The sequence below is a fragment of the Mirounga leonina genome, unplaced genomic scaffold, assembly GCF_011800145.1.
Source record: "Mirounga leonina isolate KUSES-001 unplaced genomic scaffold, KU_Mleo_1.0 Mir_173, whole genome shotgun sequence".
Classification (NCBI taxonomy): Eukaryota; Metazoa; Chordata; class Mammalia; order Carnivora; family Phocidae; genus Mirounga; species Mirounga leonina.
In genome coordinates, this window is record NW_023270447.1 from 76,653,130 (window position 1) to 76,720,366 (window position 67,237).

A 67,237-nucleotide genomic window follows, 5' to 3' on the forward strand; every position below is an offset into this window, starting at 1 on the left:
ACATAGCCCCATGCTTTTGAAGATTCCAGGACATCCATATTTTACTTATCAGGGAAGGTAGGTTCCTACCAAAGCAGCTTACTTAAAACAATAGACTAGAGAAATTGTTGGTGCAGAGGATAACAGGAATTCTAATGAAATTTGTGGGACCATAGACAGAATAAAAGGAAAGATATTGATTAAACAGGAATATTAAAAATATTCACTTACTATTTACAAGACAAGGTGTCCACTAATGCACCCTTCTCACAAATACGTGCCAGGCTTTGTGCTAGGTCCTGGTTGTGCAGCCATAAACAAGACTCTGCCCCTGTCTAATGGGGCTTACATTCTACATTCAGGTGGGAAGACAGCCACTAAAGAAGATAATTCCTGGTGGTACAATGAAGGAAATCATCAAAGTCATGTGATAGGGATTCACTGAGGCAACTTTAGGTAGGGTACCTACTATGTGCTCTGGTCGTAAATGCCACAGCTGGCTTTTATAGAATCTTTACTATGTGCCACACACTGGGATAAGTGCTTTCAAATGAAGTATTTTACTTAGTCTCCACAATAACCTGACCACAAGGGTCCTGGTACCCTCATTTTATGGATAAGGAAACATTTAAGAGGCAAAATCACTTGTCTGAGATCACACTGCCGATATGTATCCAAAGCTGGGGTTTCCACAGCCTGCCGCCTTTACCATTAACCTCCTGGCCTAGTTCAGCCAAATGCTGCTTGATTAGGAATAATACTTGATTTCTATAACATCAGATTGCTGCAATCTTAACTCACCATTATTTCTCAACCTACTTCATTTTATGTCCTGCTCAGTTGGTGGAACATGCCACTCTTGATCTCAGGGTTGTGAGTTCAAGCCCCACGTTGGGTGGAGAGATTACTTAAAAATAGAAACCTTTAAAAAAACATTTTTCCACCAAGTGGCCTAAAACGACAGAAACTTATTCTTTCATGGAAGCTTCTGGAAGCTAGAAGTCCAAAATCAAGGCATGACCAGGGGCATGCTCCCTGCAAAGGTTCAAGGAGAGTATCCTTCTTTGCTTCTTCCAACTTTTGGCAGCTCCTGAAGTTCTTTGGCTTGTGGCAAGATAACTCCAATCTCTACCTCCATCTTCATAGGACACTCCTCTCCCCACCTTATCTCTTGGTGTCCTTTTTTAAGGATGTCATTCATTGGATTAAGGCACATTCTAATCCAGTATGATCTCATCCTAATTTAACAAATTACATCTATAAAGACTATTTCCAAATAAGGAAACATTCACTGGTTCTGAGTGTACATGAAATTTGGGGGGGACATTATTCAACTCAGTACAGCCCCCAAGGACAAAGTCAACTACTCAATTACAGCCCATATCATGGACTGTGTTAAGTGGCAGTCACTTGCTAGTCTTTCCCCATGAGATGAGCTCCACGTTCATCTCTTGGTCCCCAGTGCTCCTTGACAATCCAGCATAGAGCCTTTTTTTTCTTCAAAATTTTTATTTAAATTCTAGTTAGTTAGCAGATAGTGTAATATTGTTTTCAGGAGTAGAATTTAGTGATTCATCACTTACATGTAACACCCAGTGTTCAACATGACAAGCGCCTTCCTTAATACCCACCACCCTTTTAGTCCATCCCCCACCCACATCCCTCCATCAGCCCTCAGTTTGTTTGCTTTTGTTAAGTCTATTATGGTTTGCTTCCCTCTCACTTTTTTTTCCCCTTCCCATATGTTCATCTGTTTTGTTTCCTAAATTCCACATATGAGTGAAATCATACCGTATTTGTCTTTCTCTGACTGAATTATTTTGCTTAGCATAATACACCCTAGCTCCATCCATGTCATTGCAAATGGCAAGATTTCATTCTTTTTGACGATTGAGTAATATTTCATTATATATATCCCACATCTTTATCCATTCATCAGTCGATGGACACTTGGGCTTTTTCCATAATTTGGCTATTGTTGATAATAGCATAGAGTCTTTTTTTAATATATTTTTTAAAGATTTTATTTATTTATTCATGAGAGACAGAGAGAGAGAGAGAGGCAGAGGGAGAAGCAGGCTCCCAAGGAGCAGGGAGCCTGATGTGGGACTTGATCCCAGGATCCTGGGATCATGACCTGAGCCGAAGGCAGACGCTTAACCATCTGAGCCACCCAGGCGCCCCTAATATTTTATTTATTTTTGCGAGAGAGAGAGAGAGAGAGAGCATGAGCAGGGGAGAGAGGGGTGGGGAGGGGCAAAGGGAGAGCAGACTCCCCACTGAGCAGGGAGCCCGATGCAGGACTCAATCCCAGGACTCTGGGATCATGACCTGAGCCCAAGGCAGACACTTAACTGACTGAGCCACCCAGGTGCCCAACAGCATAGAGTCTTAAGAGAACGGGTCAATATCTGTGGAATCAAACTGCTCCCGAAAAGCATTTTGGAATATCAAAATTTATTTTAATCCAGATACCTATATTTTTGTAAGGCAAAGACATGGCATGAGTTTTTAAGGTAAATTTGTGATTCCTTAAAGTTTGGGCATACCCTTCTTTATTCATTGGTGGGGTCTTTTTTTCCTTTTCTCAAAGAAAATGCCCAAGTGCCTGGCATATATCCATACTCAGTAAATATTTAATGTTTAATGAATAAAACTAGAGTTTAAAAATCATTGAATTAAATGCACTTCCACACTTCCTCTATTTCTCTTTTCACATTCACACTCCATTTCTGCTCTAAATAGAGAACTAGTTTATGGAGGAGAGCAAGCAGAGAAAGGGGACCCTGGATGTGACAGAGAGCTGCCCTCATTGTTCAGATGAGGGAACGGACCCAGACAGTGGACAAGACTTGCCCAAGAAGCCCCAACAAGGTGGTATCCAGTGCTAGACATGCGTGTTTCCCAATTTCCAGCTTTGTCCACTCTGTTGTCATGTCTCTCATCTGTCCCTGCAGATTTACATGTTGGTTATGAGGATAAGGAGAAGTGAAGGTCACAGTGTCCCATTTTATCTTCCCCATGATGAGTTCTCTAACATCAAAGACCATTAGTCAGTCTGATCGCTAGAAGGTGTGTGCAAACAAAATGGGTTTTGTTTTGTTTTGTTTTTTTGAGGTATCCCTGCTCACTGCTCTGGGCACTATTTCAACATAATCTTGGGGAGAAAGAAACACCGAAAATAAAATAGCTGTTCGACGAGCAACAGCTACTGTGTTTCCTTATCACTCCTAAAATGAGGAAGTGCTTGGTTCTGTCAACACAGGGCCCAACAACCTCCGAGGGTGCAAGAGGGAAGGGCTTTTTGAGAGGCACAGATTGCACACCAGGGTCCTTGGATTCTGGTCCCAACCCTGCTCAAACTAGCAGTGTGATCTTGGGCGCCTCCAATCCCCTCTGTGGGTCTCAGTTTCCTCCTCCGCAAAATGGGAAGAGTAGGGAAGGGGATAGTGTCGAGGATCGCCAAAGTCCCTTCAGAGACTCTGACATGCTGCAGTTCTCTCGCTGATAGGTGAGGACTGGCTGTGCCAGGTGGAGTCATTAGACCTTCCCCACCTGATGACCTCACTTCCTGTTTGAGCACAGAGCGTGTACAAATTGTAGAGGAACCGGTGACCTCCCTGGCAGAGAAGGTTGACACGGGCACTCCTTGGGCCTGGGGCTCTCGATTTTCTCACCCTGCTACTATAAATACGTTCTTTTGTGGCAGTCTGTGCATGGGTCTTATTTTCCCAATTAGACATTAAGCTCTTTGTATTGCCTCAGAATTCCCAAAGCAAGCTCAGTAAATATTAGACAGGCAAAATGATCACAGAGGCTCTTCCTCATTCAGTGCCCACCTTTCTCCCTCCGCTCCCTGGTAATACCTCCTTCCCCCATCCCTCCTCCCCGTTATTTCTGCCAGGACTGTCACAATGCCTTTCCATCTGGTATTCCTGCCTCCTTGCTCTTCTATACTACAGTTCAAGATGTCCCCTATGGCTCCCAATAGCAAAATGGACTACCCCCAGCTCTCGGCACGCACTGGGCCTTTCACACCCCCACGACTGAACCCCGCTGTGAGGTCTCTTCCCCAGTGTTCGTTCATCCCTCCGCGGAGCGCGGTCAACGACGCTTTGTGTTTTTCTCCCTTTGAGCGCCAGGGGGCGCTGCAGGAACGGCCGAGCCGGAGGGGAAGACCGTCGCCAAGCAGCCTGGGTTGACACGCCCCCTTTCCCTTCCGAGCCAATCATTAGTGAGAGTGGGCGGAACCGCGCGGCCTATACCTGCGCGTTAAGAGGCGGCGGTGGAGGCTCGGAGGCAGCGACGCGGACCTCCGACATGAAGTCGAGGGCGGTGGGCCCCGGGCGGCGGCTGCTGCTGCTGCTGCTGGTGCTCCGAGCGGCGTACGTGCGCGGGGCCCAGCGTCCGCGCCGCTACACCCCGGACTGGCGGAGTCTGGACGCCCGGCCGCTCCCGGACTGGTTCGACAAGGCCAAGTTCGGGGTGTTCGTTCACTGGGGCGTGTTCTCGGTGCCGGCCTGGGGCAGCGAGTGGTTCTGGTGGCACTGGAAGGGCGAGGGGCTGCCGCAGTACGAGCAGTTCATGAGCGACAACTACCCGCCCGGCTTCAGCTACGCCGACTTCGGGCCGCAGTTCACGGCGCGCTTCTTCCACCCGGAAGCCTGGACCGACCTTTTCCAGGCGGCCGGGGCCAAGTGAGTGTCGCCGCGGGGACCGGCGGAGCCCCCTTCCCGGCTCGGCCTGACGTTAGGCAGGTGGGGACCGAGTGGGGGCGGAGTGGGGGAGACGAGCCGGCTCGCCCGGGGTCGCTCAGCTGCCGGTCTGACTTCGGGTGCCCGCGGGTCCTGTGATTTGCCTCCCGAAGGATGCAGACCTGAATGTGGCACGACTGATCGATCACGCGAAGGAGGCGCGTCTGCTTGAGGGTTAGAAAACAGTAAAGGTTTTCGGGGAGGTGGTGGGCTGGAAAGCCCTCGGTGTCTACGCCTGTATATCGAGACGGTCGAGCTGTGTGATACCTAATGTCCCTTCCAGGTCATCAAGACAATCAGGATTCCAGAATTTTCATCCACTGGTCTGGCGTTTTGTCACCTCCCTGCAGCCTCCTTCCATGGTGATACAAAGGGGTTGTATTAGTTCCTTTCAGCTCTAACGTCTCCCAGAGGAAAAGGGAGGGAAAGAAAGTGCGCAGTATATTTGGACAACGGGACCGATTCTCACTCACCTGCTCTTCTCAATGCCTTGCACACAGAGAGTGCCCAAGAGCTGTTTGAACTATTTTGAGAGCTGTCTAAGCTTGCGTGCGGAGGATTCAGAGAAGAAAGTGTGGCGTGGCGTGCTGAAGTGGGGAAGGGAGAGGCTGTTGAAGGCTGGGGCCAATCCGGAAGGACTAATCCTCGAGGGCAGTATGTTGTCAGATGTGAAGTCGGAGAATGGTTGCCCCCAGCTTCTAGAAGAGTTAGCTTGGCGGCCAGGAGGGAAGCGGGTTGGAGGAGGGTAAGAACGGAGGCAGGGAGGTTTTCCAGCTCCTGGCTTAGAGCGGTCTTCCACCCTTACCTTATCTCCTCAGTCACCTCCCGGGTTTTAGTTTCCCTTGGACAAGTTTTCTTGTACTAAAGAAAATTTACAGCTGATGTTTGGTGTTTGCCGATAAATGAATGGGAATATAAGACTCAAATAAACACAGGTGGTGGTCACTGTCTAATAGGAGCCTTAGAGATCCCTAATTTACAAATTAAAAAAAAAATTGAAATCTGGGAGACCTTTGTCCAGGCCCCTTATTTTGTGGCCCAGGTGACAAGCCCAGATAGAGGAAGGGAACTAATGTCCTATGTCCAAATCTCGTGACTCCAAGGCAAAGGTTCCTTTCACCATACCAGGGGTTTGCAAACTGGCCAGAGAGAGAGGTCCTCTGCCTGTTTCTGTAAATTCCATGAGATGAGAACGATTTTTACATTTTAAAAAGGGTTAAAAAAGAAAAAGAATATGCCACAGAGGGGAATGGAGCCCACAAAGGCTGAAATACTAACAGGCCCTTAAAGCTTTGGAGCTCCCCACACCAGCCAGTGATTAAATTATCATGTGCAGGCATCATGGGGTTTTCTGCCATATGAGCAAATGAAATGTTGAGTGTTATTTCAACACTGCACTTTTCTCTCCAGCTCTGTTGGTCTTTTGTCACCTCTGTAAATGAGAGGCAGTTCATATGACCTTTTGTTTTACTTTTCTATCCTCTGCTATTTCCAGAACGAGAGAGCTAAGGTGCACTTCTTTTCCCTTACTCCTTCCTTCCCTCTGGGCCTCCTCCTTGGCTGGGGACTAAGGACTCTGGCTTCCTTAAGTTTGCTTCCATTCCTGGAACAGTACCCACGGGGCGATGTGACTGTAGCGACTCCTTGGGTATCACCAACACAGTCACGCATGCAAGGACATTTCCTGTGGTCGAGTTCTCCCAACCTTTTATAAAACCTCAGGCATGCTGGGTAAGCTCATGCTTCTGGCCCACCACCTGCTTCCTTTGCTCATGTAGTTCTGCTGTCCACAGGTATGTAGTCCTAACGACAAAGCACCACGAAGGCTTCACAAACTGGCCAAGCCCTGTATCTTGGAACTGGAACTCTAAGGATGTGGGTCCCCATCGTGATTTGGTGGGTGAGTTGGGAAAAGCCCTCCGGAAGAGGTAAGTATCTACAGATGGTTACTCTTGTCATCTCTTTTGATCTATCATTCCTCTGTGCTCTCGTGTGTTTTCTAAGTTTGCATGTAGTGAGTAAACCTGAAGGTTTCTGGCCTTTGCATTAGCAGTGTTTGATGCTCGGCACTTTTCATGTGACCGAAGGTGGTATCATCAGAGAAGTTCATGGCCCTGTTTAGGTGAGGGATACCCAGTGGAGACCACAGTGCCTCATATGCATTCTGTCAAGGATTCTTTCTGGAAGGCCTTCCAACCCAAGGTCTTTTCCAGTGTCTGATGAAGGACTGGCTCTGTCATCTTTGTGTCCCCCTCAGCTGTCAACATGCAGCTTTGCGGGTATTCAGAGAAAGTTTGGATGAATCCTAGGTCAAGAGGGAACTGACAAAGGCGGCAGTTAAGGGAGCCAGAAAGTGAGGTAAGGAGCAGCTTGGTTGATTCTAATTGATGCTCCCTAATGTTTGCCACTTAATAAGAAGTAACTTCCCAAGATCAAATAGCTTGGAAGTGGCAAAGGTGGGATTTGAACCCAGTTATTCTGGTTTGGGACCTTACAGTTCTGGGTATGATTACCTATAGAGAGGAAAAGTGGTATTTGTACTTTACCCCATCTCAGCTTTATTGTGATTTGGTAAACTTGATGCCCTATTTAAGGAGTAGGCCAGCTACCTGTTTGTATAAATAAAGTTTGATTGGAACACAGTTACACCCACTTATTTGTGTGTTGTGTCTGTGGCTGCTTTCAAGTTACAATTTCAGAGTTGGAATAGAGACCGCAAGGCTTGCAAAGACTAAAATGCTATGTGGCCCATAAAGAAAGCATCTGCTGACTCTGGTCACCTGGTCAATATTCAGTTTCCCAGTGCTGTGCACAAAGTCCTGCAAAGCAAAAACAGTCCTGCTATAAAAGTCAGATGTTGATTAGACTGGACTTTATGATCCTTGATTTTTACCTTCTTTGTATCTATTTAGTCCCCGAGTCTTATGATGAAATATCTAACTCTAATTCTTTCTGTCTTATCTGTGCTGTTGCAATGTTATCCTTACTTCTCACTGCAGGGTGGCGTGTCTGTGACACTCACCATTCATAACTCCAAACAAGTTTTATTGTGTACAAAAATAGGTCACTTTGACTCTTTTTCATTTTGGTTGAGAATTCTTAACATTTTAATGTTAAGAACTGTTAGTAAATCTTAAATGAAACAATAAACCCATGTTCATTAATTTCAACTATGTAGAAAATGTTACTAATGATTATTTCCGAGTGATGAGATTTGGGATGTTTTATTCTTTATACTTTTTTCTATTTTCCAGTATCTCTACAATATGTATTCTTACGACTGACAGAGAAAACAGTTTTTAAAAAGGACTGTGTATTATTACTGAGATAATGGACATAGATAAAAGATGGTTTAAATGACATTTGAGGGGCTCTTGGGTGGCTCAGTCGGTTAAGCATCTGCCTTCGGCTCAGGTCATGATCTCCGGGTCCTGGGATTGAGTCCCGCATCGGGCTCCCTGCTCGGTGGAGAGTCTGCTTCCCCTTCTGCCCTCCCCCCACTGCTTGTGCTCTCTCCCTGTCTCTCCAAATAAATAAATAAAATCTTTTTAAAAAGTGACATTTGATGTTAAGGTATTTATGTATAGAAAGTAATCCTGTGTGTGATCAAAAACCCAGTCCTTTTGTTTAAGTTAATGATAAGAGATAATTTAAGGAAATGGTTGCGATCCCACTTGCCCCTGCACACCCTTACTGGTGAGTTTCACTGAGATGTAAAAATGCTGCCACTGGTTTTTCTTAAACTACATTATTTTTTCTTTGTTTAATGGACATTTGCTGTTCTGTTTTTCTGTTTAAGGAACATACGTTACGGACTCTATCACTCACTTTTAGAATGGTTCCACCCACTCTACCTACTTGATAAGAAAAATGGCTTCAAAACACAGTATTTTGTCCGTGCAAAAACAATGCCAGAGCTATATGACCTTGTTAACAGGTAAAAAAAAAAAAAAAAAAAAAATATATATATATATATATATACACACACACACACACACACACATGTTTTTGTCCTTATGACTTTTATCAGTGAAATCAGAGCTTCCTATAGGATACTGTTAAGTTTGGGGGAGGGGGAAAGGAAGGAATGTGGACAAAAATCTGTAAGACATCAAAATGAAAATAGTGGTTTGCATTAAGACAGAATATATTTTTTCCTCCTACTGTTCAAAACTCCCCTAATATGGTCATATTGCTTTTGTAGATTGAAACAAACAAACCGAGGGTGGGGGTTTTAAGTTTTTAAGTCAAAACTTCAGTCCCTCCTTGCATGCTGGTTTCTTTGTCAGGACCTTGGAGAGGGGCAACAGGGCCCCAAGGACCCAACAAAGGATTTGGCATCTGGCAAGATTTGCATTTGAATCCTGGCTCTTGTTACTCACCAGCCTTAAAGAACCACCCTTCTGAGCCTCAGAGTCTCAGTCTGTAAAGTAGGGAAATAATGCCTTCGATACAGGGCTCAGAATAACATGTGAAAAGTATCTGTCACCTTGCCTGGTACAGAATAAGGGTGGTGTTATCATTTTTTTTTCTTAAAATGATCACTTTCACATTGGGATTCATCACTAGTCTTCACCATGCTTTATTTCTAATTTGCCCTTGCACCTGGGGGCTGGCTCATAGAGGATGGTGGACCTTTAAAGCTCTAGGCAGGCGCAGCCATCTCTTCCTGGATTTTCATTTTAGACCAAACCAAAACAAAATTCCTTGCATCCAGGTGACCTCCCTAGGGAAATAGTAGGTTGTAAGAGACCAGCAGAGGCTTGGAATTAGACAGAACTGGATCTGAAGTCCACTTCTTTCTCTTGCTGGCTGTGTGGCCTTGAATAAACTCCTTAATCTTTCTAGATCTCAGTTGCTTTATCTGTGAAATGGGGATAATATACACCGCAGGGTTGTTGTGACAACTAATGAGGTAATGAGTATAAAGTGCCTAGTACAGTTTCTTGTCCACAGTAAAACACAGACCATCTGCATTATACTTGCCTCTTAGACAGGTAAGCTTTTCCCTGGAGTCCACTTGCTGTCCTGATTACAGAGGACAGCATAGGATCAGGCATCGACAGATATGCATTTGAGTTCGAGCTCCTATTGCTTGTAAGTTTTGTCACCTAAAACAAATTGCCCTAAAAAAAAAAAAAAATTGCCCTGCTGAGCATCCAGTTCTTGCTCTCTAAATGGGAATAATCATGCTTACCTTATAGGTATGTGTGCGTGCACACACACACACTCATGCCACATAGAGGTCAGAATGGAATATGTGAGGGGCGCCTGGTGGCTCAGTTGGTTAAGCGACTGCCTTCGGCTCAGGTCATGATCCTGGAGTCCCTGGATCGAGTCCCGCATCGGGCTCCCTGCTCGGCAGGGAGCCTGCTTCTCCCTCTGACCCTCCCCCCTCTCATGTGCTCTCTCTCTCTCATTCTCTCTGTCTCAAATAAATAAATAAAATCTTTAAAAAAAAAAAAGAATGGAATATGTGAAAGGTGCAGCTGTTGCTTAGGTGGACTGTAGAGATCCCTTATAGTTGAAGCTTTGGGTAGTTGTCCAAAACAATGCATTTCCTGAAATAGTTCAAGCTCTTAAAACATTTTTTTCAATTAAAAATACAGATAATTTTTTAAATTTAAATTGTAGTTAATAAGTAATGTATTATTAGGTTCAGGGTAGAGTTTAGTGATTCATTAGCTGCATGTAACATCCAGAGCTCATCATAACACGTGCCCTCCTGAATGCCCATCACCCGGTTACCCCATCACCCCACCCACCTCCCCTCCAGCAACCCTCCGTTTGTTTCCTAGAGTTAAGAATCTCTTATGGTTTGCCTCTCTCTCTGTCTTTAACTATTTTATTTTGGCTTCCCTTCCCCTATGTTCATGTGTTTTGTTTCTTAAATTCCACCTATGAGTGAAATCATATGGTATTTGTCTTTCTCTGACTGACTGACTTCATTTAGCGTAATACATTCTAGTTCCATCCACATCTTTGCAAATGGCAGGATTTCATTGTATTCGATGGCTCAGTAATATTCCTCTCTGTGTGCCTGCACGTGTGCATGTGAGTGTATGCCACATCTTCTTTATTTTCCGTATTTTGGCAATTGTGGACATTGCTGCTAATAAACATTGGTGTGCACATACCCCTTCAAATCATTATTTTTGTATCCTTTGGATAAATACCTAGTAGTGCAATTGCTGGGTCATAGAGTAATTCTATTTTTAACTTTTTGAGGAACCTCCATACTGTTCTCCAGAGTGGCTGCCCCAGTTTGCGTTCCCACCAACAGTGCAAGAGGGTTCCCCTTTCTCCACATCCTCGCCAACATCTATTGTTTCCTAACTTGTTAATACATCTTAAAAGGAAGCTTAATTCTATAGTTCTGGAGCACCACTCTTTTCATTGGAATTAGCTGGTGCAAGGAAACCAAATTGTTTATATACTGATTACAACCCTATTTTTTTCAGAAGACATCGAAAAAAGATTAGGAGGAAATGTTCCAAAATACTGTATATTAAACAGTGGTTATGTGAGCGACCTTAACAGAGTTATGGTGTTGTTTTGTCTCTTTAGTTTTCTACATTGTCTGCACCATGGTAATTATATGGTACTTTCAAAATGGGAGAAAATCTTAAAATATCTGTTACAAAACAGATCCATAAGACTTTATTGTGAATAGATTCAGATAACAAACTTTGTCCTAATCACGTGTCTTTCAGGTATGAACCTGACTTGCTTTGGTCTGATGGAGAGTGGGAATGTCCTGATACTTACTGGAACTCTACGGTGTTTCTTTCTTGGCTCTACAATGATAGCCCAGTCAAGGCATGTGATTACATGACTTCTTTCTTATTTATCTGTTATGTGAAAAGAAAGAATAAGGAGCCAAGATCTGGAGTAATAACAGTGACAACAGCAACAATAATAAATACCAGTAGTGACACGGAGGTGGTAGGGACCAGGGGACTTCGTGGATGTTAAAGGTTTCTCCTTTAATTCTTTTCCCCACCTTCCTTAGAGTATAAGCTTTCTTTTTCTCCTTTAATTCTTGATTTCGACAACAGAGGTATACAGCTTGTTAAATTTAAGTAGTAGAATAGAAGCAGTACGTAAAAGTCCCAGAGACTTAGAGAAAGTAAAATAAACTATTAAGCACGCAAACATTATAAATGAGAAAAACATCCAAAAAATTAATATACAAAACATCTACAATGAAATGATAAGAATAAGATGCAAATATTTATGACCTCATCCAATCTACGCTGGTTATGCAGTTTAACTCTCAAGAAGGAATTTCATTTCTCTTACATCCACCATAGATTAGGTGAGATCACACCTGGATCCTACCTACCCGGATCAGTGTTCCCCATTTAAGTTAGATAAATAACTCTGATGTGATGTCATATTGTCCACATACCTGTCTACTCAGCCAGTCTGTGCTGGATCTCTAAGGGCAAGAACTGTTTTATTCACCTTGGATACCCCAGTACAAGAATCATAGTAGTGTTAATCATTAACATTAAGATATTCTGAGGGGCGCCTGGGTGGCTCAGTCGGTTAAGTGTCTGCCTTCGGCTCAGGTCATGATCCCAGGGTCCTGGGATCGAGTCCCGCATCGCGCTCCTTGCTCAGCGGGAAGCCTGCTTCTCCCTCTGCCTGCTGCTCCCCCTGCCTATGCTCTCTTTCAAATAAATTTTTTAAAAATCTTTAAAAAAAAAAGATATTCTGCATAATGATTTCTCATAGTTCAGCAAAGATTTGAAGGAAAGAAAATATTTGCTGACTTTTCTTTACCTAGGAAAAGAAAGTCAGGGCCACGTAGTGGAAAGCATCCTGGGCTGAGTTCACATACCTGATTCACAGTCCCAGCCTCCTGAAACTCTGCCCGGGGGTGTGACCTCGGGCACGTCTTCTTCTCCCCATTTCTCCTTTAATGGAAGAAGTGGTTTACCAGATGATCTTTAAAACAGGCTCTCCCAGCTCTGACATTACATGTGGCTTGACTAGGGTTTCTCAGCCTCAACACTATTGACATTTGGGGCTGGATAATTTGTTGTGAGGGGACTGTCTTGTTTGTCCTCTGACGTTTAACAGCATGCCTGGCCTCCACCCACTAGATGGCAGTAGCACCACCCCAACGGTGGCAACCAAAAATGTCTCTAGACTTTGCCAAAAGTCTCTTAAGCAAAATAGCCCCCAGTTGAGAACCGTTCTAGACCAGGTCTCTTCATTATATCCAAATACACAATTTACCAAACTGCATTATGTAAGGAAACGAAGTGGTTTCACCCCAGATGACCCAGTACTCTCTTCTTTTAGGATCAGGTAGTGGTAAATGACCGGTGGGGTCAGAATACTTCCTGTCACCATGGAGGATACTACAACTGTCAAGATAAATTCAAGCCAGAGATCTTGCCAGATCACAAGTGGGAAATGTGTACCTCCATAGACAAGATCTCCTGGGGCTTTCGTCGTAACATGGTGATGGGGGACATTGCAAGTGACTGTGAAATCATTTCGGTAAGAGCACCTGTGAGTTATTTGTTAACTACTGTCTCAAATTAGCCTTCTAACTAGGAGTGATGGGAGCACTCTGGATGGAAGTGCAGGTCGATAGAACCCCCTGGGGTCATTGAACATACCCATAGAAACCTGTCCTGGGGCATCTGGGTTGGTTAAGCGTCCAACTTCTGGTTTCAGCTCAGATCATGACCTTGGAGTTGTGAGATTGAGCTCCACATCAGGCTCCGCGCTCAGCGTGGAGTCTGCTTGGTATTCTCTCTCCCTCTCCCTCTGCCCCTCCACCCCCCTCAAATAAATAAATAAATCTTAAAAAAAAAAGGGGGGGGGGTGCCTGGGTGGCTCAGATGGTTAAGCGTCTGCCTTCGGCTCAGGTCATGATCCCAGGGTGCTGGGATCGAGCCCCGCATCGGGCTCCCTGCTGAGCAGGGAGCCTGCTTCTCTCTCTGCCTCTCTCTCTCTCTCTCTCATGAATAAATAAATAAAATCTTTAAAAAAAAAAAACTGTCCTAAGGAAATAATTGTAATTACAGAATAAAGTCTTACATATAGAGATGTTCTTCCCAGAATTATTTGCAGTTGGATATGTGGGTTGTTTTAATTTCTTACAGCCATAAAGGGATATTTAAGTAGATTTGGGGATTTTCCTTAACCATTGAAATTTTTATGAATGTAATATAGGTCAATGCCTAGGGTTTGAATGAAAAACTAAGTTACAGATTATCACAACTATATAAAATATATTTCCACTGCACAGGGAAAAGACCAGAGGGAGTATCAAAAGTTGATGGTGTGCTGTCTTTGGGGGTCCTGTAACACAGTCTTTTTTCAGTTTTCTGAATGTAATTTTTCTGGGTCCACTTGAAGCGTACCCGTTTGAGATCACAGTAAACACGCACGCACATGCACACACCATGCACACCACACCACTCCAGAAGCCTTGAAGAATATATCCCTTTACAGCATGTTTTTCCAAAGGGACAGCATACACATTTATGTCACCCATTTCATACAGAGTGTCCCAAATTCTGCATATCTCTTCCATGTCCCCCAAGTCTCCCTGGCACTCACTCAGAACCTCTGTCCTCGGGGCGCCTGGGTGGCTCAGTTGGTTAAGCGACTGCCTTCGGCTCAGGTCATGATCCTGGAGTCCCTGGATCAAGTCCCGCGTCGGGCTCCCTGCTCGGCGGGGAGTCTGCTTCTCCCTCTGACCCTCCCCACTCTCATGTGCTCTCTCTCATTCTCTCTCTCTCAAATAAATAAATAAAATCTTTAAAAAAAAAAAAAAAAAAAAGAACCTCTGTCCTCTGATCCCCATACTCTCTCCTCACGGCTCCATGTGATCACAGCCAGGTGCTTTGTTCTCAGCTTCCCCGATCACACTCTGTGCTGCCGACGCACGGCCCATTCCACTGCACGCCACCCCCGGGGAAGCACAGGCCCGTGATTACTCCGTGGAATTCAAATTAATGTATTTCTCCACTTTGTAGCAGGATTTTTCAGTTTTCTCATATAAGCCCGTCCTGCTTTTATGATGACAAAAAATAGCCTTTTCAAAAGGGTAAAGGATATTCACCAAAGGAGAGAATGTGCCCTAGATTCTTTTTCTTCTCTTAATACCTGTGTGCTGTAGGCGTTATGCTGGGCTTGGCAGTCGTCACTAGGATTTCATTGTTTCTTTTCTCTCCAGGAACTGGTTCAGACCGTGAGCTTGGGAGGCAACTACCTTCTCAATATTGGACCAACTAAAGATGGACTGATTGTTCCCATCTTCCAAGAAAGACTTCTTGCTGTTGGGAAGTGGCTGAACATCAATGGGGAGGCTATCTATGCCTCTAAACCATGGAGGATACAACTGGAAAGGAACACGACGTCCGTGTGGTGAGCTTGTCCTCTGCTGCGTGCGGGAACAGGACAAGCCCCTCCCCAGCTGGCGTCTCCTCGGGTCCACAGTGTTACAAGCCAGGGTAGAAGCCATCTTGAGGAAACCCCAAAGCTGTGCTTCTCCTGTTAAATTTGTACCCCAATTTATGTATTAAGCCACCAAGATATCTTTGACTAGTGAGAGGTATGGTTGGCTTGGTGAAAGGAGGAGCTACAGAGTGTCTGTGAATATACTTGACCTGTTACCCTGCCTCCTAAAAATAGTAATAGCCAATGCTTGCACAGCACCTCCAGTGTTTAAGGCTCCAATCCAAATTCTTTCCACTCACTGAATCCCCTCAACAATCCCACCAAGTGGATACTGTATCCCCATGTTACAGGTGAGAAGGGGGACCCAGGGCAGCTCTATACCTTGCCTAGAATCACAAAGCTAACTCATGGAGAAGTCGTGATTCAAACTTGGATTTATGGATCTAGTTATTTGACCTTGGGCCTGTGTTTTTCAAGTGTGAAATGGGGTGATGATACTTAGCTTCCTGTGGTTGTTACGGAGGTGAAGTGTGTTAATTTATGTAAAGCGCCCCAAAAGAGCACCAGGTGCATGCAAAGTGTTCGGTGAAAGGCATCTGCGCGTGTGGTACCATCCCACGTAGCTCTTTGCATCAGGGGAAACCCGTTCATCCTTCTGTTTGGGGTGGATTCCTATTTAGTGATTTTCACCCTCTTCTCTAAGCATGGTGAACTCTCAGAACAAATCCATCTTCACTGCACATCTTATTGGGTCCTCTGTTGTTTTCCCATTGATCTAGAGTTGCAAAAAGATTTGAATAAAAAGGCAAATGGCTTCAGTGTGAAATAACTAGTGCGAGCGTTAAAAATGTTCAAAGAAAACTTATAACCCAATAGAGAGAGAAAATGGAAGCGATCCCCAGAAAGAGTCTTACAGGGCTGCTTTCTTTTTTTTTTTTTTTAAGATTTTATTTTATTTATTTGACAGAGAGAGAGAGAGAGAGAGACAGCTAGAGAGGGAACACAAGCAGGGGGAGTGAGAGAGGGAGAAGCAGGCTTCCCGCCGAGCGGGGAGCCCGATGCGGGGCTCGATCCCAGGACCCCGGGATCATGACCTGAGCTGAAGGCAGACGCTTAACGACTGAGCCACCCAGGCACCCCTTTTCTTAATGTCTATTAAGGTCCCACAGACCTTAATAGGTATTGAGTTCATAGCACTGGCAGACCCAAGGTGTTGGGATCGGTAGATAATTGTAAGGGGGATATATGAGGCTATGTGTCAGGGTCCCAAGCCAGGTATTTCTGACACTGACCTTTCTTTTCTTCCCAGGTATACCTCAAAAGGAACAGCTCTTTATGCCATTTTCCTGCACTGGCCAGAAAATGGAGTCTTAAACCTTGTATCCCCTGTAACTACCTCTACTACACAGGTGAGGAGCCTCTGTCAGTCCGATCCGAGAGGTACCTTTCCTAAAGGAATTGGAGGTCTTTTCTACTTCTTCCTTCCTGCCCCAGGTCTCCCCTATATTGACACCCCCCCCCCCAGACTATCTGCCCTGCCCTGGCCCAGTGTGGCTGTCTTCCATCATGTTCAAGCCATATTCTGTACTCAGTGTGACATCCCCTTTTGCTTTCTGCAGATAACAATGCTGGGGATCCAGAAAGATCTGAAGTGGTCCACAGGTCCAGAAGAAGGTCTGCTCATTTATCTGCCCCAGTTACCACTCTTTACTCTGCCAGTTGAGTTTGGTTGGACTATCAAGCTGACAGGAGTGCATTGATCATTGGAGTTCAGGCAGAACTGCCTCCTATTTGCTGCTTTGGTTTTCCTCTTATAGCACCGTCATTGTAATAAACTACTTCTCTACTCAGCGATGGCTTTTCCAACACATTTTAATCAAAGGAACTGAGTGCATTATACTGATGTCTCAATGGATCAGAGATCTGAAATCCATTGCTAGCATACCTCTCCCTGATCAGCAGGAGGCATAACCAGTTAAGCTCTGAATTCATCCTTCTATTCCTAACCTGGGAAATTATCTATCCCGGAAACTTCCCTCCATTTTCTATGTTTGAAACCTGTCTCCTTAATCAATGACTTCAGATAAGGAATGAGCCAAGTCACCCTACTGCCTATGGAAGGAGGTGAAAAGGATTTGGCAAGTTCAACCATACGCTGTGTTTTTAGCATCAGTTGTCACCAGCACCACTCGGAGAGGAAGAGAACCTGGAAGGGAAGGAAAAGGCTTGCTAGGGCTGCTAGTGATCAGCCCTTTGGAAGTTTCCAAAGCAAACTAGGGGCTCAGAAAGTCAGTCTGTTTACAGTGATCTTATGAAGAAAAGGAATGTGATTCTGCCCTGCTTTTTAAAATATCAAATAAATAAATTTTTATGTCAGATCGTTTCTACCAAAAAGCATGTTGTAGTTTTCTTCTCCCAGTTTCTTATGGACTATTTATGAAAAGATTTGTTTCTGTTTAAAAAAAAAAAAAAAAAAGGACTTGCCAAGTCTCCTTAATGCAGAACAAAGAACAAAATTCCTTTGGTTTTTCTGCTTCTCACTTCTAGTACCATTCTTTTGAGTTGGCTATCAGTTCAGCCCCTTTAATTATTATAGATCTAATCAGATTTTCTATTTCCTTTTTATTTAATAGATATGTTTATACATTTTTACCCAACATTTGAGGAATATTTGTTTTTCTCAAGCACATGGAATATTTACAAATGTAAATACCAAAGGAGCATTATCATACAGACTTGTATGTCTGCAACATAATTAAAGGACCATAAAGAATAAAAACTTGGGAGGAAAAAAAACTATATGGAAATTTTAAAACACACTTCAAAATAACTCACTGATCAAAGAAGGCACCATACAAGGAATTAGAAAATACTTAGAATAATAATGAGACCACTATGTACTGAACTTTGTGAGATGGAATGAAGTCTTTAAAGAGGATCCAGGGAAGATGGCAGAGAGGAGGCACCAGGAATCTGTCTTCCGACCTAGACGACAAGTACACTGGCAGGATTTGGTGGAACTCCTATAGAAGTCCGGAGTCTACGAAGGCTCCAGCTTCCAGAGGAAGATTCGGATGATAAATTATGGTTTTGGTCAATTCACCTACCTATCCCCCAGCCCCAGGCATGTAGCAGGCAGACATGAACATGTTCTGGAGCAACTTGCACACAGCTTGTGGGAGCCAACGTGGGCAAAAAGGACCCTGTCCTCCAGATATCTGGGATTTGAGCCCTGATCTCTAATTGCTGCTTCTGATCACAGAGCTATAGACAAAGAGGTGGGCCGACTTTGTTGTACCCCTCCCCCCCCACTGCTGCAAGTTCCTCCTCTGGCTGAAGTGACTTCCAGTGGATTTAAAGGGCTGATGCCCCCCCCCATCCAAATATTCCCCCTTTTGGGAGCAGACATTAAAAACTAGGACATTCAAAAACAACTGCATGGGGCGCCTGGGTGGCTCAGATGGTTAAGTGTCTGCCTTCGGCTCAGGTCATGATCTCAGGGTCGTGGGATCGAGTCCCGCATCGGGCTCCTTGCTTAGCAGGGAGCCTGCTTCTCCCTCTGCCTGCCACTCCCCCAGCTTGTACTCTCCCTCTCTCTCTCTCTGGCAAATAAATAAATAAAATCTTTTTTTTTTTAAGATTTTATTTATTTGTCCGAGAGAGAGAGAGAGAGAGCACAAGCAGAGGGAACGGCAGAGGGAGAAGCAGGCTCCCCGTGGAGCAGGGAGCCCGATGCGGGACTCGATCCCAGAACCCTGGGATCATGACCTGAGCTGAAGGCAGACGCTTAACGACTGAGCCACCCAGGCGTCCCTAAAATCTTAAAAACAAAACAACTGCGTGTATGAGGAAAATTAGAAAGTGACCACTCATGCCCAGGGGAAGGCCTAAGTTTATACCTCTGGCTCATCTGCAACACAGAGACCGCCTACAACAATCAAAATGCAAAAATCATAACAAGCCCAGCAAGCCCTGGGAAGTGGGGGGCGGGGAGGAGGGGGAATCTGATTCGCAGAGTTACCCCATTATTAGATTCCAATGTCTAGATTTCAACAAAAAAAAATCACAAGGCATGCAGAAATACAGGAAAGCATGACCCATTCAAAAGAAAAAAGTAAATCAACAGAAACTGAAATAAGCCCTGAAAAAGACCTGGTGGCAGATAAACTAGACGGACCTTAAAACAGCTGCCTTAAAGATGCTCAAAAAACTAAAGGAAGCTGTGGGGGAAGTTAAGAAAATGATACATGAATGAAATGGATATGTCAATAGATGGCTAGATAACCTAAGAAGAAACCACACACATACACAGTTCTGGAGCTGAAAAGTACAACTGAAATGAGAAATTCACCAGAGGGATTCAAAGGCAGATTTGAGTAGGCAGAAGAAAGAATACTGCACTTGAGTCCCAGGAAAGAAGAAAGACAGAAGAAAAGACCATATGTTAGAGCAGAGATAAACAAAATAGAGAAAAACAACAGAAGATAAATGAAACAGTTGGTTTTTCGAAAAGATCAGCAAAATGACAAACCTGTAGCTAGAACGGACTAAGGAAAAAGAAAAGATTCAAATTATTAAAATGAAAATTGGGACATTACTACTAATTCTACAGAAATAAAAGGATTATAAGAGAACTAAAGAGCAATTGTATTCCAACAAATTGGATAACTAGATGAAGTGGGAAATTTCCTAAAAACATGAAACCGACCAAGACTAAATCACAAAGAAATAGAAAACCTGAATAGATGTATAACTAGTAAGGAGATTGAATCAGTAATTTTAAGATCTCCTGACAAAGAAAAGCCCTGGAACCAATAGCTTCTTTGGTGAATTCTACCAAACATTTAAAGAAGGACTAACTTTTCCAGAAGAGTAAAGAGGAGAGAAAACTTCCTAACTTACTCTATGAGGCCAGCATTAACGTGATGCCAAATCCAGACACACTACTAGAAGATTTATGATCACTGATGCAAAACTCTTCAACAAAACACTAGCAAACCAAAATCAGCAAATTCGAAGTATTACACACCATCACCAAGTGGGATTTATTCGTGGGATGCAAGGATGGTTCAAGATACAGAAATCAATCATTGTAATAAACCACATTAACAAAACAAAGGGAAAAGAAACACGATCGTCTCAATTGAGGCAAAAAAGCATTTGACAAAATTCAACACCTTTTTGTGATAAATACACTCAAACTGGGAGTAGAGGGGCACCTGGCTGGTTCAGAGGAGCATGCAACTCTTGATCTCAGGGTCATAAGTTCCAGCCCCACATTGGGTGTAGAGATTACTTAAAAGTCTTTTTTAGGGAGGCCTGGGTGTCAGTTAAGCATCTGCTACAGCTTGGGTCACAATCCCAGGGTCCCACATTGGGCTCCTTGCTCATTGAGTCCCACATTGGGCTCCTTGCTCATTGGGGAGCCTGCTTCTCCCTCTGCCTGCTCTGCCTGCCGCTCCTCCTGCTTGTGCTCTCTCTGACAAATAAATCTTTTTTAAAAAAATAAAAAAGATTTTATTTATTTATTTGACAGAGAGCGCATGTGAGTGCACGAGCAGGGGGAGGAACACAGGGAGAGAGAGAGAAGCAGACTCCCTGCTAGGCAGGGAGCCCAATGTGGGGCTCCATCCCAGGACCCCAAGATCATGACCTGAGCCAAAGGCAGACACTTAACCGACTGAGCCTCCCAGGTGCCGCTAATTCCTGTCTTCTTTAATTTCAGGAATTGTTTGTAGTTTTCAGTGCACAATTCTTGAAAGTCAAAAATAAATATGTCATAATAGTCATGAAAATCATACAAAAATATATTTTTTAAAGATTTTATTTATTTATTTGAGAGAGAGAATGAGAAAGAGAGAGCACGAGAGCGGGGAGGGTCAGAGGGAGAAACAGACTCCCCGCTGAGCAGGGAGCCCGATGCGGGACTCGTTACCGGGACTCCAGGATCATGACCTGAGCCGAAGGCAGTCGCTTAACCAAGTGAGCCACCCAGGCGCCCAAAACAAAAATATTTTTAAATAAATGTCATGCTAATAGTTTTGGGTCATGTTCAGTCCTCTAGCTGCAGGTTTGAGAATTCTGTGAGTACTGCTCTATTATGGTGGAGAAAATTTGTGATGCTGCCGAAGCATAACAGAACACTTACCAGGTCTTGTTCTCTCCCTAGCTAAAATATGAGGCCCCTGAAGGCAGGGACAGACAGTGCCCTCTCTGCCTCCCCTGAGAATGCCAGTCAGTACACCTACCATTTGGATATCCACCCACCCAGTAGCCACAGTGACTATTCACAAAATGCAAATTTGATCATCTCTTTTTGCTTAAAACCCATCAAATGCATTGCTATGTGTTCTTCAAAGTGGGTGGTATGGTCCCTGTCAAGCTCTCCCATCTTAATAGGAAGTCTGTCCATACTCCCTCGCAGCTCCGCAGTCATTCTGGCTTTCTTTCCATCTTTCTAAAACAAATTTTTCCCAAACATTTCTAATTGCAGCCTACAGTAAGAAATTTATTTTACATTGCAACCTGGTTGACATATATAAAAATAAGATTTGCAAAGCAATAGCTTTATTACTTATGCAATACACTCCAATGCTTTTTTTTTTTAAGTTGGCACCCACTAGGGGCGCCTGGGTGGCTCAGTTGTTAAGCGTCTGCCTTTGGCTCAGGTCATGATCCTGGGGTCCTGGGATCGAGCCCCGCATCGGGCTCCCTGCTCAGCGAGAGGCCTGCTTCTCCCTCTCCCACTCCCCCTACTTGTGTTCCCCCTCACGCTGTCTCTCTCTCTATTAAATAAATAAATAAAATCTAAAAAAAAAAAAAGTTGGCACCCACTAGATTACTGTTATGACCAATTAATGGGGTATAACATGCATTTTGAAAAACACTGCTCTAAGCATTCAATTTCTTTGCCTCAGGGTCTTCGCATATGTTATGCTCTCTGGAAAGCTTTTCTTGTGTCCTCTTCACCTGGATAAATCTTACCCATTTTAAAGGTATGAAATCAAAGGATGCTCTCGCTCACCAGCGCGCGCGCGCGCTCTTTCCCTCCCGTCGACTGCCTACATTTGAATCCTGGAGATCGTGATGGAAGAGTTAACACGGGCGAAGAACTCAGAACAGCGCATGGCAAATAGTAATGCTTCGTCTTTTTATTGGGAAAGATAGTAATTATACAACTATTTGTGTGATTATTAATGTCTTCCAAGAGCTCCCAAACTCTAAACCCCTTGATTATTTTTTGTTCATTTTCATAGTCCTAGCCTCACTTTTCCATGGCAAGTAGAAAGCACTCAGAAGGGCGCCTGGGTGGCTCAGTTGGTTAAGCGACTGCCTTCGGCTCAGGTCATGACCCCGGAGTCCCGGGATCGAGTCCCGCATCGGGCTCACTGCTCAGCAGGGAGTCTGCTTCTCCCTCGGACCCTCCCCCCTCTCATGCTCTCTCTATCTCATTCTCTCTCTCAAATAAATAAATAAAATCTTTAAAAAAAAAAAAAGAAAGAAAGAAAGAAAGCACTCAGAAAAAAACACAACGGGTAAGGAAGAACTGGCCAGAAGGCATAAAACCCTAGAAGCTGGAAAGAGCCCGCGTAGGGCATCATCACGTCGCTCCAGGAGCCCCGCCCCAAAGGCGGAGCCCCGCCCCAAAGGCGGAGCCCCGCCCCAAAGGCGGAGGCACGCCCACCTGGCCTTCGGCGGTCACGTGGGACGCAGCTCGGAGCTGCGGGGGAAGCTGGGCCAAGATGGCGACCATGAGGAAGGTGCTGCCGCAGAGACTGGTGGGCTTGGCGTCTCTCCGGGCTGTAAGTGCCCCGGCCCGCCGAGGGGTGGCCCTGCAGGCACCGTGACGGTCGGGGTCGGGGCCTTGGCCCGTGGCGGCAGCTGAGAGGCGGAGCCGGACAGCTGCTCAGGCCACTGTCGGGAGGGCTTTGGAGTCTCAGATCTACTTTGTCCCGCTCAATTCCCTTGAGGGGCATGGGGAAACAGGCCCATAGATGGGGAACGACTTGCCCGGGTCTTGGAGACCTGGGGCGCCATCCCAGGTGTCCTGATTCCGTCCAGGGCTCTTCCCGGCGACCCTGGCACCTTCTCCCTCTGAGCTTCCGAGCTCTCCAAGCTCCTCAGTAGTGAAAATCACGAATGATCTTCCATTTTCCGAGGGGAAAAGCAAGGCCCTCGCCCTCCCTCTGCCTGCATTTCCAGCTCTTGTTGCGTTTGGGGACGCTAGGAGAGGTATCCTAGTGTGCCAAGTAGGACCGGGGTTGCGTAGAACCATGTGTGATTGATTCCCTTGGAATTGTACTTTGGTCATGTTGGATCCTGATGTTTCCCCCTCCCCTGCTCGAGTGGAGGGAAAGTGTAGGAGACCTAGTTGAATGAGGGGTTGAAGAAATTGTTTTGGTTAAAGCTGAAGCTGTGGTGTCCCAGTGGTTCTGCCACTTTCTAGGTCGAATGACAATTATTTGCTCTCTAAACCTCAGTTTTTCTCATCTATAACTTGGGTAAACATTACCTCAGAGTTCTTTGGAGGTTAAGGGAAATGTAGGTAAAGCATCTGACATTGTTTTAGCTCATAGTAAGTGATAAATCAGGTGCGTTATTTTTGCTTTAAGTTTAGAAGGGGTTATAAGTGTGTAGTGGGGAAATTACACTATCTTGGCAAGTGGACCCCTCAGAAAACCACTTTTTTTTTAAAAAAAGATTTTTTATTTATTTGTCAGAGAGAGAGAGAGCACAAGCAGAGGGAGTGGGAGAGGGAGAAGCAGGCTTCCCGTGGAGCAAGGAGACCGATGTGGGGCTCAATCCCAGGACCCTGGGATCATGACCTGAGCCGAAGGCAGACGCTTAACGACTGAGCCACCCAGGCGTCCCCCTCAGAAAACCACTTTAATGTCTACTAGGCCACCCACCCCTACCAATTATTAATGTGTAAAATAAAGATGGTACTTCCAGCTTGGAAAACTACGTGAGATGGTGGGTATTAATGTGCTTTGAAGAAATTCCTGGTGTAATGAGGTGGTGGTCATAGGCTCTCCATGGGGTTACTAGCAGAGGCTTGGTATCAGAAACAGATGGTTGAAGGCCAGACTTCTTCACTTGCTAGCTATGTGATTTTGGAGAATCTTTCTGAGGCTGTTTCTTCCTGTATGGAGTTGAGATAATGATAGTCCCTGCCATGTAGGTACTAAATGAGTAACTGATCCTGAAGTTAGCACTGGGCTTTAGCTGGTATTAGCTGTTGGTATAGATATACCATAGCTCAGGCTTGGCCCAGGACTTCTGTGGTTAGAGATCATCTCTGAGTAGAGCTGTGCAGAGGGAACCAACTGGGTGTTAACCAAGACAAGAGAAGACTTTGGGGGGGGGGGGCGTCAGGGAACGACAGAAAAGTGGCAAAGAGGCAACGTGGCCCAGGGGTTAAGAGCCAGCGCTGTAGATCAACACTGCCAGGTTCAGATAATGACTCATGACAAGCTAACTGTGTGACCTTGGGAAAGTTACTTAATCTCTGGGCTTCATATTTTTCACAGTAAAATAGAGATTGTAATAGTTCCTACCTAATAAGGTTGAGAGGATGATAGGGTTAATACGTAAAAGGCTCTTACGAGTGCCTGGCAAATATTAAATGCTTAATAAATGTGATTTATTGTTTTATTATGTGAAGAGTTGTTATGGGGAAGGACGTGGAATTAAGTTTGTTCTGTTCTGGTAAAAGGAACCTGGAAGCAGGTCTTGCATGCTTTCAACAAGGCCCTGTTATGTCCCAGGGCCTTGGAATTACAGGAACGGATAAAACAAAAGTCCCTGCCTCATGCAGTTTACATTCCAGTGGGATCGACTTAGGGCAATGTACCAGCATAGGTTGAACATCCCTGTTGTAGTGACATTCAACTTGCAGGGACCTTCCAACCTAGCCTGTTGACTTCATGAAATTCAGTGGCTCCTCACCTTAGTCTCTAGGAAGTTTTGCTGACTGAAAGCAAGGCCAGTTCAGGTGAGTTGTTCAAGTTCCAGCTGATTCATAGCAGGGAATGTTTCCTTCCTTAAGGGTTTCAGGAGTTTGGGATCCTTAGCAGATTACCCAGTGCACTTCTCCCCTTGCCCCATTACAGTATGTTTATCCAGATTAAATCTGGTAAAACGAAGTTATTTTGAAGAGTTTCAGTATTAAGAACAGAAGAAAGAGGGAAAAGAAGCCTCATATTGCTTGGTGGCAAGGAGGGGAAGATTTGGGGCAGACTTTAAATGGAGAAGATTCAAAGCCTTTTTATACTGTCTTCAGCTGTTGGTGTCCTCTCTCCCTGGACCCACTCCTTGTCATCACCCAGCCTATGACTGTAACAGAACAAGTCCTCCTCCATCCCCCAAACCCCACAAAGTCCAAGGCTAACTACTCCTCTCCTCTACCTAGGAATTGCCCTCCCCCCGGGGTGGCTATACCCGTCATGCATTTATTTGTTGTTTCAGTGACTTTTTAATGCATGCCTGCTTTGTGCCAAGCACAGGGCCACACATGAGGGATGGAGCAGAGGTGGAGACAAAGTCTCGTAGAGCTTATATTCTCCTAAGGAAACTGAGTAGGCATTATTGTCAGGGCTCTGAAGGAATTAGAGTTTTATTTTTTTAAAAGATTTTTATTTATTTATTTGACAGAGGGAGAGCCAGAGAGGGAACACAAGCAGGGGGAGTGGGAGAGGAGAAGCAGGCCTCCCACAGAGCAGGGAGCCAGATGCGGGGCTCGATCCCAGGACCCTGGGATCATGACCTGAGCCTAAGGCAGACGCTTAATGACTGAGCCACCCAGGCGCCCCTGTTTGTTTGTTTTATAGCGGGGGCAGAGGGACAGGGGGAGAATCTCAAGCATGCTCTACGTCCTGTGCGGAACCCAGTGTGGGGCTCAATCTCACAACCCTGAGCCGAAATCAAGAGTCGGACGCTTAACCAACTGAGCCACCCAGGCACCCCAGGAAGTAGAGTTTTGAGATAGAAAATAATGAGGGTCAGGGGATTGGCAGCTTTACAAAGGGCAGTCAGAGGAGGCCCATCTGGCTGAAAGGTGAGAAGGAGCCAGATGTGGAAGAGCCAGGTGAAGAGCATTCTGGGCAGAGGGAACGGTAAGCCTTGAGGCCCTGCTGTGGGAGGAAGGCCATTGGGGCTGCAGTACAGGGACCCCAATGGGGGAAGAGGGGGAGTCGGGACAAGTAATGAGTTCACTGGGGGATGCGGGATGGTAAAAACAAGTCATGAGCTCTCTGAGATCAGCAGGAACCAAATGATAAGAACCTACTAGCCCATGGGGAGTGGGGTAAGGGGATGAGTCAGGTTTCTGGCTTAAGCAATAGAATGCATGTGTTGTTTTTTTACTGAGAAAGGATGAAGCCAGACGGAGCCTTAGAATTTAAACAGTTCTGTTGAGGGACTTCTAAGTTTAGGAGGTGCGAATAGGTTTGTGTAAGAAACAACCTAAATGCTCAGCTGTCAGACTGGCAGTTAGAAATGGGCCGGTACAAGGAGCAGGAATCTCTTGCCCGTTCCTCAGTGAAATGCTTCTGTTCTTTTTGTTCTTCCTTCTAAAATAAACCAAGTGTGAGAGATACAGAGTGTTTACAGTGAGAAATACTGCTTCCTGTCTCAGTGAAGGTGGGTCCATTCTTTTAGATTTGTCCCCTTGTAGAATTGTGATAATCTCCTCCCATCACTTTTTGTTTCCTCTTTTAAATCGAAGGTCAGCACCTCTTCTGTGGGTACTTTCCCAAAGCGAGTGAAAATTGTGGAAGTTGGTGCCCGAGACGGACTACAAAATGAAAAGGTAAAGATGGAATTCAACCAGAAGAGGTTTTTTGAACAGCAAGCGTTGCCTGTGGTGGGCGCCGCGGGGATGGACAGAGCAAGATATGATCGCCCCTCCCCCCCACGCAGAGCAAAGTCGAGAAGGCCAGGCAGTCGTGGGTGACAGTAAAGCAATCTAAGACGCTGGTGCCCCAGGTGTGGAGTCCCCGGTCCGTCTCAAGATCCCCTGCGGCAGGGCGGATGGGAAAGGCGGCAGGAGAGGAGAGGGAGGGTGAGGGCATGCCTGTCATCTGGCAATTCCAATTCTGTGTAAGGGGACTTAACTTACCCCAAACGTCATGAAGGCCACATGCAAAGATTTAGCCTTAGAGACGTTCCTCACAACCTCGTTGTAATAAAACAGGTGGAAACCACCTCAGTGCTCAGTGTGGAGAAAGTTAGCTCAAATACCTTTTTTTTTTTTTTTAAAGATTGTATTTATTTATTTGACAGAGAGGTAGAGAGCACAGGTAGGCAGAGCGGCAGGCAGAGGGAGAGGGAGAAGCAGGCTCTCTGCCGAGCAGGGAGCCCAATGCGGGCCTCGATGTCAGGACCCTGGGATCATGACCTGAGCTGAAGGCAGACGCTTAACCGACTGAGCCACCCGGGCGCCCCTAGCTCAAATACTTTAATGACTTCATTAAATGGATTAGGAAGCTGTACTAATAAGGAACATGTTAAGTGATTGAAGCAGATTATAAAATAATAGACATTTTCTTTCATCTTACACTTATATGTAAAACAAAAAAGTTTATATATCTGTGGGAACATCTCCCTAGAAAAGGATCTAGAACAGTGCTGTCCAGTAGCACTTTCTGTGAGGATGGAAATGTTCTAGATGTGAGCTGTCTTGGACACAAGACTATTGAGCACTTGAAATGTGGCTAGTGTAGCTGGGGAACTGAAATTTTGTTTTTATATAATTTAAATTAATGTAAATTTAACCATATATGGCTAACGTCTAATATATTGGACTACACAGATCTGGAAAGTCACATTATCAGGATGTTACCAGTGTTACCTCTGGGAGATTTTAAGGATGGTTTTCTTTTGTTTGGGGCATGTTTTCTGAAATAATTGTGCATTATTTTTTCAATCGGAAAAGCTCTTTCTTTTTTTTGGAAAGCGTAGCTTTAATAGTGAGAGCTTATTGATAACAATAAACTATAAGCTCTGTAAGGGCGGAATCATGTCTGTTCTGCTCACTGCTGTATCCCTAGCACCTAGCACCATGCCTGGAACATGGAGGGCTCTCAAAAATTACTTATGGGATAGATTAAGGTAAAGCAATGAAATTGAGGGGGTTGGCGTGAAAGGGCCTGGTGAGAAGGACTTGGAGTTCCTAGAATTTTTTTTTTTACCTAATCCTGTAAGTACTAGGGAGCCATGGAAGGCTTTTGAGCAGGAGAGTGAAACAATGGAGACTGTTTTAAAAAGATTCCTGCATGGGATGAATTGGTAGAGTGAGACCATGCCATAAAATGCAGGGGAGAATAATAGTAGATTTGGAAAGAGGAATCCATAGAATCTGGTGAGCAACTAGGCATGGTGGGGGAGGGAGAGAAAGAAGCAGCAGGCTGACCATGTGAGGATGAGGTCCAGTGCCAGTTGGGAGACAGAAAAGGGGACAAAGTGATACTTTGGGGGCCCCATCTCATGGACGCAGACAGAGGGTTAGTCATCTCTGCCCTTTCAGGTCATGGCACATTGCTCTCAATTTGTTTATGATGAGGTCATAAATTCACAAACAGTTAAGAAAAAGCCTTTATGATAGAAAAATATTGTTTCTATGTAAATATTAACTCCTTTTCAGGCGAGAAGCTGCCTCCATTGCGAAATGCTATCTGTAGAACTTGGACATGTCCCCCACCTATTGGCATGAATTACATATGAATTCGTGCTCGTGTTTGGAAGTCGAGATAGTGAAGTGCATGCTGTAACAAAGCTTTGAACTAACAGGCACCGGGTCTGAGACCATTTTATTCCCACTGTTGCTAACCCCGTCTTTTCTGGTGTTTCTTTCTTCATCACAGAATATCGTATCTACTTCTACGAAAATCAAGCTGATAGACATGCTTTCTGAAGCAGGACTTCCCGTTATAGAAGCCACCAGCTTTGTGTCCCCCAAGTGGGTTCCCCAGGTGAGCCCCGGCCCTCAGTAATAAATGTTTCTCAGATGAGAGAGATGTGAAGTTTTGCATTTGCCCTGGAAGTAAGTAGAAGCTGGGAACATAGGTCTCCAGATCTCTGGCTTGCTCTTGTGACTTGTAGGAGCATGGAGCAGCAAAAGACCATCACCTGGAAGGCAGGAGGCTTGGATTCCGTCTTGGCTTTGCCCCTGACTTGCTTGGGGACCTTGGGGAGGTCTTCCCCTCTCCAGGCTGAGAGTGACCTCTCAGGCCTCTTCTGGCTCTGGAAGTCTGGAATCTCTAGCCTTGTCTAGAAAAGTGGTGTCTGTGTTTGTAAAAGGGAAAGACGGATGATTGCTGTTTCACAGAAACAATCAAGTGGGAAGAAAGATCCTGTTTCAGCCGAGCATTAAGTAACACAGTCGGGCGCCTGGGTGGCTCAGTCGTTAAGCGTCTGCCTTCTGCTCAGGTCATGATCCCAGGGTCCTGGGATCGAGCCCCACATCGGGCTCCCTGCTCAGAGGGAAGCCTGCTTCTCCCTCTCCCACTCCCCCTGCTTGTGTTCCCTCTCTCGCTGGGTCTCTCTCTGTCAAAATAAAATAAAATAAAATAAAATCTTTAAGAAAAAGGAAAAAAAAGTAACAGAGAGTCTGTTCTCAGTAAATGCCTGGTAGTGTTGTTACTGCTTGTGTGAAGCTGGCGGTATTAGCTCTAGAGAGAAACTGGGGGACTTACTGGCCCCAAGGAGCCTTCAGGCCCATTCTCAGTCAAACAGTAAAAGCACTGGGGAGACATAGCTCTGCAAAGGGACTCATTCTTCAGGGGTTCTGGACAAGGGATTTCGTGATAAAAATGTTTTCTCTACCTGAGCTCTCTGCCTGACTCGGCAGTGACCTGGCAATGTCTCCTTTGGCTCCCAGATGGCTGACAATGCTGAAGTCTTGAAGGGCATCCAGAAATTTCCGGGCATCAACTACCCAGTCCTGACCCCAAATATCAAAGGCTTCCAGGCAGCGGTAAGAGACTCGCTTGATGGCGGGCTCTCCTGAAATGAGATTGATGACATTGGTCCCTGTCTTGTCACTGGGCCCTAGTCCCTATCCTGGGCTGTCTGTCTCAAGGGCTCATCTCCAGTAATGATGAGCGCTGTCAGACAGACCCAGGGCAGTTCTGGCCCTGCCACCCCCAGCTCTCCGACCTTGACCAGCTATTTAACCCCCTGAGCCTCAGATTCTGCCTATAAGGTAGGCCTGATCATAGTACCTAATGCTGGGAGGATTTCAGAGGATAGAATGCGCTTACATTACTTAGCAAGAGCCTGGGAGAAAGTAAGTGTTTAATACATATTAGCTTTTGTTGTTATTATCCATTTCCTCTTTAGAGAAAGGTGATTGTGCTCCTCACGGTGGTTGCTAGTATCTGCCATCTTTTTAGAGTGTCGGACAAGAACGTCATTGGGGATGCTGACTCTGAATTTAGGCAGGAAGCTGTTCTTAAGAGTGATGTCCAGGGGGTGCCTGGGTGGCTCAGTCGGTTAAGCGGCTGCCTTCGGCTCAGGTCATGATCCTGGAGTCCTGGGATCAAGTCCTGCGTCGGGCTCCCTGCTCAGCGAGGAGCCTGCTTCTCCCTCTGACCCTCTCCCCTCTCATGTACTCTCTCTCATTCTCGCTCTCTCAAATAAATAAATAAATAAAATCTTAAAAAAAAAAAAAAAAAGAGTGATGTCCAGGGCAGTGATGTCCAGGGCAGTGCTGGGCCTTGGGGGAAGGCCAAGGGTGGTGGTGTTTCTTTAATGGAGATGGAATTCACTGTGTTAATTTCCTTGGGCTGCCATAAGAAAATACCAAAAGCTAGGTGGCTTAAAACAACAGAAATGTATTCTCTCACAGCTCTGGAGGCGAGAAGTCTGAAATCCAGGTGGTAGTAGGGTTGGTTCCTCCTGAGGGCTGGGAGGACACAGCTCTCCTAGCTTCTGGTGAAGACTGGCAGTCCTTGGCATTCCTTGGCTTGTAGACGCCTCACTCCCATCCTGCCTCCGTCTTCGCTGGCCTTCCCCTCTGTGTGTGTCTTCACATGGCCTCCATCTTAGAAGGACGCCAGTCCTATTGGAGTCAGGACCACTGTGACCTCATTTTAACTAATTTCTTCTGCACCCACCCTATTTCCCTATAAGGACACATTCTGAGGTGCCAGGGATTAGGACTTCTACAGATGTTTTTTGGGGGGACACAGTTCAACCCATGATATCTGTGTGTTATAAAATTCACTGTAAGACAAGGGTTTTTGCCATGCTGGTGTTCCTTGAAGAGACAAAGGCTGAAAGGAATTCACCTGGCTCTTGGCAGGTTGCTGCTGGAGCCCAGGAGGTGACCGTCTTCGGAGCTGCCTCAGAGCTGTTCACCAAGAAGAACACCAATTGCTCCATCGATGAGAGCTTACAGCGGTCCGACGAAATCCTGAGGGCAGCTCGGGCCGCCGGTATCCCCGTGCGCGGGTGAGTCGCACCGCGTCGGTGCCGCCTGCCTCCTCTTCAGTACCGTTCTGGAAGGGGGCAGGCTCTGACTCAAGCCACCGTCCCCCTGCATACTTCTTATCCTGGGCGCAGACAGCCCATGCTCCACACCTTGAGATCTTTCCTCAGATAGCTGTGCTCAAGAAATCCTGGCAAGTGCTTTCTCCAGACTGGTTTTGGGGTCAGTCCCCCAGAGGAATCCAGCAGGACAGGACACTCACCAGGGTCTGTGGGGTCAGATGAATCCCAGCTCCAGCAACCCCTCTCCACACATGTCTGAGGACCCCCATCGGCCTCTGGGTCTCCAGGCACTGTCCCTGTGTCATCTGTGACCTCACAGTCCCCCAGCAAGCAGGGCTCTCCCTGCTTCCAGAAGACAGACCCGGCTCAGGAAGGCCGAAGAGTCGGCTGTGAGGTCGCACCGCTGTCCACAGCGCACCCAGTGTGCTCTTTCTGAACGTGCACATGTGATCACCTCCCTCCCTGGTTAAAACCTGTCGGTGATGCCCCGGCTCTGGGCTTCTCACCCGGCTTCCGAGACACTGCCTTTGTCCGCAGCCTCGTCCACTGCCACTCCCCCCCCCCCCCCCGCCCTGCTTCCTCAGCTCGCTGCGTTCCAGCCCGACTGGAACTTCATTCCTTATGTCCATGCTCCCGCTCTCTCTCGCCTCTGGGTGCTTTCCATAGACTCCGAACTCTCTTGTCCTGCATCCTACTTGTCTGGGCTAGCTCCTGCTCATCCTCCAGCTTCTCCGGGAAGCTTTCTCTGGCCCCCAGCTGGTGTTCGTGCCCCTCGTTGGGCTCTCATGGCCCCCTGGACATCCTCTGACAGAGCACTTAGCTGCATGTTAGCTTCTCCCCCGCCGGACCCTGCGCCCCATGAGGGCAGAGCCCACGTGCCACAGTTCGTGGTGGGCTCCCTCCCGCGGCGCAGGGCCAGCACGCTGGGGTGCTGGGAATGCGAGGGGCCTGGGGAAGCAGGGGCCCATGGGGTCTGCCCGACTCCCAAGCCTGTGCTCGTTCCTCAGCACCTCCCTTCTCTTTGCTGAGCAGCGACTGGAGAACAAGGGGGAGAAGGAAGTTGGGAAAACACCCTGAGATCTTTGAGCCTGAATGATGTATCCAGCCAACATTTGTGATGCCTGTCACACGCCGAACAGTGTGCCAGACTCTAAGAGGTCTCAGTGGGGCCTTAGCGCCAAGAGGGCAGGTGGGAACAGAAGCCCACCAAGGTCCAAAGCCAAATTCCCCGCGGCTGGCAGGTCACCGGGTTGGCCACGTGCTGTGCGGTGCAGACGCCCTGGGCCCTCAGAGGCCCTCAGGGCCCTCCGTTCTTCTGAGGCTTGAGCACCCTCTCCACCACCTCGGGGGCTCCACGCTGCTCTGCTCTCTGCCTGGAAGGCTCTCCCAGGGGCTCTCCCGCCACCTGCCCCCTTCCTTGGCTCCCGTGTCAGAGCCTTGGAGGTCTTGCTGGGCCGCCCTGGCTTCGGTCAGCCTCCTCTTCGTCACTCCCGCCACATCCCGTTCTCCCCTCCAGAGCACATCACTCCGACGTCACCTCACCCACTCCTTCGGTTGCCCTCGTGTCGGCTCTGTCTCTAGCTGGAAATAGCCTCCACGGGGGCAGGGACCTGTCGGCCTTTTCACAGCGTGACCCAGCACCCGGCACGTCATGGGCAACTCCGTCAGTGTCCATAGAATAAAGGAGCGTCTGGATCGTTGGGCAGCTCACCGGAGCAGCCGATCCTTGGCCCGCAGGCCAGCCCAGCCCTTCTGTTCCCTGCTTGGGTTTCATCAGTCCTTGCCCCCCCACCGGGAGCAGGGGCCCCAGCTGCCTGTGGCAGATGTTCTGCTCTATCTCCCTGCCCCAGGGCTCAGATGCCTGCTCACTTTGCCCTCTCTGGCTTCTCCCCTCAGGCCTGGGCAGCCCCGCTTCCCTGCCCCGGCTCGCCACTGCCCCCTCCTGGCGCCACGCGGCACCCACTCCGTTCTGGCCGGCGGTATTGAATCTGCCTTTCCCCCAGGCATTTGACCTTGTCCCCCTTCAGGGATGGCTGTCAGACTTCTGCCCTGCGTCAGCCCCGCGTCAGCCCCGCGGGCCTGGGAGCCTGGGGGCGCTGACACCATCCCTCCCCTGTCCTCCCACAGGTATGTCTCCTGTGTGCTCGGATGTCCCTATGAAGGGAAGATCTCCCCGGCTAAAGTAGCTGAGGTGTGTGGGTATCGGGCCGAGGGTTTTCTGAGGGTTGTCTGCCTGGCCTGCCCCTGAGGTTCCCCTCACCACCCTTTCCTGGCGGGTCACTGATGTCACTCGTTCACGCAGCTCCCAGCACTTGCTCCCGGAGGCCCACCTCCGAGTGCGCTTGAAACCTCTGCCCCAGCCTGGAAGCCTCTGACTCAGTTTGCAGTCTGGTCAGTGGACAGGTGATAGTTGAGGGGATCTGTGGAGGGGCTCCCCAGCCAGGCTCCCCGCAGTTCCTTGCCGGGGTTGGAGAGGCCAGCACGCCCTTGGCGTCCCCCGAGCAGGAACCAAGTCCGCACCGAGGAGAGCGCAGTGTGGGAACAGAGTCTGAGCAACCCGAGAGTTTATGCCACTTAGTGTCAAAGTCACCCTGCGAATTTGGTGTTATTATTGTTAGTCCGTTTCTCAAGCGAGGAAACAGACTAGATAATTTGCCACACAGGTTGCAAATGGGGACACTAGGTCTCAGTCCCAGTCTGTTTACCTGCCACCGCCCTGCTCTTCCTGCCCACCCGGGAGCCCCAAGGAGAGCACGCTGCTGACGGTGGTGGTGCTCCTGTCCCAGCCGCCCGCCCCGCAGCCGCCCCGCCAAGTCCCACCACTGCTTCTCGGAAGGGGAGGTGGAAGCTCCGCAAAGATCAGCCCTTTGCCAGGGCCCCCCAGCCTGGGAGCAGCCGAACTGGGGTGGTGACCCAACGTGTGTCACTCCAGAGCCCGCTCCTTTGCTGCAGCGTCTGTCCCCCCCCCCCCCCCCGCCGGCTGTCCTCAGTGTGCCGCCTGGGCGGTGGGGGCCTCGCCGGCCCATCTGCCTGGCAGGCCTCTGAGAGTGTCACCTGCGTCCCTGGCCCTGTCACACGCCCGCCGTCTGGCAGCGCAGTGTGGGGCAGCATCTCAAGTGGGGCACACGCTGCCCTGGCTTCTCAGTGACTTTAGGGATTTGCAGATGAGCTTCTCAAAGTTCAAACAGTTAGGTACTTCTATTAAAAATACGTAACTAGCCCCTCAGACCCACGAGACTGTAGATCTTACTGAGGGCAAAGTCACGTGAGAGGAATCCATTTTATTGATTCCAGTCGTTGGCTCTGCCCCGGCGTGTGGAGGTGGCACGTGAAGGCCTGAAGTCGGGGGCACAGGGGCAGGAAAGGGTGGGGGGAAAGCTCGGGGTTGCAGCCCAGGGTTGCTCCAGGGGCCAGCTCTGTTCCCTTACGTCTCCGCTTCCTGGTGAGTAGAGTGGGGATCGTCATTCCCACCAGAAAGTTGTAAGGAGCCGATGATCGGACAGGAACGTAGCGTTTCCGACAGGGAGATGTTCGGCCCGGGCCCGGGACCCCTGCTTCTGAGGGGTTGGGCCCCTGGCTTGAGGAGCCTGGTGTCCTCCCAGGGCTTGCTTGCTTGCTTCCCCAGGTCACCAAGAAGATGTACTCGATGGGCTGCTACGAGATCTCCCTGGGGGACACCATCGGTGCGGGCACCCCTGGGGTCATGAAGGACATGCTGTCGGCTGTCATGCACGAGGTGCCCGTGGCTGCCCTGGCTGTCCACTGCCATGACACCTACGGCCAGGCCCTGGCCAACACCTTGACGGCCCTGCAGGTAATCGGGGCAGGTCCGAGGAGGAAGGCACGTGTGCATTCTCCAAAAGGACACGGTGGCAGGACAGCTAGGTTCCCGCCTTCTCTCAGTGAGGATTCACGGATACCTGTGTGCCAGGCCCTGGGGTGGCCACAGAGGACACAGACACGTGCCCCTGGCCTGTAAGGGTGTGTGAGGGGGATAGTCAGGGGAGTTTTGTGGTAGTCCCAGTGCGTGTGACAGATCACCTGCAGGGAGGAAGCACGGGGCTGAGGAAGGCCTCCATCCCAGCTGGGGAGGTCCGAGAGGATATGCCAGGAGAGACCTGAATGAGGCCTGGAGGATGTGAGGAAGTTAAGCAGCTGGAAGAGGGAACGGGAAGCTGACTAGGCAGCCCTGCGCTGTAAGGCTGAGGTGGGGTTTGGGGAGGACACACACCGGGGGGCCCAGGGAGTAGTGTGACTGCGCATGCGCGTAGGGAGCGGGCAAGGGGGGTGCTCGGAGAGGCCAGCAGAGGTCACTCCAGGGGGGTCTTACCTGCTGTTCCCCCAAGACTGAACTGAGCGTTCAGATTGGGTTTCCCTTGAGGTTTGCTCCTTGTGGACTGGCCACCCCTTAGAAAGTTCTGAGTGTCTGACCACAGGTGTGTCTGCGTCTTGTGTCTGACCTTGCTGTCGCCTTGGTTGAAGTCTGGCCTGTTGTCTTTAGGTTTGCTAAAGCAATCCTGGGCTGCCTTTGTTCTTGTGGGGTTTTTTGTTTGTTTTGGGGTCTTAAGTTATCTCCTAGAGGCTCAGGTCTCTAAGCCACATGATTCTGTAAGCTGGGTCTGTTTTCTCTGTTGTAGCTGTCCAGGTTAAGGTCTGTGGGAGGTTTGAGGGGAGAAGAGAAAGGGAAACAGTCATTAGGAGAGTGGGCGGTGCTGACCCAGGGAAATGGGATAGGCCCCCTGGGGTTAGAGGCCCAACTTGAAGTGAGAGCAGCCTTAGGCTGGGGTGGTGGGAAGTGGGTAAATGAATAGCAGTAAACAACAGGGGCCTGAAATCTCAACTGTGGGAGGTACTTCCTTTAGGTTTGTGGCCAGGAAGCGCCTGGGGAGACCTTTCAGGGTGAGGAGTTGAGTGTGAAAGGAACGGGGGAAGATACCCCTGGCAAAGAAACTGTCCACAAAAAAGATTCACACTGTTCCCAGGAACTAAAAAGAGAAACATTGACAGAATCCTTAGCCAAAGGAAAGAGTAACTCTCAGTGGAATTTCAGGCAGCAGTTGATTGGGAGGTTTGCAAAGACCTCCTGGCTTTGTAGGCTCTGGTCCCCACAGTGACACCCATGTTTCCCCATCCTTGTGTTTCCAGATGGGAGTGAGTGTCGTGGACTCTTCTGTGGCAGGACTTGGAGGCTGTCCCTATGCACAGGGGGCATCCGGAAACTTGGCCACTGAGGACCTTGTCTACATGCTGTCTGGCTTGGGCATTCACACGGTAAGCGCACCTGCCCCCTGCTGGCGACAGCCCTGAACTGACTAGAACCCTCCTTGAAGCCTGAGGACAGAAGCTGATGGTTTTGTTTAGGGGTTTTTTGGTGAAAGGGAGGACAGTTAAGAGGTAGCAGAGGAGGCACCAAGGAGTAGGGAAAGGGCCACATCCATGACCTGAGCCAGTTCCCTCTGGACCTGTACTGCTCCCTGTAAAATGAGGGCAGGAGAAGGAGACAGCCATCCCCAGGGCTCTGTTAGTGAGGACCCTCAGTGGTGGCTTGGAAGCAGTATCTCGTCTGAGCTTTGGGACCAGATGGATCTTGGTTTAAAACCTAGTCCTGCCACTCACAGGCTGTGTGACCTGACAAACGACTTCACCTCCCTGGGCCTAAGAAACGGGAATGCTGACAGCTCCCCTTTGTGGGGCTGTGATGAGGACTAGGTAGGAAAATGGAGAGTGCCCAGCCCAGAGCTGAGCACACAGTACGCATCAGTACACGTGAGCTCCTGCCACGAACAGGTTTTCAGGGTGGCCCTCTCGGGTGGTGTTTCCCTCCCGGCTCACTCTGCCTGGCAGTCTTTATTACTTCAGTCTGCACTTTTTGACTGCTGCAGGCCAGGCCCTGTGCTGGGCGCTGGAGATGTGGACTGAACGAGAATGACGAGATCCCTGCCGTGGTGGCAGCAGTAGAAACCATTCCACAGACGGAGGCATCTTATACAAGGGGAGCCCCCAGGGTAACCCCAGATGGCAGAAGGCTGCAGCCTTGCAGGCAGGTGCTGTCCTAGCACAAGAGGAACGAGAAGGTCTTCACCTTTACTCTCTTAGTATCGGCTTTCTGTCCAGTCCGATGTCTCCCTGGGTGTTGCAGGCATGTCATGACCTAGTGCATCCTCTAACTTGTTTCTCAAAGGGTGTGAACCTCCAGAAGCTCCTGGAAGCTGGGACCTTTATCTGCCAAGCCCTGAACAGAAAAACCAGCTCCAAAGTGGCTCAGGCTACCTGTAAACTGTAAGCCCCTTTGGGGGACTCAGTGGGAATAGGGGCTCACGTGAATGATTTGGGGAAAGGGCACATGGAAATGGGAATGAAATTAACAGGAGTGGGCACCTCCCTGGCAGGTCCACACATAGGTCTCCTGCAAAAGGGAGGCAAGGGACAGGAGCTGCTTGGCCTCAGGCCCTCCCTGCCGGACCCTAGTCTGAGTGAGAAGCCTGGGGGGCTGCGGGTCTCCCTGCCCTATGGACCCACCGGCCCAGGAGCTGAATGCCTGGGGTCCCCCTTGGAACCCAGTTCCCTGGTGCTCAGGCCCCATCTCTGGATGAAATCCGTCAGCTAGCTACACAGCCTGACCTGCTGTGGCTCCGGGGCTGTCGCTGACTCCAGAGAGCAAAGCGGCCTGGAGTTTTTCCCCAAGCTGGCGAGGGCATTTGGAAGGGGTGACGGCTGAGCTGTCTTGGTGACCACCTGCCGCCTGCAGCGTCTTTGGAAAATGTGCCCTCTGAACATGATTTTTGAACACAGCTTATGTAATTAAAGGTTTAACGACATAAAAGCACGTGCCAGTATCGTGCAGCTGTGTGTGTATGAATGGGGGAGACTGGTGGGGAATAAAACATCTTTACAGCATGGCATTCTGAGAGGAACGTGTAGACTTGGAACTAGCCTATGCATCTCTGATCTCCTCCGTTTCCCCACCTGATTCCCGAATTTTTTTTTTTTTAAAGATCTTATTTATTTGATAGAGACACAGCGAGAGAGGGAACACAAGCAGGGGGAGCAGGAGAGGGAGAAGCAGGTCCCCAATGAGCAGAGAGCCTGATGTGGGACTGGATCCCAGGACCCTGGGATCATGACCTGAACCGAAGGCAGACGCTTAAGGACTGAGCCACCCAGGCGCCCCCTGACTCCCGAATTCTTAATGACTGCAAACCAGTGGCTTTGGGCCGGCTCAGACCTGGCCAGGACAGCCCGGTTGCTGCGGCTCCTGGCTCTGTGGGCAGGGAGTCCGCCCGTCAGTCGTCCCTGCTGGACTCCGGGCCCACGGCCCTCCGGGCTGGGCACGCACTTTGGCTCATCGCTCAGGATGCCATGACTCTGCCCCACCTTCCCTTTAAACAGGAGCACCAGAGCATTTTCTAGCCGACTCTGGTAGGCGGAGTCCGGACCGACCGACCACCCCCGGCGGTTCGCGTGGGGGCTGAGCGCGGTCAGCCGCGCGATCTCTCCCTGGGCCTCAGCTTCCCCGGCTCTCGGGGGCGGGGGGGTTGCAAACCAGACCTCCCAGAACCAGCTTCCTTCGGTCAGCGCCGCCCCCGGACTGCCTCTGCTGCTCGCCGTCGCTGATTTCCTGCGGGGCTCGGCGGGTGCCGAAAGGCTGGAGAGGCCGCGGGGAGCGCGGCACCGGGCTCGTCCGCCCCGCCCTCGGCCTGCGGCTCCCGCCGGGAGACAGCTCCCGGGCGCGCCGCTCGGCTCCCGGCTCCCAGCCCCAGCCCCGCCCCCGCCACGCCGCGCAGGCGCCTTGATGCCACAGCGCCTTTGGTCCTCGCGGCGCCCCGTAGCGCGCTCCCCGGCGACACGTTTCCTTGGGGGCGTGGAGGAGGCGGGACCAGGTGGGACGTCGGCTCTTAAAGTGACCCGGACGCGGGGCGCGGGAGGCGGGAGGCGGCGCCGCTGGAGGCAGCGCGGGGAGCGCGGTCTGGAGCAGGTTGGCGAGGCGAATGGGTGGGGGCCCGGCGGGCTCGCGAGGGGCTGCGTGGTCTGCGGAGAGCGAGGGAGGGCTTCAGGGGTCCGGGCCGCGTCCTGGGCAGAGTCCCGCTAGGACGGGCTCCTGCAGCTCTCAGCTCCCGCCGCCTTGGCTGGGGCGGCCCGGGTTCATTCATTCCCGACCCGGAGACTCCGAGCTCGGCCCCTTCGGAGCCACGGCCCAAATCCCAGCCCGCCGCTCACCGCCTCCTCCCCTCCATTTTGCAGACTGGGAAGACCGAGGCGGCGACAGCCGACCGAGGTCACCCCGTCGGTCCGGGGCGAGGCTGGCTTCACCAGGCTTCCTGCCTCCTGGGGCCCATCCGCGACCACTTTTCGGGCTTCCGCACGGCGGGGTGAGGGTGGGGGCGGCCTCGGGGTCCGGGGCGAAGTCCAGCTGGAGGCGGTGGTGAGGGGGAAGGGTGAACCGCTTGGTGCGAGGTTAGCGGGCTGTGAGCCTGGAGATCCAGATTCTAGCCGGGCTGTCACAGCTGTGTGTCCTCAGGCAAATTACTTAATCTCTCTGACCTTAGTATCGTTCTCGGTAAAGTGCCAGCCATAACACTTGGCTCATCGGGATGTTGGGGGAATCCAGGAAAATAATGCAGAAGTGCCCGGTACAGAGCCTGGCACGCAGCAAGCGCTCAGCCAAGTGGGTGGGAGTGGTAAGCCGGGAGAGGGGATTGAGGCAGCCAGGAGGAAGGTGGCTGCGGGCCAGGCCGCACCGAATGAAAGACCTGAGTGTCTGGAGCCTCCTCCCCCGCCCCCCACTCTGCCCGCAGGGTTTGTTCAGGGCGGAGGTGCACACCTGGCAGTGGAGTCGGGACCAGGGCCACGTCTACACCGCCCGGCTCCGTGCCGCCTGAAGTTGGGCGGCGACCCAGCTGGCCCTGGCATGCATTGGTAGAGGCTGGGCCAGCCGGACTGACCCGGGGTGGGGTGGGGCCCACTCCAGGACGTTGGTGCTGCAGCTCCAGAGCTGGGCTCAGCCTGCCTGGCAAAGCACCCCACCCTGGGGCCATTTGGTGTGTTTCCTGCTTCCTCCCAGCTGACGGGAGCTACCCAGAGCAGGAGGTGTTAATCACTGGCCAGTTTACACCCAGTGATAGCAGAGGGATTGGAAAGGCCTGAATTTGAGCAGACAGAACCTCTTCCTGGGCTCTTGGGAGTCCCGGGGCTGCTGCCCTCTTTCCTTCTGGCCAGGACTGCTTAGTCCCCAGACACCTGGGAGGTTTTAGGTTTCCTCTTCAGTCCCAGGTAAATTGGGACTAGAGATTGTGGTGCCTGCACATCAGTCTCCCCACCCGTGCGGTGTGGCAGGGCCTTTCAAGTCCCCTCGTTTAACCCTCACACTACCACATGACGTTTGTACAATTACAAGCTCCAACTTAATAGATGGAAAGTGAGGCCAGGAGAGGAGAAGTGATCTCCAAGGCCTATGGCCACAAAGAGGTGGTCTCCAGACGTGCAGCGGGGCTGATTCCAGGGCCACCCTGTTCACTAGGACACGGTACTGCCTCCGACGTGAGCCGGAGGCCCTGAGCGGCCACTCTCAGCCCCCTCTGACGCCCTGTGTTCTGGGCCAGGTACAATGGCAGAGAAGGTGCTGGTGACCGGCGGGGCTGGCTACATCGGCAGTCACACGGTGCTGGAGCTGCTGGAGGCCGGCTATCTGCCCGTGGTCGTGGACAACTTCCACAATGCCGTCCGTGGTGAGCATGGGGGGTGTGTGCCTGTGTGTGTGTGTCTGTCTGTCTCGTCCCTTGGGAGCCCAGGACCCATGTCCTCTTTTGATGGGCTCCCTGTGCTCAACCAGGAAGGGGCTCCATGCCCGAGAGCCTGCAGCGGGTTCAGGAGCTGACAGGCCGCTCTGTGGAGTTTGAGGAGATGGACATCTTGGACCAGGCAGCCCTGCAGCGTCTCTTTAAGAAGGTAGGTGCTAGGGGCGCCTGGGTGGCTCAGTCGTTAAGCGTCTGCCTTCGGCTCAGGTCATGGTCCCAGGGTCCTGGGATCGAGCCCCACATCGGGCTCCCTGCTCGGCGGGAAGCCTGCTTCTCCCTCTCTCACTCCCCCTGCTTGTGTTCCCTCTCTCGCTGTGTCTCTGTCAAATAAATAAAATCTTTAAAAAAAAAAAAAGAAGGTAGGTGCTAGGCAGGCAGGCAGGGGGCACCGCCGAGGGCCGGCCTGTACAGCGACCTCTGACCCTGGCTTCGCCCCTGCAGCACAGCTTTACGGCAGTCATCCACTTTGCGGGCCTCAAGGCCGTGGGAGAGTCCGTGCAGAAGCCTCTGGATTATTACAGAGTTAACCTGACCGGAAGCATCCAGCTGCTGGAGGTGAGCTGAGCGGCAAGGTCCCAGACACCAGGAGACCCCAGCCAGGCGGGCCGTGCCAGGCACAGTGGATGAGAGCCTGGAGGGGAGAGTCAGGCGGGGCCCAAGCTGTACCATTTTAGACACACGTCCCTCTACGTCTCCCCACCTCTCTGCCTCAGTCTCCCCATCTGTAAACAGGAGTGCCCAAACCTCAGCCCCTCTCACCTGTGAAGGAGGAAGGGGGTGGGGAATACGTGGGAGGCAGAGGCCACTGACGCCTCCCCTCCGTGGCCAGATCATGAGGGCCCACGGGGTGAAGAACCTAGTGTTCAGCAGCTCAGCCACTGTGTACGGGAACCCACAATACCTGCCCCTGGATGAGGCCCACCCCACAGGTGGCTGTACCAACCCCTACGGCAAGTCCAAGTTCTTCATCGAGGAAATGATCCGGGACCTGTGCCAGGCAGACAAGGTGAGGGCCCCCCTTGACGCAGCCCGCAAGGCCTCCCATGAACCTGAGGGTGGGATCCCGAGCACCACCCATCCAGGAGGAAGCGAGGACTCTGGAAGCGGCAGTGACTTGCCCCACGTCACAGCACTGGGTGGGTGGACTTTCCAGGGATAGAGCGATCAGGCGTGGCTGGGGGGCAGGGGTGCGGGTAAAGAGCTCTGGATTCCGCCCGGGCACAGCCCGCACCCTCACCCCACTCCCCTGACCCGTGTCCCGCAGGCCTGGAACGCGGTGCTGCTGCGGTACTTCAACCCCATAGGCGCCCACGCCTCGGGCTGCATCGGCGAGGATCCCCAGGGCATCCCCAACAACCTCATGCCCTACGTCTCCCAGGTAAGGGAGAAGGGGAAGGTCAGGGTACAGCTGGTGCCAAGGGCCTGGGAAGAGCTGACCTGACCTCCACCCCAGGTGGCGATCGGGCGACGGGAGGTACTCAGTGTCTTCGGCAACGACTATGACACGGAGGATGGCACAGGTGAGCCCAGGACCAGGAGGATCCAGGAGCCAGGGGGAGAGTGAGGTCCCACAGGCACGGTCCTGAACACCCCCCACACCCAACCACCTCCGCAGGTGTCCGGGATTATATCCACGTCGTGGATCTGGCCAAGGGCCACATCGCAGCCTTGAGGAAGCTGAAGGAGCAGTGTGGCTGTCGGGTAGGGAGAGAAGGGAGAAGCGAGGCTGGCGAGGGAGACGGGGCTCCAGAGGGGGTAGTTAGTCCAACCCGCCCCACCACCTGCTCTCCTCTCGTGGGCAGATCTACAACCTGGGCACGGGCACGGGTTACTCGGTGCTGCAGATGGTCCGGGCCATGGAGAAGGCTTCTGGGCAGAAGGTAGGCCGGCTGCAGCCCAGCCCCGCGTCGACCCCCTGCCCCGACTTCCGAGGCGGCCTGGGCCCCTCCCACTAGCCTCCCTGACCGCCGGCACTGCCCGGCTGCTCCGCCCGCCTTAGTGCTGGCTGCCTGCAGCTGCGTTTCTGAGCCCGGTCGGCAGCCGGGTGGGCGAGGCCAGGGCCAGCTCAGCTAAGCTCCGGCTGCTTCGTCTCTCGCAGATCCCATACAAGGTGGTGGCACGGCGGGAAGGCGACGTGGCGGCCTGTTACGCCAACCCCAGCCTGGCCCTCAAGGAGCTGGGCTGGACAGCGGCCTTAGGGCTGGACAGGATGTGTGAGTTTGCGCCCCCACCCCTGACCCTGGGTGCTGGCTTGATCCCTGGGACGGGGTCTGGGCACGCCCACCCGGGGCTGCCCGAGATGGTGGGGGCCCCGCATTCCGATGTGGACCCTCGCTCCACCCCTCCCCCCATCGCAGGTGAAGATCTGTGGCGCTGGCAGAAGCAGAATCCTGCGGGCTTCAGTGTGCAGGCCTGAGACCCTCCCCTACCACACACCAGAAAAGGAAAGAGAAACTGGCTGCTCTCTCCAGCCTCTGGGGGGAACCCAGGGGCCTCAGCCTCCCCTACCTCAAACCCAAGCTGGGCCTTCTCAGCCCACCAGGCATGAAGCCAAGGGCTCCCCTGACCAGGAGTTGGGGGTATCCCTAACTCTTCTCTGCAACAGCGTCCAGGAAGCCATCAGGACCACCAGAAGTGAAGGGGGGAGCAAGGGTCCCGAGACAGGCACTAATTTATACTGCTCTGAAGCGTTTTACGAAGTATTTAAAATAAAAGTTTTCTAACACTGGGGCAGATTCTTGCACGCGATCACTCTACCCCTTGGATAGAATCATCCAGCCTGAGAGTTGAAGCAATTTAATTTTATCGGAATCCAGGACACAACAAGAAAAACACCCAAAACCACATGGAGACAGAAGACAAGACACAACTCCTCCCCCACCTCTCCCCTGGCCCTAGAGTGGGGACAACGTGGGGGTGGGACAGCTGGGGGAGACCTTGAGCCTCAGTCCAGCCCTGCAGGCTCCAGGCCTGCAGGGGAGCAGGGTAAGAGGGAGGCAGGGCCCAGCCCCCACGTTGGGGAGGCTAAGGGAAGGCCCCCTTCGAAGGACTCTGCCCCCCTCACCAACACCCCTGCCCAGGGGCAGGTAGCCCACAGCAGCACGGGGGCCCAGGGCCACGGACACATTCATGATTGAGAAGCAGCTGGAGGGAAGGAGGAGAGACCCACGATTATCTGGGCAGAATCACTTGGGGGTGGAGTGGTAGGTGGGGCCAAACCCTGAGGTCACAGGAGGGGGCCCAAAGCGGGGCTAGTGAGTGAGGTCCTGAGTGAGTGGGTCAGCGGCTGGGCCCCTTTCTCCCGCTGCCTACAGCCCGTCCAATACTGCTGCCAGGGGGGCCGCCTCCAGGGCCACGGGGGAAGTGGGTGGCCTGCCCCCTGCTGCAGACAGCCAGGCCTCGGCCTGCCTGCCCCAGAGGCCTATGGGAAGAGGGCAGGTCAGGGATGGTGGGGACAGGGGCTCGACCGGCTCAGATCCAAGATGGTGCCGCACGTGCTGGACCCCCACGAGCTGGGGGACTGCGCTGGGGGCCGTTGCCTCCGGTCAGACAGGAGGCAGCAGCTTCTCAAGGAACTCCTTCACAGCTGCCATCTCCTGGGGGTGAGGAGGGATTGTGAGAGGCTCCAAGTTGGAGGGAGGAGGGAGAGGGCTGGGAGTAGGACGGGGCCCCTCATCACTGACCTGAGGACAGGAGCTGTGCATGACCCCTGGGTAAGTCTTGAACTGGACCCTGGCGGGTGTGACAACGGACCGGAGCTTCTCAGCCGTCAGGGCCCCAAACCGTACTGGAACCATGGGGTCCAGCTCCCCATGGCACTGAAGGATGGCCAGGTCCTTGGCACTGCCATTGGCTGCCTGTGGGCCAGAAAAGACCTCCAGGGCAAAGCCGATGCTTCGGCACAAGCCCCAAGCCACAAGGAGACTCAAACGGCAGGAGTGGGGTCGTGGAGACACTCACCTGGGGGAAGGCCCGGTGCAGAGGCAGCCAACAGCTCAATGCCACAATGCCAGCCAGAGGGTGGGGACAGGTAAGGGCCGTGTAGAGGGACAGAGCCCCACCCTAGAGGGAGGAGAGAATGAGCGGTCATGAGGGCACAGCTCACCTACCAGCCCCCACCCCCTCTCTCCCCCCTCACCTGTGAAAAGCCTCCCAGGACGATTCGATTGGCAGGGATCCCGTTCTTCATCTCGTGCTCAATCAAGGCCTTGACTGGGGGGAGGGGACATGACTGGGTAGGGGAAAAGCTGCTGGGGGGCCCAGGGAAGGGAGCCAGGTACTGCCCAACGCTTTCGCTGGCGGCGGGGGATGGAGGGGGAGGAAGGCAGATGCTGAGGAGGGGCTGGGGCCTTACTGTTCTCCGCTGCCTTCTTGATGCCAGCCTCGTCCTCTGGGGCATCTGGACTCAGCCCCATCAGGTCAAACCTGGGGGAGGAGAGGTGTTGGCTCCTGGAAGACTCTGGCCAGGCCCCTGCAGCTCTCTCAGCTCCCATCCTTCCCCCACGCCCCGCCCCCCCGCCAACTCACCAGGAGGGCATCACCATCTTCATGTTGAGTGTCACAGGGATCCGGGGTCTAGGGAGGGGCAGCGAGAAGGGCCATCATGCGCAGAAGGGATGAGGAAGCCACAGCAGAGAGCCAGGAGGGGGCAGAGTAGCCCCTGGGGGGCCCCTCCCAGCAGGCAAGGCCTGTGTTTAAGGTGTTGCCAGGCAACCTGCCACGTGGGGCTGGAGGCTGTGGTTGGGGCACCAGCAGAGAAGCAGAGCCCGACACTCGGTGTGACGGGGTTCCAGCTTAGTGGGTGAGTACTTGGGGGAAGGGGCACAGGATCTCCTGGTTCTAGGGGATCCCTGGTCTAGGAGGGCCTAGGGCTGGGGGCTGGGGCTGCGAGCTCCACCGGAGTGAAGGCTGAAAATGGCACCTCCAACTGCCCTGGGCTCAGGCCGCAGGATGCAGCTGACAGGAGAGAACAGGCCCGAGACCACAGGACCACCCCCCAGCGGATCCCCAACCTCAGCCCCTCCCTTGCTGGGGTGACACTCACGCATGGGGACAGATGTACTTGACGTGAGGGAGCCGGATGGTGGAGAGGGCGTCAGCCCAGCTGTGCCTATAGGAAGGAAGGGAAAACCGGCACCCATGTGGGGAAGAGGAGAGGGAGGGCGCAAGCCCCCTAATCCTGCCCCCGGGCCCTTCCCCACCTTCCCAAGGAAGTACCTCCTCCCTCTCCAACTCACTCACCCTGTGTCTCCAAGTCCATGTAAAAAAATAACCTGAAAAAGGGTCAGACATGGGGACGTGGGAAGAGGGCAGTCACCACCACCCTGCTCTCATTCCTCCTCAGTCCTCCAACTTTGGGCCATCCCCCTGCGCCCCCAAGGACCTGGGGGGGGGGGGGAACCGTTGCAGCAGCCAAACAGGCTATTAACCCGTTGCCGCCTGGCTTCAGGTTGCTCCCTTCTCAACTGTGCCACCTCCATTCTCCCCCACACCCCTTCCAGCCAGTTTCCCCAGCTGGGCCAGGGGCTGGGCCGGGGGCTGCTGAGGGCAGGGGAGGACCCTTACCGCGGCCGTTTCCCGCTCAGCTCCAGACACAGTGGCAGCATCGGTGAGCAGGGGCACAGACATGGTGTTACCACACATACACTGCAGGCTCCACGGCTGGGGCCTGTGCAAATTCGGGGGAGTGGTCACGAGCAAGACCAGGCAGGGGAGAGACTCCTGACACAGGAGAAGAGCCTCAAACCGAGGGCCCTCTCAGAATGTCAGCGCCCCATAACACCCTGGTTCTGTCCTGGGCACCAAGAAAAGGCAGGCAAGAAGTCTCGGGCCAGAGCAGGGAGGAAGTTTGCCTCCATTCCAGGGCTGAAAAGCAGAGGAAGCCACCCTAGTGTCCCTGGTTCCGGCCTGAGCTTGCTGGAGACCCAGAAGGGCAGAGAGAGGGCTTAGGGGCTGTGGGGGAGGGGAGCCAGGGCATCCCCTGCTGTCGTCCCCCCGCTAACTGCCTCCTCCCTGCTCTCCAATCATCATGCCTCTAATAGAGCCCCGGGTTCCCTCCTCCCCAACTCCCAGCCCTACTGGGAAATGAAGGGGAGAAAAATGCCAGAAAGATATGCTTTTAGCCCCTACCCCCAACCCCCCCACATGCACATTTTCTCCAACCCCCACCCCCCGACATCCAGCCCCCACCCAGCCTTCACAAGCAGTTTCTGGCTCAGCCATTCCCAGAGCCCCCAGGGGCTGCCCATGTCCCCAGAAGGCACACAGACTGCGGCCCACTACCCACCCTGTAACTGGCGCCCCACGCCCCACTGAATGGTGCTCCCTGCTGCCGCTAGCGCCCACCGAATCCAACCAGGTCCCCCAGTTTGACCATGCTCTGGGACTCCCGAACACACAAAAGAATGTGAGGCTGGTTGGCTCCTCCCCATCCTTCGCATCCTCCCAAGTCCCCAGAAGCTACCTGCCCCTAAGCGCCTACCCTTCAGAGTGGTGCCCACCCCCCAGCACCCTCCCCACCGGCTTCAACCTTCCATCTCTGACCCTGAGTGCACCACTCCACGTGGGCTCCCTCGCCTCTGACCTCGGGGTCCCTCTTCCCACACGGGGATGCATCTTCCGCCCTAAGCTGGGATTCCCTTCCTTCCTGGCTGGGAGACTTCCACCTCTCACCCCAGGATCTCCCTCTCAAAGTGATGCCTCCCCCCGCCCCCCCGACAAGGGAAGGAAGCTCCTCAGAGTAACTACTTGCACCCTAACCCAGGGTCTCCCACTCTCCACACTAGGAACGTCTGTCCTGACCAAGGGTCGCCCCCTCCCTACTGTGACATTTTCTACCCTGAGCCAGGACCCTCTCTCCCGCCCACAAAGGGGCGTTCTACTTTTGACCCCGGGGAGCCCCAGCCCCACCATGGGATCTTCCACTTCCGACCCTAAGTCCCTCCAATCACAGCCGGACGCCTTCTTGCCCCACTCTACCCCCAAAGTCCCCAAGACCGGCCAGCGCCTCTTCGCCCCTGACTCCCCACCCCCATCCCTCACAACTGCGGTCCCCTCCCCACTCGCCGGGACCCCCGCGGAGGTCCGGTCTCTCCTCCCCCCGCCCCCGCCCGTACCCTCCCTCCGCCGGCTGGCCCCGGACGAGGGTACCTCTACTCCCTGGGGGTTTCGAGACCTCTCGGGCGATTCTCCTCTTTCTCCTGCACAGACACACACTCTTCCCCCTCGGCCGCCCCCGCCGGAACTTCCGTTCGAGTCCCGGGAACCCAGCCATCGCGCTGCCGGAAGTAGCCTGGCCAGCGGTACGGAACCCGGAAGTGGGCGTCGGCGATCCGCCAGATAGGAGCTGCCATGTTGGATACGGCGGGGCCACTCCCCGTAAGGAAGCCACGGAGTCACCTGCAGAATCTAGACAGCGCGTCGGTAATTCCCGCCTGCTACCACCACCCATGCGCCTCCTAAAGGGAAGCTATCCGGAGGGAGAGGCACCCCTCACACTAGCATAGTTTCGTATGGATCATGCACTGGCTGGATGGCCTCATACACTGAAGACATCCTTAGAGCCCATCCAGTCCTCCAGTCTTAGTCTAAAGATGAGGAAACGGACGCTCAGGGAGCGGAAGGAAACAGCAATCTCAGGATGACACTGTAATGCTGCCTGTCTGCACCTGCTTCCCGAGCCATGTAACGCGGTGATAAATACCACCCTGCCTACTTCACAGCTCTGCTGTTAGGCTCAAATGAGGTCGTGTGGATATGCTTTATACCCTGTAAAATTACAGTGTGGGGATTTAATGACTAAAAAGAACCCCGGGAAAACAACACAGGTCACAGCAGGACAGCTGGACAGGCAGTGTTGTCTTAGCTCTGCCCTCAACAAGCAATGCCACGTGGACAGTGAACACAATACCATCAATGAGCTCCAGTTTGTTAAGAACAAAAAGACCTTCGTTTTGTCCCCATTTTCCTCCTTGCTGCACTGATAAAGTGGAAACGCGTTCTGGGTCCACAGAAAGGCTGGAAGGGGAAGCAAACTGAATTGAGGGACTATGTGGGCATCTGCAAACAGGAAATGAGTGATGCTGCTACCTACAGTAGTTTTCTTTGAACTGAAAGAAATCAGTAAACTTGGGAACTCCAAGCACTTTTCCAGGCTGAGAGGCAGTTTGTCTTAAGTGCTCAACAGGTCACAAAGATAGAGCCTAAAATACCAGGATCTGAGCAGGAAATCTCTGGGAGTCCTGAGGACTGCAACAAGCCAAAGAACCAGACTGGATGTCAGAAAGGGATGAGTGTGCCCAGACCACATAATTGCCAGCCACCGCCCCAGGAGCCCTGCTAGGTCTGCTTATAGAAGAGTAAACAATTCCTCCTGCACCCCCAATCACCTGGGACCCTGGGGCACTTCTTCAAGTTCTTGAACAAATTCTTCAGAGTGAAGCTTCAAATTCAGAAGCCCAGTCCCAGGGCCTGCCTGTGATTAGGCTTTAATTAGTGGAACTAATGAAGGGATAGTCTGCTCTAAGATTTCTAACTTTATTTTTCCTCCTACTCCAAATTTTAAAACATAGCCTTTAATCTCCAAAATGATCCAACTGAAATAAAGAGGCTGTGGCTGAGGAGTAGGACCTTTAGTGCATCAAGAATTGCGTTTGCACTCTGGTTGATTTCAGGTTACATTTTAGAAATCTTGGGGCTTAACAAAGCTTGGTGGTGGCACGCTTTCCCTTGGACAGGCTGGAGAAAGTGTGGGCCAACACTTCAGAGGAATTCTCTCAAGAGGATGAGATTCAACACTAATTCCCATTATTCACTGTTTCTATTTCTGCAAAGGAGAGAACACTGACCATCTCAAATCCCCTCATTTTAGATACTTAAATTGTCTCCAGTTGCTGTCTTGACTTACAAAATTTAAGTCCAGTCTTGGGTCCACATGTGCTGCTCACTTACTTTCCTTGCTCTCATTTCTTCTGGTGAGCTCAGGAATCTGTTCTCCCTTGTTTTGTAAATGTCCCTCCATTTTGTAAACGCTACTTCCTCTCATGAGAAATGGAACATCAGTTTGTAACCTCACCTTCCTCTTTACAAAGTGTGGGTGGGTGTAGGAGTTTTTAGTCCAATGTACCTTTCCTGAAGAAAATGATCTAGTCTTAAGTATCATTGTGGCACTATGACCTACCTAGTACAAAACAACAACAAAAAATTTCAAAGTTCCATACTAGTTCCCAGTAAAGTGAAAGTTTCATCAGTACTACCAAGAAATCAAAAGAATATACAAACATTAAGTCCGGCAAAGATTTATTAGGAAGCTTATTAGGTACGGTGAATAAAAAGCCATGAACAGAAGAACTGAGATCTCCAATTTCTGGCATTGCGCTTACGACACTAGTTAGAAGCTAATAAACATTAAGGATGTCCCAAGGGGAATCTTACCTAAGTCCCACTCTTATCCAACCAGGATAACTCACAAACACAGAAATGATGCCCATGCTCTCCCCAGACTGCTTACCCAGGCAGTAAGAAAAAAAGACCTCCTCAAGCTATTAAGCATCATCAGGAGATTCCTGCTCTTCTAGCTATAACCATGGGACACTAGTACATGACAGACAACTCCAAGCTGGGCAACTTGACAAGAATGCTGAACGCTGACAGGAAGAAGGAGCAAGCAGGGACAAGTATTTCTAGTTGGAGACCCTCCTGATGGCTAATAGAAACACAATGCTGAGGCTTCAGAAAGTTTACTGCAGCCCAGGAAATAGTTTCCATTTAAAAAAAAAAAAGTCACACAAAAATCCTGCCACAAAGCAACAAGACACTTGGGATCCCATGGCCACATTGACTGGAAAGGCAGACATTATCCAATGACTGCCAGATGCTGCCCAGCCCAAGACTCAATTTCTAGGCCCTAGAGAACCACGATTGTCCCTCAGCACCCACACTACCCTCCCTGGTGGTGTGGTATCTTCCATAGGCCAGGTTTCTGCAGCAAGCCCCAAAGACAAAGCTTGGCAAAGGCTGTGGCACCAACTCTCTCTGGAACCCTATCTCTTTGTCTTCCCCAACAGGATGCTGTACATCTTCACCGACACAGCGCCTCTGTGGGAGCCCTGGCCAGTCTTAGGAAATGAAGTGTGTCTGTGGGGTAACCTGATGGACCCTGTGGTCTGCTGGGTTGGCTGATGCTTCATAATTGCAGATGGTCACCTCATGTCGGCGAAGCTGCAAGAAAAGTGAGAGGCTGGGTCAGCTGGCCATTTCCCAGACCACACACTGGAGTAGTCCTTATTCAGGTTCATTTCTGGAAGTCATCTCTTCCCCCTTTTGACACTTTTATCCTAGGAAGACTGCAAAGATCATTATCAATGATTCACCCCGTAACTTAAAAGATTCATTCCCCCGCTATTATGGCGCCACCACGAGAAGAGGACCTTATCTGTCTTGTTTATTATCTTATCTCTGGGTGCCTGGAACAAGAACAGTTATCAAAAATGTCAAATGAAGAAAAGAATCTCCAAGTGAAAGAAGTGAATTGTTATCAACTGTATTATTTCAACTCCCTTAAAAATACCTACAGCCTGTCAAGAGAGATGGACTGTTTATAGTAATGAAACCAAGAAAAATTATACACAGACTGGAAGTAAGTAGTATCTCACTTGCTCTTTTTTCCTTTCCTTGGAGTGCCCATATCACAGCATACAGACGTATACACACACATATGTACGTGCACGGGGGAAGGGGGGTTGGGGGGTAGTCATGCTTCCCGCCCCTTCTTACCTCAGTCCATTCTCCTCTCAGACCAATATACAAGACCTTTGTGGTATCAGCTCCGAAGTTTTTTGAAATATGGATTGAGAGATGATAGACGTTTGAAAAACGAGAAATTCTAGAGAATGAAAGGAATGGGGAGAGAAAACACAGGTTAGAGTTCAATGACTATCTCACCACCAGGACAAAAACAATTCTAGCTCCAACTTGTGTTAAAACCCAGGTAAATGTCAGAGAACACTCTGGCTCTTCTGTATCACTCTTCTCTTTTGCACAAGAATTGATTCAGTGGAAACTGCCTGAGCATCTACCAGGTCCTGCTCCAGGCAATAGGAATAGAAAAATGAGTCAACACTGCCCTGCCCTCAAGGAGCAAGAATGAGAAATGCTATATGACCAAGCAGGGATTCTAACGCAAGTTCGGTGTTGATCTCACCAACCTTACCATTAGGAAAAAGAACCAGTGAAGACATAAGGTGGTCTTGGGTAACGTGGCCTATTGTAAGCCCACTACGCAAAGAGGAATTCTGAAAACATCTTTCCTAAGACCATCCTAGGAGATCAATCAGATGTCAACTGCTTACAAGTTTAACAAGTCTATGGCTTGCACTGCATCTCTGCCGAAAATTGACCAAGCCAAGGGTCAAGTTTCCTCCACTGTTTTAACTCGTTTCTCATGCTAAGAAAGCAGGAAATGGGCCAAAATTAAATTGCAAGCTCAGTAAGTGCTAATGCATATATGTTCACTGCAAATGAACACCTGCTGTTCCTCAGAAGCCAGAGAGTGGAGACAGGCCAAGTGCTTACTTTGTAGCATACTCTAATTCTCCCGTAAGATCCCGATTCAGACTAAAGGTCTGATCTGGCTCCCTGTCTGTATCATCAAAGGACATCTGTGGAATGTTTTTGTACCTGAGAAAGGAAAGGGAAGAAAAATCAAGAAATGTGCATTATCACGTTGTGCATATTTTTCAAAACTTCTTATTGACTCAACTGCCTTCCATTTTATTAAAAGGAGATCAAATTTTAGGAATGGCATTTTAATGGCATTTATACACAAATATCTTTAAACCAACAAGGGCTGAGAACTGCAACATAAGCCAGTGGCATCTTTGAGTGGGTTAAGATCACATGAGAAGCAATACACAAAGAGGAGGCTCAAATCAGGTCACGTGCAGCAAATGCATGGAGAGAATCAGCAACTCAGCACATTCAGACCAAGCTGAGGAGGTTAAATAAACCAGCTTACTCATGGGAGAAAAAATACTTTTGGCAGAAACCTATTAAACAGAGTTAAGAGATAAAAGCAGGTAACTTAACGCTCAAGCAATTTTTGTGTTCAAAATTAGCCTGTATATTGAGTTCTCTTCAGTTTTTTTAAAAAAATAAAGAAATACAATTTGGGGGTTTCCATTTTGAAGAGAGCATAAAGCGCTGCCAACTCACAACGAGCTTTGGAAAGTCAAATAAAACTGCTAATGAAGAAAAAGGTTTTCAAAGAAATATCTAAGAAACAGCTGTCTCCTCTGTAACTCAAAGATTCTGAAGCCCTAAGCCACACCCCCACCATCTCTAGAGTGTTTTATTAACACACCCACACAAGAGGGGCCTAGACATTAGGGGCAGCAAAATGCATGTAATTTAAGAAAGCAAATGTTTGCTTCAAAGTGTTTCTAAGAATGATGCACAGAATAATAACAGTGAATATTTATGAGTAGCATTATGAGAGGCAGTGTAGCACTGTAGTTAAAAGCAGTGTCTCTGGAGCCAGACTTCTAGGTTTAAAGCATGGCTCTGTCACTTACCAGCTGTGTAATTTTGGGCAAGTGGTTTAACCTCTCTGTATCTGTTTCCTCATTTATAAAGTGGGGATAGTGATAGTACATATCCCATACAATGATGAGATTAAACTGAATCAATTCTAAGATACATATACTTTAAAATTTTACCATGGAAAATTTCAAATATATACAGAAGCAGAGAAAAATACAATGAATCTCCATTTATTTATCACTCAGCTTCAACAATCAACATTATGCCTATTTCCTAACACCCCCATTTTGTTTGTGCTTGATATTTTAAAGCAATCCCAAACATTTCATTTCACTCATACTTTAGTATGTATTTCTAAAATGTAAAGACTTCTTAAAACACCACTCTTAAAAGGATATCATTTTACAAAAACTGACAATTTTACAATTCCTTAAAATCATCTAACACATAGTCTGTGTTTAAATTTCATTAAGTACCAATTTAACTTTTCTAGATGTGTCAGTGGCATGTCACAGTTGAATAAGCAAAATTTTTTTACTTAATGGCATAGATCTAATAAAGTATAACGTATGTAAAGCGCTTAGAACCAAGGGCTATGTATTTGTACCTGCCCTACCAAATTTGGGCATTTATTATGTTCCAGACTTATTCTAAGCTCTTCACATGTTATGTATCATTCAATTCTCTCCACCATCTTATGAGGTTCATACTATTACTACTGTCATTTTACATACGAGAGCACTGAGATAAAGAGATGTCCCAAAGTCATTCACCTAACCAGCGGTACAGCCAGAATTTGAACCCAAGCAGTTTATTCCAGAGCCCACTCTTAAACACAATGCAACACAGATTTCTAGTTTTCTCAAGCCAATCCATCTCCCCAGTAAACAAGTAAACATATGGTTTCCTTAACATGATTAAATATGTGGGTTTGCTTTCAAATTCATGTTTCCAACTTTCAAAAATAGTATCAATTTCTTAAATCTCTCAAATTGACCAATTTTTCAGGAAAAATTTTTTTTTTTTAAGATTTTTTTTATTTATTTATTTAACAGAGAGATAGCGAGAGCAGGAACACAAGCAGGGGGAGTGGGAGAGGGAGAAGCAGGCTTCCTGCCGAGCAGGGAGCCCGATGTGGGACTCGATCCCAGGACCCTGGGATCATGACCTGAGCCGAAGGCAGACGCTTAACGACTGAGCCACCCAGGCACCCAGGCACCCAGGAAAAAATTTTTTTAAACATAAAGTTCTTCTGGTATTTTTTTCTCCAGCACTCAAAAAAGTTTTCCCCTTCTTTTAGGAAGGCTATGCTGGACTAAGGCAAGCTGTCAAAAATGGAGTATTAACCCTGCTAGCAACAGATCCAGTGTTGCAAGAGGTATACAGAACTCTGCCAACTAAAGGGCATTCACACTCAGTAATTCCATGTCAACAAAACACACGCAAAGATTTTAACTGTGTGAAGTAACAAAGGTAAATTTGGAAACTAACCCCAAAAGTAGAAACCATCATTTGAGATCTGCAGTTGGGTTACTAAGAAAACTGCAAAGTCATCGACAATTGGCATCTATAGGATGCTCTCTGGATGAATGGTGCCAAAGCAAGTACTTTGAAAAGACACAAGCTGTTGGCCCTAAAGATGCTTAATCTAAAAAAGTCGTTAATTCAGGAAGAGATAAGTGTATTCTGATGAGGAACAAAACCAAGATTTTTCAGGGGGGGAGGGAATATTTAACCCAGTAAAAAGAAAAAAGTGTGTCATTCTGGAATAAAGTGCTACCACAGAAAAGAGAACTAGCTTCTTGAGAGCCTCAGCCCTCGCGCCACTTACAGTCTCATCTCAGAGGGGTGTGAGTCATCATCCTCTCCCATTATAATGATGCCTTTGAGTTTGACATTGCCTGTAAATCTGCCAGAATGCAAAAGAAGTTGTCAACTTGGGTATGAACTTTTGCGTAGCTGTGTGACCCTGGACAAGACCCTTCCCCTTTCTGGGCTTCAGTTTACTCATGTGTCAGACTTGTACCAGAACGTTTCTAAGATCCTGTCTGCCTCTGGCATTCTGCAGTTCTAAGAAATTTACCTTGACTCCTCAGTTATCTTTCAACAGATACATCTTTATGCTTTCCTCCTCAAAACCACCACACTGTAATTTCCCCCATTTCTAGAAACAGATGTGTGCCCTTGACACACCAATGAATGAATCCTGAGAAGACAACTGGGTACAGCCTATCTAGCCTGAGGCAAACACCAAGGAGATACTTACGGAATATTAAACAGAAGCTCTTCATCTGCATCACTTTCAACAAACTGGAGGGGATGGGGAATGGGGAGGAGAAAGCAACAAATATTTGCTGAGAGCCTACAATTTCAGGCATCTTCCAACCCTGTTCTATGACCGGAGTGCAAGGCAAATGGTCAACCTCCCTCGGTTTTCCAGCACTTACTAACTTGATGCTAATAAGTTAATAGTCCTTAAATGGGGAGCCCGTGAATGAACTTCCAGACCCAACTAGCCTCCTCAAATTGTGTGTAAAAATCCGTGCCTATGGGGTCCACAGCTTTCAAACGGCTCTGTGACCCCATGGTGGTAAATGCTCTAGAAAGGGTAACACGCTTCATCTGCCTAGCCTGTCTTTGGTCTTCATCAGGTGATTATGATCAGGCAGCCATTGGGACTAGCAGTCAAACAGCGAAAACGCCCTCATGGCCATCCTCCGCTACCCCCTGAAGCTCTGGAAAAGAATATTGGCGTGTAAAGCCAAACCACCCCTTCCCCTCTCTGGGCCTCAGTTCCTCTATCTGCAAAATGGGGAGACTCGACCCTGTTTTCTTCCCAGGGGGAGGGCAGGTGATGGGCACGGGAAAGCCCTTGGCAAGCGGGCTGTCGTTATTTTTAACAGCAGGACTGAGGCCGACAGGGCACACAGGAGGCCTGAGGCCCCGCGCGGGTCCCCGCCTCGCCCTCCCGCCCCAGGCCCCGGAAGGCCCACCTTGGAGCGGTCGGTCCGCTCCTCCCACGGCTTGAAGACGCCGCGGCCGCTGCCCTCACGACTCTCGTTGAGGCACTGCAGCCGCTCCAGGTCGATGCGCAGGTAGAGGCCGTAGGCCAGGCCGCGCTGTTCGGGCGGCTCCTCCCGCTCGGCGGCGCAGCGACAGCCGCCCCCGCCGTGGCTGTGGCCGTGCGACATGGCGACACCGCCCCCCGCGCGTCCCCTCGGCCCTGCCGCCGCCGCCGCCGCCCGCGCCGCGCTCGCCCTGCTTCGCTCCGGCCGCCAAGCGCGCCGCCGCCGCCGCCGCGTCGTAAAAGGCGCCCCTGAGTGGCGCATGCGCCCGGGGAGAAAGGGGGCGGGGCTCGGAAAGGGTTTGACGCTTGACAAGCGCTTGCAGGTGCCAGGGAGTCAGTCCTGGAGTCGATGCTATCGCGCTCCCCGCTACTGAGGTCTGGAAACTGAAGCGCAGAGAGATTAGGCAGGCGTTCCGAGTAAATGATGGGGCTGGGATTCGAATCCTCCTCCTCATTAAGCTAAAGTCTATGCTCTTTTGCCACCAGCGTTTTTTGGGAGTTGGTCGAGGAAAGCGTGCGCAGTGATAAGGCCCTGAAGGGTTGGGAGCACTACGTTATCGCTGCTTCACATGTGCAACTGCAGGCATTTAGAGCTCACAAACTCACTTTCATAACCACTCTCTTCATAGTGGGCTTAGCGGTCGAGCGCAGGCTTCACGGACGACCGGACCTGGAGACAAGTCCTGGGTCTGCCACTAACACTGTGACACTCTGAATAAGTCATTTTCCCCACCCCGAGACTTCGTTTTCTCGTCTGTAAAGTAGGAATGATAATACGTTTCATAGGATCACAGTGAGTATTACATGAAATAATGAACTTAGAGAACTCAGCACAGTGGCTGACACATGGTAAAAGTTCAATAGCTGAGTCACGTCTTGGTTCAAATCTAAGCACCGCAGACTTCCTAGCTATGTGGCCTTGGGCAAGTGACTTACCCTCTCTGAGTCTCAGTTTACCACCTGTAAAGTGCAAGGATTGGAGTAGATGATCTTTTAAATCCCCTTGCCATGGGACATGTCAGAGCAGTTTTTTCAAATGGCTGGTTGTGACCCATTAATGGGTCTTAAAACCCATTTAGAGGATTGTGACTAGCATTAAAAGATAAAATAGTATATAATTTAAAAATTCAGAATGTATCACACTTTTAAGTCTCAATTTATAGAACTTTTGTTTCAGTTTCAGGTTTGTGTACTCAGGTGCAATATAAAGTGTTTTTCATATCTTGGGTTGAAGTCAAAAGAATTGGAAGCCAATGTTTAGAGTTGAAATGATTTTGTTTTTGTTTTTTTAAGATTTTATTTATTTAGGGCGCCTGGGTGGCTCAGATGGTTAAGCGTCTGCCTTCGACTCAGGTCATGATCCCACAGTCCTGGGATCGAGCCCCACATCGGGCTCCTGGCTCAGTGGGGAGCCTGCTTCTCCCTCTCCCTCTGCTTCTCTCCCTGCTCGTGCTCTCTCTCTCTCTATCTCTGTGTCTCAAATGAATAAATAAAATCTTACAAAAAAAAAGATTTTATTTATTTGACAGAGAGAGACACAGTGAGAGAGGGAACACAAACAGGGGGAGTAGGAGAGGGAGAAGCAGGCTTCCCACCAAGCAGGGAGCCCGATGTGGGGCTTGATCCCAGGACCCTGGGATCATGACCTGAGCCGAAGGCAGACGCTTAATGACTGAGCCACCCAGGCACCCCTAGAGTTGAAATGATTTTGGATTCAGAGTAGAATGTGTTCTTAACTGCTGGTGGGGCAGGGGAAAGACAGAGGATGTAGAGAGTGTTATGGGATACTCTGGATATCCCTTGCCCTTCATGTCTGGCTCTGGAGTGTCCAGACAAGACTGGGGGCTGGTGAAATACAACCCAGAATATCCATCTGGTTAAGTTCCACTCTAAAAATATTTTGAGGGGCGCCTGGGTGGCTCAGTCGTTAAGCGTCTGCCTTCGGCTCAGGTCATGATCCCAGGGTCCTGGGATCGAGCCCCACATCGGGCTCCCTGCTCAGCGGAAAGCCTGCTTTTCCCTTTCCCACTTCCCCTGCTTGTGTTCCTGCTCTCACTATCTCTCTCTCTGTCAAATAAATAAATAAATAATCTTTTTAAAAAAATAAATAAAAATAAAAATATTTTGATGTCTGGGGTGCCTGGCTGGCTCAATCAGTAGAGCATGTGATTCTTAATCTCAGGGTTGTGAGTTCAAGCCTCACATTGGACGTGGAGCCTACTTAAAATATTTTTTTTTAAGATTTTATTTATTTATTTGAGACAGAGAGAATGAGAGACAGAGAGCATGAGAGGGAGGAGGGTCAGAGGGAGAAGCAGACTCCCTGCCGAGCAGGGAGCCCGATGCGGGACTCGATCCCGGGACTCCAGGATCATGACCTGAGCCGAAGGCAGTCGCTTAACCAACTGAGCCACCCAGGCACCCCTACTTAAAATATTTTGATGTCCTAGTTCAATTCTTTGTGAAATAGGCGAGCTTGGTTCTGATTCAGAACAGCACAATGTCACGAATTATTTCTACTTTGCAATCACGGTTTCAGGCCAGGAGCATGGCACATAGTAAATGCTTGGCAAATATTTGTTTAATTGAATGATACACTTAGAAGCCTTTCTTTGGGAAGACGATGTCCCACTGCAGGACTAACACAGGCCTTACCCAAGACAACTACTCACTTTTGGCTTCTTTCCTGTCATTCTCATCATTGTCATCCTTTACTGATTTATTGAGCACTAGGTTCCAGGCATTATACTCGTAATTCTGTAAACTACCTGGGCACTTCTTTTCTGGGCCAGTTTGGCTTGGGCTGGATAATTTGGAATGGCCTCACTCACATGTCTGGTTGATGCTGGCTCTCCGCTGAGGCGGCGGGGCTATATGCCTCTAGCAGGCCACCTGAGCTTAGTCACGTGGTGGCAGTTACGGATTTTTAGGAACAAGAGAAGGAAGACCCAACTGCATGAGCACTTTTAACTGTCTGCTCCTGTAATCTTTGCTAATGTGCCATCAGCCAAAACAAGTTTCATGGCCATATCCAAACTCAAGGGTGGAGGTATTGACTGCACCTTCTGATTGAGAGAACTACAAAATGCTGTGGCTCCTTTCCCCGTCCTCCCCAATATATCTGTATTAATTATCTTTTGTTGTGTAACAAATTACTCCCAAACGTAACGGCAAAACAAGTTAGTATTTATCTCAGTCTCTCTGAGCCAGGAATTTGGGAATGGTTTAGCTGGGTGGTTCTGGCTCAGTTCTCTCATGAGACTAGAGTCTTTCAAGGCTTGACTGGGGCTGGAGGATCCACTTCCAAGATGGCGCACTCACATGGCTAGCAAGTTGGTTCAGGCTGTTGACTGGAGGTTTCACTTCCTTATCATATACACCTCTCCATGGGACTGCTTGAGTGTCCTTAGGACATGGTAGCTGGCTTTCACCAAAGCAGAGAGAGCAAGGTAGAAACCACAATGTGTTTTATGCGCTAGCCTTAGAAATCACATATTATCAATTCTGGAATATCCCATGATTCCATTGGTCAGGCATATTTGAAGTGTGAAGGAACTGTGTCAGGGTACAAATAGCAGGAGACAAAACTCATTAAAGGCTGGCCACCACACTACCATACATGCTAAGTGACCATTGACAATGTCTTTATTTTTCTCATATGCTTAATTTTTTTTTTAAAGATTTTATTTATTTATTTGAGAGAGAATGAGATAGAGAGAGAGAGCATGAGAGGGAGCAGGGTCAGAGGGAGAAGCAGACTCCCTGCCGAGCAAGGAGCCCGACGCGGGACTCGATCCCGGGACTCCAGGATCATGACCTGAGCCGAAGGCAGTCGCTTAACCAACTGAGCCACCCAGGCACCCCTCTCATATGCTTAATTTAACTGGAGATAAAATTCATTTAGAATTTTGAAGATATTGCTGTTTTCTTCTAGCTTTGAGAAGTACACTGCCACTCTGATTCCTGATTCTTTGCATGGATGTCCCCCCTGCTCCCTTTCTGGAAACTTTTAAGCTTTTCTCTTGGTCCCTGGTACTCTGAAATGTGATGATGTTGTGCTTTGTTGTGGCTCTTTTGTGATTCACTGTGCTGGATACCTGATGGACCCTTTCAGTTTTGAAACCTTAGAACAGAATGTGAGCATACAGGTTAGGACATCTGCACACATGTGCACAAGGCCCCTTGCAGGGAAATGCACTTAGGGGTATAAAGAGAAGCAGGCATGGGGCTACCGTCCTGCTTTTCCACCCTCCACTACCTTCTAGTGTAGAACTCCGAGAAGCCCAGAAATTTGGATGTGGCCTTCCAGGTCACTGTGAAGGTTTATTTTTCAAGGTAGCCCAACAGACTGTATTTTATAGAACAGTTCATGAACTCCATTTATAACTTTTTTTAAAAAAAAGATTTTATTTATTTATTTGAGCGAGAGACCCAGAACATGAGCAGGGGAAGAGGGAGAGGGAGAAGCAGACTCCCCACTGACCAGGGAGCCTGATGTGGGGCTCGATCCCAGGACCCTGGGATCATGACTTGAGCCAAAGGCAGACGCTTAACCGACTGAGCCACCCAGGCGCCCCTCATTTATAACTTTCTAGGTATGCCTCAATGCGTACTTTTGCCCCAGTCCTGGAAATCTTAGGTGTGGCCTGCTGGGCAAGTTGCTTAGTTACTTTCCTCAGATTTGTCATATATAAAATGGGAATAATAAGAACACCTACTCTGTAGGGTTTTACTGTGAGGGTGATATGAGATCATGCATGGAAAATGTTTGGAACAACATCTGGTCAGTAGGAAAACAATTAAATAGTGACTTACTGTTGCTAAGAGCAAGACTTTTGACTCAACGCCCCCATCTGGTTGGATGGGAAACTGCAATTGCTTAAAAGGGGGGCCGGGTTTGGGGGAAACCAGCAGTTGCAGAGTAATTTAGCTCTGATTTGGAAATGATGCCCTTTTGCCTCTGCTTACTGGACTTACTCTGCCTCTCCCTTCTCTTGAACTCCTATGCTGCAGGGATGACTGAGAACAAATGGAAATTCTCACTGACTTCTAGGACTCCTGAGGCAGGTAGGAAAAGTTTCCAATTTTTTTTTTCTCTCATTCCCAGGTTCATTGGCAACATTTCTGTGGTTCAAGGACTGCTAAATTTGTGTCTTCTCACCCATCTTAATTAGGCTGGAAGAAGCGAACTGTTTTTCTTTTACTTTTGGTTGCCTCTGTGTGGAAAGCTGAGAGTGTGGTAAGATAATAGCTAACAACCACATGGTGCTGATAATGTGCCAAACACTTGGCCACAAGGTCCCTAGGGCTTTACTTATATTGTGTTTTAATCTTCATAATTGCAGGGGTCCTATTATAATCCTCATTTTATAGATGATAAAACTAGAGTGCAGAGAGGCTTAGCGACTTGCCCAAGGTCACACAGCTGATGACTATTGGAACCAGGATTTAAACCCAGGCAGTGTCCATACTCTTAACCACACTGAACCTTCTCCAAATATTAATTAACATTACTGTTAATTACTGTTACAAAATAACAATATTTCTGAGTGCCAAGGTGAGACCCCAGAGCTCAGTCTCTTAACCACCATGCTAAACTTACCAGCTGGGTTACCTTGGACATTCATTTCCCTCAAAGCTTCAGTCATAACAACAATCCTTTACTAAAAGCCCATTCCATGTGGGGTACTTCCCCTTATTCATCAACATCTTGGCTAACATGTCCTGAGCACTTTCTATGTGCCAGGCACTGTCTTAAGCGCTTTATACGTTTTAACTCATTACATCATTGTATAATAGCTCTGCAGGGTTGATCTATTTTCCCCATTTTTGGAGGAAGAAACAGAGACACAGAGAGGTTAAGTGACTTGGTCAAGGGCACACAGCCAGGAAGTGTGGGATTTGAAGCTGGGTGGCCTTGCGGATTACCTGAGGGTCCAGGCTGTTGTAAATGCTTTGGGAGTCTTTGGTGCTGTTAGCAAATATTTCCAGTTCTCTGTGTCCAGGCATCTGGAGGGATTGTACTTCCTTATCCCCTTGAATTTAGGTGCAGTCAGTGAAACATGGAGGAAATGATGGCTGTCACTTCTGGACATAGCTTAGCAGCCAGTGCAGTATTCTTCACTTGTCCTGAAAATCTTAGGAGCACAGGTGCTGTCTCCCTTCGCCCGGGTCCCCGAGTGCGGATGACATAAAGCAGAGCCCCATCAGCCCCACAAAGGACATGTAATGTGAGTGAGAAACAGACCTTGTTGTTTTGAGCCACTGAGATTTGGAGCTGTTACTAACACAACCAAGTGCAGGGTTTCCCATCCTCAGCACTATTGACATTTTGGGCCCAATAATATTTTGCTTTGGGAGGCTGTCCTGTGTGCTATGGCATGTTTAACATTTTTTGCCAAGTGTCTTGTTAGGGGCAAAATCATCTCCGGTTGAGAATGACTTCCCAGCCTACCCTAATAGTCTGAGTATCCTGCCAGTCCTAAGTAAACCCCATTTAGGCATGATTTCTTTGTTTTTTCTTTCTTTCTTTCTTTTAAAGATTTTATTTATTTATTTGAGAGAGAGAGAGAGAGAATAAGCGGGAGGGAAAAGAATAATCTGAAGCAGACTCCATGCTGAGTGCAAAGCCCAATGTGGGGCTTGATCCCATGACTGCGAGATCATGACCTGAGCTGAAACTAAGAGTCGGACGCTTAACTGACTGAGCCACCCAGGGGCCCCTATTTGTTTTAATATGCTGTTAGATTCTGCTAACATTTAGGATAATCACGTCAATATTCATAAATAAGATTGGTCTGTAATTTTCTTTTTGGTTCAATCTTTATCCAGTTTCCATGTCAGTGTTATGCTAACTTCAATAGCATTTTCCTTCCTTTGCATTGCTTGGAATAGTTTAAGTGGCATTGCTATTATCTGACTGTAAGGGGGGAAGAATTTCCCTGTGAAACCATCTACAGGGGAGGCCCTACAACTGCTTTCCTATTTCTTCTGTGGTAACTAGTCTGTTTAGACTTGACATCTCTATAAGAGTCAATTTTGCTAAGTTGTTTTTTTTTTTCTGGAGAATTATCCACTTCATATAGGTTTCCTGATCTGTTTCATACAGTTGTGGCTCAGGGTTTTAAAAGCTGGGAAGTTTTACAAAGAAGTCTAGATTTTTGGGGTTATTTGGGTGGCTCGGTCGGTTTAGCTGGGATCGAGCCCCGCATCAGGCTCCCTGCTCAGCAGGGAGTCTGCTTCTCCCTCTATCCCTTCCCCCTGCTCATGCTCTCTCTGTCTCAAATAAATAAAATCTTAAAAAAAATTTCTAAAAAAAAAAAACAAACAATTCTAGATTTCCATCTTTTCTTTAAAATTCCAAGGATGTGGCAGCACTGGGCCCTGCCTTCCACCTTGAGACAATCTGGTGGATCTAGGTAAATAGCTTTCATTTCCTGTTTCCACCCACCCCCGCTATTATCTTCTACCAAACTCCTGGCATATGAGTTTGTGATTCCTGAGATAAGGAATTAGGTAGAGTCTGCTGTTTTTGTGGTTGTTAGGGGCTATAGTGTAAGGGACCTGAAAGAATAGATAGGAGTCCAAAAATAGAAAAGTTGAATGACCCTGTCTGGGGCACAGACTAGGATTTCAGTTATCAGGAAGGACTTGCTGACCTCAAAATAGTGCTCAGCTTGTGACCCTAAGCTTCAATTCACATCAATAGGAAATAAAGCTTTTCCTTTCATTCCACATTTCGAGGGAATGAAGGAAGGACATTAAAACGTATTGAGCTCCCTTTCTCTCACCGAATCCTTACAAGAATTCCCATGGGGTGTCATTATTCCCATTTTACAGGCAAGGAAACTAAGTCAAAGAGGTGTCACAAAGCTAAAGGATGGTGGAGACAGGATTTGAACCTGGACCTCTCTTCAAAGCTCATGCATAGTTTTTCCACTACACTAGGCATTTCCAAACCAGGCTGCTCATCACTGGGGAAGGCCCTCTGACCTATTTGAACAGATTTCACAGTGGGGCCCAGAAGAAATCTATGTTTTAGCTAATGCTTGGTGCAGTAATCTGATTACTGCCTCCCCTACTAGAGGGAAGATCCAGGAAGGCAGGGACCATGTCTGTCTGATTCAGTGACACAGGGTGGGGGGCAAAGTGTGTGCCGTGCGACCGAATGTACAAACTTCCCAGCACTGACCCATGGGCCAGCTGCAAAGGGCTTGTAAACTATTTGTGGCAAATCAGCCGGAGCAGTTCTCGAACTTTTTAATGAACATTTTAAGAATTGTTTTTTTTTTATTTTTTTTAATGTGCATGTTGGGGCCCCAACCCCAGAGATTCTATACTTGAGAAACACAGGTATAGTGATATACAATTTTAATGGCTTGCCCTTTCCCCAGAGGTTTTGTTTTTTGTTTTTTTAATTTTTTTATTCTTATGTTAATCCCCATACATTACATCATTAGTTTTAGATGTAGTGTTCCATGATTCATTGTTTGTGCATAACACCCAGTGCTCCATGCAGAACGTGCCCTCTTTAATTCCCATCACCAGGCTAACCCATCCTCCCACCCACCCCAGAGGTTTTTGAAAGGGGTTGAGACAGCAGGCATCACAGAAAGAGAAGTCTGGGGGTCTGTGAGGACAAACTGCCTGTTTCACCATTTGGGCAAATCATCAGAGACTGAAGTGGATGTGGAACCTTAAGGGAGAAAGTCTGTGAAGGGGGGCATCTGCCAAGGTGATAAGCCAGCCAGAGGGTTCTTCTGGGCATTAATTATGTGCAGCAAAGAGAAGAAATCATTGGTCGCAACAATTAGGGCATTTTTTTGCATTGGCGTTCGGCCTAACTCGGGTGCGTGTGATTGTAGAGATGGTTTAATGTGACTGACAACATGTGCTTGGGAGTTGGGCCAGCACACAGCACCCTGCTCACCGACTGTGTGAGCTTGCAGGCATTCTTGATTTCTCTGTGCTTCAGTTTTCTCATTTTTAAAAACGGGGCCCTGACCACCTACCTGCAAAGATACCGTGATAACCGAGACAATGTGGATGAGTCAGAGCGGTGCCTGCCAAGTGGTGGGTTCAGAACCAGTGAGGCCAGTTACTCTTACCTAACTGCCTGCCAGACGTGTGTGCTACTCTGTATCCCAGGGTCTAATCTAGGTTCTGGCTCAGCAAATGTTGAATTAATGAGTAAAGGACAAGGTGCTAACTTACAAACTCCAGGTAAAATCATCCATCAGATACCATGTTCCATAATTTACCTCAAATGCATTGTAACTTCTTAGAGTGAGTATTCGATCCAGTAAAGGCTGGGGAAAGTTAAGTCCATACACCAAGAATGCCCTCGTTAGGAGAGACTAAAAATGTGCTTCTGGGAGATGTTGTAGGTTTGATTAAGATCCAATCCAATATAGGGGCACCCGGGTGGCTCAGTCGGTTGAGCGTCTAACTCTTGGTTTTGGCTCAGGTCCTGATCTCAAGGTTGTGAGATCCAGCCCGGTGTTGGGCTCCCTGCTTGGCGCGGAGTCTGCTTAAGATTCTCTCTCCCTCAGTCCCCCCTCCCGCCCCCAGTTCATAATAAAGATACAATCCAATGTATGCAGGGGCTGCAACCAAGCCCTGGGCTCCACTAGTGAAAGGCTGAAGCTCCTGCAGCTCAGCCAGGGCCTTAAGTTCTTGCTGACATGACCTTTCTGCGTTAATTGTCATTATGCTCTCATTGGCAAGTCCGTGTAAGACTGAAGAGACCTACCTGGGTCCTTCACACCCCCCAGGGACTGGCAGGTGGAGTGGCACCCACTTTGCAGCCAGAGAACCTGGGTTTCACATCCTTACCTTCGCTGCAGATTGGCTGCATTATTTCACCCCTGAGCCCCAGCTTCTGGCTTGTAATATGGGGTTAATGCCTCAGTGCCAGGAGGTACTCCTTGTCATCTGAGGTTCCTCCCTTTGCTCAAGGGTTCTTCTCCCCAGATTCCCATCCCCCAGGCCCGCTTTGCTACAGAAACCCAACGTCCTTTATGAAGCCCGGTCCAGGTCCAGGGATTAAGCTCTCCACCTCACAGCCCAGGAACCAGACACTTGGTGACCAACTGCCATTCTCAGACACAATAAGGGAGATAGGAAAGAAGAACACAGTATATGGGTTTGTTTGTTTTTTTTATTTAGACATGGAATTTTCCTTCCTT

At 49.4% G+C, this 67,237-nt stretch overlaps 6 protein-coding genes across 16 annotated transcripts in view; 4 read left to right on the forward strand and 2 right to left on the reverse strand.

The window, feature by feature from the left end:
* Window positions 1–1,533, forward strand: part of CNR2 (cannabinoid receptor 2) — a 30,420-nt gene extending 28,887 nt beyond the window's left edge. For all 6 annotated transcript variants that reach the window (XM_035019502.1, XM_035019504.1, XM_035019503.1 and 3 more), the window contains one exon: window positions 1–1,533. This exon is cut by the window's left edge and continues 2,097 nt beyond it. The gene's annotated coding sequence lies outside the window, so the exon portion shown is untranslated.
* Window positions 1,534–4,242: 2,709 nt separating this feature from the next.
* Window positions 4,243–17,555, forward strand: FUCA1 (alpha-L-fucosidase 1). Of its 2 annotated transcripts, none has more exons than XM_035019507.1 (8): window positions 4,243–4,676; window positions 6,527–6,661; window positions 8,533–8,670; window positions 11,447–11,552; window positions 13,047–13,247; window positions 14,938–15,128; window positions 16,471–16,570; window positions 16,781–17,539. In XM_035019507.1, exons 1-8 carry the CDS (start codon window positions 4,300–4,302, stop codon window positions 16,919–16,921), a joined length of 1,389 nt encoding a protein of 462 aa, XP_034875398.1. In that variant the 5' UTR covers window positions 4,243–4,299; the 3' UTR covers window positions 16,922–17,539. The 2 variants fall into 2 exon arrangements, with proteins under 2 accessions (XP_034875398.1, XP_034875399.1); XM_035019508.1 differs by lacking the exon at window positions 4,243–4,676 and adding an exon at window positions 4,816–5,478 and having other exon boundaries at window positions 16,781–17,555.
* Window positions 17,556–22,858: 5,303 nt separating this feature from the next.
* On the forward strand, window positions 22,859–38,488 carry HMGCL (3-hydroxy-3-methylglutaryl-CoA lyase). Of its 2 annotated transcripts, XM_035019509.1 has the most exons (10): window positions 22,859–22,963; window positions 26,887–26,970; window positions 29,024–29,131; window positions 30,040–30,135; window positions 31,465–31,613; window positions 33,780–33,843; window positions 35,278–35,466; window positions 36,798–36,923; window positions 37,834–37,931; window positions 38,042–38,488. In XM_035019509.1, the coding sequence occupies exons 1-10, from the start codon at window positions 22,904–22,906 to the stop codon at window positions 38,118–38,120; spliced, it is 1,053 nt and encodes a 350-aa protein (XP_034875400.1). In that variant the 5' UTR covers window positions 22,859–22,903; the 3' UTR covers window positions 38,121–38,488. The 2 variants fall into 2 exon arrangements, with proteins under 2 accessions (XP_034875400.1, XP_034875401.1); XM_035019510.1 differs by having other exon boundaries at window positions 37,834–38,488.
* GALE (UDP-galactose-4-epimerase) lies at window positions 37,846–44,165 on the forward strand. Of its 2 annotated transcripts, none has more exons than XM_035019512.1 (11): window positions 37,846–37,931; window positions 41,252–41,377; window positions 41,482–41,597; window positions 41,888–42,001; window positions 42,276–42,452; window positions 42,711–42,824; window positions 42,900–42,966; window positions 43,062–43,147; window positions 43,249–43,326; window positions 43,545–43,659; window positions 43,804–44,165. In XM_035019512.1, exons 2-11 carry the CDS (start codon window positions 41,257–41,259, stop codon window positions 43,860–43,862), a joined length of 1,047 nt encoding a protein of 348 aa, XP_034875403.1. In that variant the 5' UTR covers window positions 37,846–37,931; window positions 41,252–41,256; the 3' UTR covers window positions 43,863–44,165. The 2 variants fall into 2 exon arrangements, with proteins under 2 accessions (XP_034875403.1, XP_034875402.1); XM_035019511.1 differs by lacking the exon at window positions 37,846–37,931 and adding an exon at window positions 39,580–39,627.
* A 63-nt stretch (window positions 44,166–44,228) lies between these two features.
* Window positions 44,229–50,630, reverse strand: LYPLA2 (lysophospholipase 2). 2 transcript variants are annotated; one of them, XM_035019515.1, is made up of 10 exons: window positions 48,596–50,630; window positions 47,012–47,114; window positions 46,688–46,719; window positions 46,491–46,556; window positions 45,974–46,021; window positions 45,801–45,871; window positions 45,585–45,658; window positions 45,407–45,508; window positions 45,130–45,303; window positions 44,229–45,042 (listed from the first exon to the last, which is right to left on the reverse strand). In XM_035019515.1, exons 2-10 carry the CDS (start codon window positions 47,087–47,089, stop codon window positions 44,992–44,994), a joined length of 696 nt encoding a protein of 231 aa, XP_034875406.1. In that variant the 5' UTR covers window positions 47,090–47,114; window positions 48,596–50,630; the 3' UTR covers window positions 44,229–44,991. The 2 variants fall into 2 exon arrangements, with proteins under 2 accessions (XP_034875406.1, XP_034875404.1); XM_035019513.1 differs by having other exon boundaries at window positions 45,130–45,321.
* A 96-nt stretch (window positions 50,631–50,726) lies between these two features.
* On the reverse strand, window positions 50,727–57,245 carry PITHD1 (PITH domain containing 1). 2 transcript variants are annotated; one of them, XM_035019516.1, is made up of 6 exons: window positions 56,977–57,241; window positions 56,250–56,293; window positions 55,815–55,892; window positions 53,018–53,122; window positions 52,220–52,328; window positions 50,727–51,664 (listed from the first exon to the last, which is right to left on the reverse strand). In XM_035019516.1, the coding sequence occupies exons 1-6, from the start codon at window positions 57,172–57,174 to the stop codon at window positions 51,563–51,565; spliced, it is 636 nt and encodes a 211-aa protein (XP_034875407.1). In that variant the 5' UTR covers window positions 57,175–57,241; the 3' UTR covers window positions 50,727–51,562. The 2 variants fall into 2 exon arrangements, with proteins under 2 accessions (XP_034875407.1, XP_034875408.1); XM_035019517.1 differs by lacking the exon at window positions 55,815–55,892 and having other exon boundaries at window positions 56,977–57,245.
* Between the last annotated feature and the right edge of the window lie 9,992 nt (window positions 57,246–67,237).

What these genes read in the sequence shown, in the direction of transcription:
- GALE (XM_035019512.1), top strand. Translation starts at nt 41,257, where the DNA reads ATGGCAGAGAAGGTGCTGGTGACCGGCGGGGCTGGCTACATCGGCAGT. An exon ending in TGCAGCGTCTCTTTAAGAAG is followed by an intron (nt 41,598 to 41,887) that starts GTAGGTGCTAGG and finishes TCGCCCCTGCAG; the next exon opens with CACAGCTTTACGGCAGTCAT. An exon ending in AGAAGGCTTCTGGGCAGAAG is followed by an intron (nt 43,327 to 43,544) that starts GTAGGCCGGCTG and finishes CGTCTCTCGCAG; the next exon opens with ATCCCATACAAGGTGGTGGC.
- HMGCL (XM_035019509.1), top strand. Translation starts at nt 22,904, where the DNA reads ATGGCGACCATGAGGAAGGTGCTGCCGCAGAGACTGGTGGGCTTGGCG. An exon ending in GCTTGGCGTCTCTCCGGGCT is followed by an intron (nt 22,964 to 26,886) that starts GTAAGTGCCCCG and finishes TTTAAATCGAAG; the next exon opens with GTCAGCACCTCTTCTGTGGG. An exon ending in GCTCAGGCTACCTGTAAACT is followed by an intron (nt 37,932 to 38,041) that starts GTAAGCCCCTTT and finishes CCTCCCTGGCAG; the next exon opens with GTCCACACATAGGTCTCCTG.
- PITHD1 (XM_035019516.1), bottom strand. Translation starts at nt 57,174, where the DNA reads ATGTCGCACGGCCACAGCCACGGCGGGGGCGGCTGTCGCTGCGCCGCC. An exon ending in GAATTAGAGTATGCTACAAA is followed by an intron (nt 52,329 to 53,017) that starts GTAAGCACTTGG and finishes TTCATTCTCTAG; the next exon opens with AATTTCTCGTTTTTCAAACG. An exon ending in TGAGAGGAGAATGGACTGAG is followed by an intron (nt 51,665 to 52,219) that starts GTAAGAAGGGGC and finishes CTTTTCTTGCAG; the next exon opens with CTTCGCCGACATGAGGTGAC.
- LYPLA2 (XM_035019513.1), bottom strand. Translation starts at nt 47,089, where the DNA reads ATGTGTGGTAACACCATGTCTGTGCCCCTGCTCACCGATGCTGCCACT. An exon ending in CATGGACTTGGAGACACAGG is followed by an intron (nt 46,557 to 46,687) that starts GTGAGTGAGTTG and finishes TCCTTCCTATAG; the next exon opens with GCACAGCTGGGCTGACGCCC. An exon ending in TGCACCGGGCCTTCCCCCAG is followed by an intron (nt 45,322 to 45,406) that starts GTGAGTGTCTCC and finishes TTTGCCCTGGAG; the next exon opens with GTCTTTTCTGGCCCACAGGC.
- FUCA1 (XM_035019507.1), top strand. Translation starts at nt 4,300, where the DNA reads ATGAAGTCGAGGGCGGTGGGCCCCGGGCGGCGGCTGCTGCTGCTGCTG. An exon ending in GGAAAAGCCCTCCGGAAGAG is followed by an intron (nt 6,662 to 8,532) that starts GTAAGTATCTAC and finishes TTTCTGTTTAAG; the next exon opens with GAACATACGTTACGGACTCT. An exon ending in TAACTACCTCTACTACACAG is followed by an intron (nt 16,571 to 16,780) that starts GTGAGGAGCCTC and finishes TGCTTTCTGCAG; the next exon opens with ATAACAATGCTGGGGATCCA.